The 72,089-nt window shown below is 37.2% G+C and overlaps 1 protein-coding gene and 1 non-coding gene across 2 annotated transcripts; one reads left to right on the forward strand and one right to left on the reverse strand.

Moving 5' to 3' along the window:
* The first annotated feature begins 23,300 nt into the window (after nt 1-23,300).
* LOC127107801 (pumilio homolog 2) lies at nt 23,301-29,612 on the forward strand. Its single transcript, XM_051045122.1, has 9 exons — nt 23,301-24,504; nt 25,613-27,075; nt 27,160-27,301; nt 27,381-27,488; nt 27,601-27,813; nt 27,919-28,029; nt 28,389-28,583; nt 29,082-29,256; nt 29,339-29,612. Exons 1-9 carry the CDS (start codon nt 23,839-23,841, stop codon nt 29,374-29,376), a joined length of 3,111 nt encoding a protein of 1,036 aa, XP_050901079.1. The 5' UTR covers nt 23,301-23,838; the 3' UTR covers nt 29,377-29,612.
* Nucleotides 29,613-48,361: 18,749 nt separating this feature from the next.
* On the reverse strand, nt 48,362-48,468 carry LOC127109976 (small nucleolar RNA R71). The gene has a single exon (XR_007797216.1). It is a non-coding gene; the product is annotated as a small nucleolar RNA R71 (small nucleolar RNA).
* Between the last annotated feature and the right edge of the window lie 23,621 nt (nt 48,469-72,089).

Consider the following 72,089-nt stretch of genomic DNA (forward strand, 5'->3'; position numbering starts at 1 on the left):
CTTAAGGATGTTTCCGAGTTCCTCAACAGTTAATCATGGTATTCATTAAAAAGGCGAAATTTGAGGGTACTAAAGTAGTACCTCACATTTCCGAGCCATTTTCTCTGCAGCTGAAAATCCAGTGTACTCAGAAATTCAAGAGTTATGCGCTCAAAAGTCGGCGCTTCAAAATGCATGAACTCCAATAATCCAATAACATGAAACATTCTATCTACCTTAGATTTCAACCCTAAATCAGTAAGAGTTCGTTCGCACGTGTACCTAGAGGGCATAATCTTACGTCGTGTAAGCACCGAGTACCTTTTGGCTTGCTCTCCGTCCTCAAAAATAATGTTATGAGGGTTTGAGTTGCGGGCACTATGCTTTCTCGTTCTGGATGATTCTGCGACATTGGTTCTTTTTGGAGGCATCTTTGAAAAATATTGTCGATTGAAAAGTTGAGTTGTAGAGAAGTTTGTACCCGGAATAATATTCATGATGGGATTTTATGAAGGTTTAATGAAGGGAGTTTATAGTTTTGAGTGGTTTTGTGGAGAAAGTTGAGAGGTTTAGGTGATGCCAACAATGGGTTTTTTGAGAGAAGTTAGAGAGAGAAGTGATAAAGATGGAAGGTTTGAATGAGAAATAAAAGATTAAGGTAATGATTTTGGGTAATAATGAGATATAATTGGTGGTTAAAGGGATATAATGAGATATAATGGAAGTTAATTGGGTAATGAATGGTTAGTGGACCCAAGGTGAGAGAAGGTGGAAGGTTGAACTTGAAACTCTAAAAAATTCAAAAATTCTACATTTTTACGCGCAGACTTGCTATAGGCCGTAGCAACTGCTACGAGCACCCGTAGTAAGCTTCTGACTTTTCACCACGTCCAGTATGCTGCCTGCTATGGGTCATAGCCTCTGCTATGGGCGCCCGTAGTATGACTCTATTTTAACCCAGCTTTTGGAGGTCTTGTCTGCTACGGGTCGTTGCTACGAGCCGTAGTTGTTGCTACGACCGCCCGTAGTAGGTTTTTGTTCCCATGTTTCTTGATTAATTTTCCAGAGGATTTGTTCTGCCTGCTACGGGTCGTAGCCACTACTATGGGCGACAATAGTAGGCCTCTGGTACTTCCTCCAAAACTCGTTTTTCTGACTGCGTGGTTTTCTATTTCGGGTACCTTTCTCTGTATCGATTCTTCTTTAATTGTATGTATCTCATTCTGCCTCCCCGTATTAAGGGGTTGTATATCACTTGACTACGAAACAAAATAAATAACAAAAATGAAAATTCAGTAGTAAGTAAAAATGTGGGTTTCCTCCCATGAAGCGCTTAGTTTAACGTCGAATGGCTCGACGGTTTACTACACTATCCGTGTAGATGAACATTCTTCACTAGGCCAATTCCTTGTCCTTGAGGATAAGGCCTCTCCTTCTTTCCTTTTGCTTCTGGACTGGAACCGATAATTTTTTCATTCGGAGTTGCTAATGGAGGTGGTAGTAGTTGAGAAGGCCTTTTTGCGTCTTTTTCTAATGTTGGTATATTACTTTGCCTTTTCACATTTGTCCTGATCATGCCTACGTGATACTGATTTTCTTTTTCCACCTCTAGCTTCCTGTTTTCAATAACATTCAAGATTATTTCATCATCATAAACATTTAAAGTTATTGTGCCTTGGTCCATGTCAAAATTGCATTGACTTGTCTGCATGAATGGTCGACCAAGAATGATAGGTGTCTCTTCATCTTCAGGTATGTCTATGATAAAAAATCAGCAGGAAAACTCAATTCCTCTATTGTCACCAACACATCTTCTGCTATCCCATATGCATTCTTTATCGAGTGATCTGCAAACTTTAGATTTGTCCTTATATCATTGACATTTTCAATACCTAGCCTGTGGTAGATTGATAATGGCATCAGACTCACACTAGCTCAAGAATCAATTAGTACCTTTTTGAAAGCTCTTTCTTTTATAGTGCATGGGACCGTGACCTCTCCAGGATCCTTATGCTTATTTGGGATTCTCTTACCTAGTGATATTGCACTACACTTTTCCTTCCAGGTTACCGATCCCTCTCTTGTTGGTCTCTTTTCGGTGATTACCTCTTCCATGAATTTTGTGTACATGGTCATTTTCCCGAGTGCTTCAAAAAAAGCATATGACTCTCTATCTTTTTGAACATTGTCATGAATTTCTCAAAGCCTGTCTCTCTAGGTTCCTTCTTTGTTGCTCTTAGAGGATATGGTAACTTAATCACAGGTTTAGCCTCATTTTTATTTTTCTCTTCAGTTTGCTTTTCGGGTGGTATAACTTTTTCATCTTTAGTAACTTTCTTACTTCTTGTCATGACAACATTAACATTCTCATGCTTTCTTGGATTTTGTACTGTTTCACTTGGTAAGGAACCTGGTATTCGAGATCCTGCTATTTGTTGTGTTATCTGACCCATACGAACTTCAAGATTTTTTATAGAAGCGGTCATGTTCCTATGATTATTTCTTGTTTCCTCTTGGAACTGGGAATTTTGAGCAACCATCTTTTCAATGGCAAGTTCCCATTCAGCCTTTTTGGGTGATTGTTGATGATATTGTTGATGTTGTTGGTACTGATGTGGTTAGTTTTGATATTGATTGGGACCCTACTTTGAAATATTCCCTTGTTGATCTTTCCAGGAAAAATTTGGATGATTCTTCCACCCTAGATTATAAGTGTTAGAGTAAGGGTTGTTCTGCTTCATAAATTTTATATCTTCAATTTGTTGCACAGTTGCAACACAGTATACAGTCAAATGAGGTCCTGCACAAATTTCACAATTTACATTCTGGACTGGCTAAATTTGAGCTACCTGTTGGGTACCAATTTTCATAGACTTTAGTTTCTTCTTCACTTCTGCAACAATTGTGTCTTCGATTCTTATTTTATTGGTTTCAAGCTTCAGATCAATAGTTCCTTCAGATTTGCTTAAACACCTATCATATAACTCCAAGTGCTCATTTACAACTATTGCTTCAATGATCTTTTTAATACATGTAGTTGCTGAAAAGTTTGATGAGCCACCGGCTGCTGTATCAATCAATTGTTTAGTTTTCAGTCAAAGACCATTGACAAACATTTGCATTTGCTTCGTCTGATCCAAGTTGTGTGTAGGACAAGGAACAAGTATCCTCTTGAATCGTTTGTATGAATCACCAAGTGATTCGTCTTCTTTTTGTTTGAAGTTCATGATGTCGTATCTTTTCCTGAGGAAAACTGAAGCTGGAAAATACTCATTCAAAAACGTGGTTTCCATTTATTCCCTAGTGGTAATACTCCCAGCAGGTAATGAGTAGAGCCATTCTTCTGCATCTTCGGATAGGGTGAACGGGAACATTTATAGCTTATTTGCCTCTTCTGTGTGCCCCTCTATTTTGAGAGTGATGTTCATAGTTAGAAACCTTGGTAAATGCTTGTTGGCATCTTCGTTGATTTTTCCTGAAAAATGTTTCCTCTCACGTTGATTAATAGTGATGGGATGTAGCTGAAAGTTTGGCATATTCATCGGTTGGTTTACAATAGTTAGCCTACCGCCCGATGCATTTGTCATCCCATAGTCACTTAACAATCTTTCCGGTGGTGGTGGATTTTCACCCATCGTTTCAGCCTCTCTTCATGTCTCTCGTTCTGGTTCTTTTTCTTGATCTGAATCTGACTTTGAATGAACGGTTGGTTGTTCTTTGTCTGATTCCAATTTTGCTAATCTAGCTTGTCTAAGTCTTGCACGCAAAGTTTGTTCGATTTTTGCGTTAAAAGGAAATTCGACTGAGGTCTTACCTCGCATAAAATATCAGATATAGATTAGTTGATAAAGGTGAAAATAAATTAAATGACATAAATAAAATTTTAGTTGCAGAGCAACAAAATTTCAATTGAACTAAATTTAAACTCTATATTTTGGTAGTCCCCGACAACGGCGCCAAAAACTTGATCAGAAAAATAGCAAGTGTACTATTTTTCCTGTATAGTAATAATGGGGAAAGTTCCTCAAATGTCGATCTCAAGGACTGCTAGCAAATATTGAGTTTTAATTGTTGTTCAATTAAACAAAAACTTGTGTTGGTGGTTTTAGATTCAAGTGTATAGAAATAATTGCAAATAAAATAAATAATGTTGTAAAAGGATTTTCAAGAGAGAATGATATGCTAGGGAAGATGTGTGATTTGTCCATGTAACAACTCTGAGTCACTATTGCATCAACAAATATCAATTAATTACTACTAGTTCTCAAGGATATTTTCTCCCAAGGCCTTGGTGAGAAAACCTTTAATCATTCAGCCCTAATCTCCATGTCCATAGAAAATTACCGGTGAAATTAAACCTTAATAGATTGAGAACAATTTGGTTCCTACAGGGTATCCCTAGTCCTAGGTAATATCTACTACAGAATAATCTAATGAAAGCATTATCAATCACGGTCCAGCCTAATTGATAATCATACAACAATCTCAATTGTTCTAAAAGAGAAAACATTAAGCACATCAAAAGATTAACGTAATTCTGAAAAACAATATTGTCATTGCAAATGTAAACTCAAAGTCATTACAAATTCAAATTAGGGACGCCCCCTAGCATTGGGGGGTTTAGCTACTCATAATATTCAAGCAAATCAAAATATAAAATGGAGACAATACAAGTATTCAGATGAACTTTGATCTTCAATTGCTTCTGCTCATGAAAAATCTCGTTTCTCCCAAAACCTTGATTTCTCTAATTCTGAATCGTATCAATTCTTGATATTTTTTTAAGGGTCCCTTTTCTTATCTGACAACTTGCCTTCTTATAGAAAAGTATTTTCTTCCTTTAAACTGATCCATAAAAGTCCATCACATCTTCCTCTCAATTGACCAAAATGCCCCTCACTTAGGAATGACAACAGAAAAGTCAAAATTGGATTTTTTCACGCATGCCCGCTACGGGTGGCCATAAGAGGCCATTGTTTTCATGGTCATGTCCCAGGTCCCCTGCTACGGCTCGTAGCAGGTTCTACGGGTGGCCGTAGCAGGCCACTATTTTGGTGGATATTTTGCTTTTGTGTCAGACCCCCCTACTACGGCCCGTAGCCGGTGCTATGGGTGGCCGTATTAGGTCTCTGTTTGAATTGTTTTCTTTTGTGCAAATAGGGCCTCCTGCTACGGGTGGTCGTAGCAGGCCTACTGGACCGTGAAATCTTATTTCTTATTTTGTTCGATTCTCCATGGTTTTTACATTCGATATTACTTGATTACCTATTTGAACCTGAAACGCAGAAAATGCACACACCCAAAGCATAAAATGTGACTAAAAAATAGAAATGACACTAATAATGATGAAACAGTAAAATAAGCTACTGGTGAAGGAAATAGACTCAACAAAACACAAAGTAATGCAAGTTACTTGGATTTTCGCCGAATAAGTGACAAAATACATAGCATAAATGGTGACTGATCACTTATACATAGCCTTTATGTTGAACTCTCTATGTAATCTTTACTCGATTCTCGCTTCTTGAATCTTCTATCTTCACTAATCTTCTCATAGTCTTTGTGTGTGATAATCACCTCTGATCCCACCAATTTATTGAGCTATAAATTGTTTGAAGATTGAGAAGAACTCCTACCTTGTTCACAGGCTTCCACATAACACTGCCAAGGTCAACCTAGAGAGAAGGATCTCCTTCTTTTCACTGGAATTTGTCACCACCAGTCACAATAACCACAATCTTGCAAGCTTCCTAAAATATTTACCAAACCTTCAAGAAATGTTAGTTTCAAGACATGAATCCATCAATAATTACAAATCTCAAATTAAGATCTGAAATCAAACTAGAGGTTGAAGATGAAAGAAATTATGCTTGCAAGATATTTTTGAGTTTTCAAAAATGAAGGTTGTTGATTTCATAAAATCACAATGTTGGTTATGAGATTTCTTGATCAAAATAAGATGACAATATGAATTTATATATGTTGGAGATTTATGCATAAAAATAGGTGAAAATGGTTGTTAGATTTGAGTCAAGAGCATTTATTGATTTAAGTCAACTGAGCAAGTAGAGTGGAAGAAGATCAACATAAAGAAAAGTGACCTATTTAATGTGATTTGAGTCATGTTGTAGCTCTGATTCGAGTCACAAAGGCTCGTGATTCAAATTATAAATAAAGCTTGATTTGAATCAAATTGATCAGAACCAAACAATAAAAAGTAACAAAGCTTGTGACTCAAGTCATGTAGGATGTGTGATTCGAATCAAATGAGGTAGTGAGTAACATAAGATATGTGATTCAAATCATGTGAAACATGTGATTTGAGTCACAATGTTGCATGATTCGAATCATGTGTAAACTATGGTTCGAGTCATAGACACAAAAAACTATCATGTTCTCCTCTGTTTGATTTGATTCGAGTCATGAATTGTGAGTGACTCGAGTCATACAAAACAAATCTCATTTTGTCAGGTTTTTAAAAATAGTTGGAGATTTCACTTCCCACATAGCTTGAACTAACATAAAATATGATTCTTGTTAGTTGACTTAAAACACAATGATCATACTCAAATACAAATAATCGAATTATGCATGCTAAAACGAATGTATTCAAAACTTGATCCAAAGATCTTAAATTATGAAGGAGACTCAATAAACAAAAATAAATAAAACAAAAGTTGAATAGACAAGCCACAAAATTGTATTGGGGTTCTCCCCTAAATATATTAGAGACTTAAAACTTCACCTATAAATTGTTAAGGGCGGGCATTTATTTGCCCACTCTGATGAAGGATAGTGTGACATTCATCAGAAATGGGACAAATGCTCGAAGCACACCAATTTTCACCCTGCACCAGTTGAGATCCTTCATTCAGTGACGTCGCCTTTTCCATTCTACCAATAGGATGTGAACATCTTTTTCTTTTTCCCATTGGAACCTGGGCAACTAAAGTTCTTGATCATGGGAGTAAATTATTTCACAAAATGGATAGAGGTTGAAGTCGTCTCCAAAATCACGGTAGAGAGAGTTTGTCCCTTCTATTAGCAGTGAATCACATGTATGTTTGATTTTCCATGAGTCATCATCTTAGAAATGGTACTTAAATCGCCAGCTCAACTATGGTCAATTTCTATCAAAACCTTGGAGTACAAACAAAATATATTTTTGTTGTCCATCCACATGTGAACGAGAAGGATGAATAAGAAAACAAAGTGATATTATATGGAATAAGAAAAAGTTGGATGAAGGCAATGGCCTATGGGATGAACAATTCCATGAAGTATTATGGTCATATCACATCACCAAATATTCAACCGCTAAAGAGACCCCAATTACGATGGTGTACGGTGTTGATACTATGTTTCTTATCGAAATCGACACACCTATATGGAGGAATTCTCAATTCAATTAAGAATATAATGAGGAAAGACTTAGGTGTGCAACTAACTTGATTGATAAGACCTAAGATGTCGCCCATATCAGGGAATTCATTGCTAAGCAAAGATCGATCAGAAGGTATAACTCAAGAGTGATTCCAAGAGAAATGCAGGAAGGCAAACTCATATTCAGACAAGTTATTGTGCTACGCATATACGAGAAACTCCCCTATGGAGCCTACAAACTCGAAGAGATGAACGAGACACTCATTTCAAGAACACGAAACTCAGTCAAACTGAGATATTATTATAGTTAGTTATTTTCTATTTTCTTGAATAAGGAGAATGGTGATTAGACAAATAATGCATGAATTATATTAAATTATACTATTGTATTCACATAAAGTAAATCCATCTCCAAGTTCATATAAACTATGTACTTCCATTGGAAGATCTTACCACCTACAAAGGCAACGTAAATGTTACGCTTCCATTGGAAGATCTTTGCCACCCATACAAGAATTGTAAACATCAGACTTCCATTGGAAGATTCTTGTCACCCATAAAGGTAATACAAATGTTGGACTTACACTCAAAAATCCTTGCTACCCAAAGAGGCAGTATAAATGTTAGACTCCCTAGGAAGATCCTGGCGGCTCAATGAGCAATACATTAACTTATTAGTCTCACCTGAGGGACTTAACTTAAAAGTCTCGCCCAAGGGACTTAACTTAAAAGTCTTGCTATAGGTGCTTAATTTAAAAGTCTTGCTTGAGGGAATCAAATTAAAAGTCTCGCATGAGGGACCTAATTTAAAATGAAAGAATCAACTTAAAAGTATCGTATGGGAGTCTCAACTTAAAATTCTCGTTTGATGGGATTAACTTAAAAGTCTAGCTTGAAGGACTCGCCCTGTAACTCTTGAGGGATTAATCTAAATGGGAGGAGGAAATTAAACAAAATCACTATTCCCTTTACAAGTCCTCATGCTTGAGGGACTGTGTACTAGTATATGTGAAAAGGATACACAAGAGGCAACGCAGGATCCACCAAGAGTGGGGGGATATTTCCTGTCACCCAAAGTAGAGTCACTAGATGCTTACCAATTTTTGTATGCACATGTTTATAACAACACACACCCATTTCCTATTTATATCACCCATTATGCAGTTTGAATATTGATCAAGTCAACACAAATCATTTCAAAAATATCAAAGATTATAATGATGAAACACTTGGTATGGATTGATTCAATTGCATAATGTACGATAAGTTTTTACATAATGATTAAATCAATGGAGTTCTAAGTTCAACTTTTTTTCTCATTACTAACCACAAACCTAGCTTAACTAGTTATCCAATTCCAATAAAACCTAATGCTTACGTGATAACTTACTATCAATGAACAAATGATATAATACGATGCAATTGAAAAACCTAAATATGCAATTACTACGAAATGAAATACAAGAGTGTGTGTGTGTGTGAGAGAGAGAGAGAGAGGGAAATGACACAAATATTTATAGTGCTTTGATGTCCGTCCTCGCTTTGCCTGCATGCACTCTTCAATGGTTTCCCATTGAAACCTGCATAGCTTCTTGTTATTTGACAAATATTTCCAATACTTCATACAATCACCAATCCATAATACACATGAGAAAATAAATCTCCTATTTGGATATTGACTTGTATACATCACACTTGCCAAACTTTTTTACGTAATCTTTACTCGAATTACGTTTCTTGAATCCTCCAATATCACAAATTTTGTTCCAAGCCTTCTTGTGTAACCATCAATCCGTCAATCTTACAAATTCCTTGAGTGGTGAAATTGTCCAAAGATCTTAGAAGAACTCCGCCTTATTCATATTCTTCCATACAATCATTACTAAATACAATTATGGAGAGAAGAACCTATTTCTTTTCAATGGAATTTGTCACACCATTGATAATCACCTCAATCTTGCTGAAAACTTGAAACACTCAATAAGATCTCCAAGAACGATTAGTTTTAAGGATGTGTCTCCTTCAATCAATTGCTAAACTCTCGTTATCAAGATATAAACTCAATTGAAGTTGAAGATGTAAGAATTTCCTTGCAAGACTTTGAACACTCAAAATAGAGGAAATTGATTTTCACTAAAAAATATATTGAAAATTATGATCAGAATGATAAATGTTTTTTTTGAAATGATGACAAAAAGCTTTTATATGTGCTTGAGATTAAGCATTCAAAATGATTGAAAAAGTTAGTTAGATTCGAATCAAGTGCAATATATGATTTGAATCAAATTAGCGAATGTAATGAAATAAAAGAATAACATAATTTTAACAAATCTATCAATTATTTCGAATCAGGGAAAGAGTGATTCAAATCATTAGCAGGGGATTCAAATCATGTGTAAAAATTGATTTGAATCAAATGCCACAACCCTCACAGAGGAAACATTTAAAAAAAGAGTGATTTGAATCATGTATAAAGTTTGATTCGAATCAAATCAAACAAAATTGACCACCATGAAAATGATTTAGATCAAATGCAAAAATTGACTTGAATCAAATGACTAGGTTTCGCTTTTGTCAAATTTGATCAGAATCTAAAATTGTGTGTAAACTAAATGATTTGAATCAAATATGTAAAATCTCAATTTTTCAAAATTTTAAAGGCCTTTTGAGATTTTACTTTGAATCAAACTTAAACCAAAAACATAAAAAAAATCCCACTTACATATGAAATTGATCAAAGAGCATCATGATCGAATATCAAATCTAACCAAAGTTTTATGCATGCTAAAAAACGAATATTTTCAAACTTGATTCCGTGAAGTGCAATCATAAAGGATACTCAACAAATTGAAATTAAGTAAAAGATGAAAGCAATAAGACAAGCAACAATATAATCGAATATAGATGTTCCTCCTGAGTGAAGTAGCGACATGCAACTACAATGGTGACTCTTCATACCACTTTAATTAGCATTTATTTATCTGCAACCTCAATTGTTATACTCTTTTATCTTCCATAACATCATTTTCTGACACGATAATGTCAATATATTTTTCTCCCTAATTTTCTTTAGGGGAATTGACAATGTCAATATTTAGTTCACCGTGTTTATTTTTCTCAACATGCATGTCATGTTTTGCCTCTGCCTCTTGCAGGTCTTCATTCTCCATTTCATTCTCTTATTTATCCTCCTTTTCTGGTTCCTCCTCCTCATTGCCATACTCTACTTCTTCAACTAGCTCATCCAATATCCAATTTTCCCTTTATTGTTGAACTTCCAACGTTGTTGGATAACCTCTTCTACAATGATACTTAGTACAAGCCTCTCTTGATTAGGGTTCGTTTAATGCACAAGATAAGATAAATGATACAATAATTGTATAATATCCATGTCTTAATTCATTGTATGTTGATACAACATGATATAATGAGTTAATTCCAAATTTTATCATGTTTTGTATCTTTAGTTCAAATCCTTAACTTGAAATGATATAATGAGTTAATTCCAAATTTATCATGTTTTGTATCTTTAGTTCAAATCCTTAACTTGAATTTGAGTTGGGATAGAAATCGTAATAAGAAAATAAATCAGTTATTTATCTCTAAAATAATATAATTTTAAATTTTGAAATTTAATATGATAAAAATTGAAAGTCTTTAATATCAAACTAATAAAATAATATCTCCAAAAATAATTTAATTATTATTGAAATTAGATTATATAAAATTCAATTTATTATTAAAACTTTAAAAAATATGAACAAATATTAATTTATATATATATATATATATATATATATATATATATATATATATATATATATATATATATATATATAGGATTCGGTAATGATATTTTTTTTGTTTACATATAATATATATCTTTTATTTATTTAAAGGATCTAATATATATAATAAAACTACTTATTTACTCATAAGTTTTATATAAAAATTCAAGTTTATTATTTAGTAACGTCAATCGATTTTTCTAAAGTTTATCTAAATTTATTTAAATATTAGTATATTTTGTTTATTTATTAAATTTGAAAATATTAATTTTTTTAAAATATAAATAATTTTTTACAATGTTGATTTTGTAATTTAAATACAATGTATACTTTATTATGTCACTGTCAAGTTTATCTCGAAGGCATAAATAATAAAATAATAATATCATATTTCTTATAAAGTATGCATCAAACATATTATATGATAAGATTATGATATCATATCCTTGTCCATCTTCTTATCAATTATTATCTTTATTATATCATGTTTACAAAATACACCCGTATGATTCTTTGATTGTGCTAGACTTTGTATAAGTGGTAGTTGAAGTGATGATTCTTGACTTCACTTTCTTTTTTTTATTTGGATTTTTCTTTTGGTTTGACACGAGTTAAGGCTCTTCTAGCTCGTTGAGTGGAGTTGCCTTAAGGTTTTTTCGTACTTCTCCCAAAATGTGATATAGAAAAGCATGAGATTTATTCATTAGTCCCTTATTCACCCGCAAAATATACACCCTTTCATGCCATTTGTGAGTTTCCTTAGGAAACTTCTAATAATCCTTTTGATCACTTTTCATTTTTAGTAAGAACTACAATATGGGAATATTATACCATTATACCATCTTTTTCTCCCATATATCCCATAATACCACCCTTTCAAAAATATATACCAAAATACCATCTTTTTAGAAATCTGCAACACACAGCCGCCAATCCATTGGGCGGTTGAGTGTAAAAAATGAATGAGCCGCCCATTCATTTGGAGGCTGTGTTGAAAACGTATTTTTTTTTCCAAAACTGTAATATATTAATATTTATTATTATTACATTATTAATTAAATTATTATTGATTTTGTTTTAATGATTTTGATTTTTCAATAATCAATATTATTATTAAAATTAATTATTATTAATGATTTTGGAAAATTAATTATTATTAATAAATTTTGTAGATAAAATAATTGTTTAATTTATAACAAATATGATATATGTTACAATTAATATTGATTTAATATAAATTTCTATTATTAATAAATATTATACATAATAATTTTTTTTAGTAAAATAAAATATTATTAATAAGTTGGGTAGATAAAATGTTTGTTTAAATTAAAATAAATATAATATAATTTATAATTAATTTTGATTTAGTATAAGTTTCTATTATTAATAAATATTGTATAAACTTATAAGAAATATTAATTTAGTAAAATTATAAGAAATATTAATTTAGTAAAATTATTTCTTATAAATTAAAGTTGTAGGTAATAAATATTTATTTATAAATATATAAATAAGTAAATTGCATATAAATTAGAAAAAACGATAAAAATAAATATAAGGAATTTTTTATTTATTGATATAATAACAAGAAAATTACAATGAACCCCACTTAACCATGATTTTGACCGGGACGTGGTAAGCGGTGACCAGTTCCACATGAAGGAGCAAAACCTAATCGAGTAGACCTTCTTTGTGGAACTCGAGGACTTCATAAATCCAACAAATGAGGCGGGGCCTTCGAATGTTGATCAGGGTCTTCGAATGTTGATCAGGGTGAGAACCGAGTTCCACAAAGAAGGTCTACTCGATTAGGTTTTGCTCCTTCATGTGGAACTGGTCACCGCTTACCATGTCCCGGTCAAAATCATGGTTAAGTGGGGTTCATTGTAATTTTCTTGTTATTATATCAATAAATAAAAAATTCCTTATATTTATTTTTATCGTTTTTTCTAATTTATATGCAATTTACTTATTTATATATTTATAAATAAATATTTATTACCTACAACTTTAATTTATAAGAAATAATTTTACTAAATTAATATTTCTTATAATTTTACTAAATTAATATTTCTTATAAGTTTTTATAAGTTTATACAATATTTATTAATAATAGAAACTTATACTAAATCAAAATTAATTATAAATTATATTATATTTATTTTAATTTAAACAAACATTTTATCTACCCAACTTATTAATAATATTTTATTTTACTAAAAAAAATTATTATGTATAATATTTATTAATAATAGAAATTTATATTAAATCAATATTAATTGTAACATATATCATATTTGTTATAAATTAAACAATTATTTTATCTACAAAATTTATTAATAATAATTAATTTTCCAAAATCATTAATAATAATTAATTTTAATAATAATATTGATTATTGAAAAATCAAAATCATTAAAACAAAATCAATAATAATTTAATTAATAATGTAATAATAATAAATATTAATATATTACAGTTTTGGAAAAAAAAAATACGTTTTCAACACAGCCTCCAAATGAATGGGCGGCTCATTCATTTTTTACACTCAACCGCCCAATGGATTGGCGGCTGTGTGTTGCAGATTTCTGAAAAGATGGTATTTTGGTATATATTTTTGAAAGGGTGGTATTATGGGATATATGGGAGAAAAAGATGGTATAATGGTATAATATTCACAATATGGCCTTATCACATGTCATGTATGTTGTTGCTTCTGACTTCTCCTATCTTTACTCTTGGTGAATTTTTTTCATTGGATTTCTAATCATTTTGTCAACGCTTTCTTTTCAAATCCTTTTACACATTACCACTTTTTAGAAAAATAAATTCCAAAATGGGTAATGAATAATCAATACTTTTTACACAACTTTGACCATAAAATGACTTCACACGTTTAAGATAAATGTAACTTCATATATGTCGAATCACCGTTCGTTACTGCCATGTTGATACCTTCAAACACTGTCAAAACTAAAACAAACATTAAAATTATGGGTTGCTTCCAATATCACTTGGTTTTAAGTCTTTAGCCCAACTTAACACAATAATATTATGGTTTATTAAGATCCACAGTGATATTCATTATATATAAATTATCACAACGGTAATGCTTAAATCTTTGGTTGTTCACCTTAAACTTATGCCTTGTCTTTTTATCAAGGAGGTCCATAACCGAGCAAAGATATACCTTTAAAAGCTTAAATGGGTGTGACCACCTTGATTTAATTTTATTAGAGAATATCTTACGTCTAGAGACAAAAAAGGAGGATATCTTTTCCCTCCACTAACTCTCTTTTCTGAAGCTTCATGTCATGCCATTTCTTTGTCTTTTACAAATACATTTCAATATTATTATAAAAAAAAACATTATGCGCTCCTTCAATTCATTCAGTTGTAAAAGCCTCATTGTCCACAACTTGCGAATTAAAATTCAATTTTTTTGTAGCCTAAAATATTCCATGTTGAAATTCAATAGACAAATCACATGCTTTTCCATAAAGTAGTCTGAGCGATGACATTCCTAATAGTGTTTTAAATGCAATTCTATAGGCCCCACAAAGTATCAAATAGTTGTTTGGATCAATCCTTCTTTGAAGGATTCATCATTCTTTTCTAGAATTATCTTGATTCCCTTATTTGATAATTTAACTTGACCATTATTGTGGGTGGTAGGTTGTGGAAACCTTGTGTTTGACACCATACTTAACCAAAATAATCCTTAAATGGTTTTTTAAGTAAATGAGTTCCATCATCATTGAAAATTTCTATAGGTTTCACCAAATTGTGTGAAAATATTTTTAATTAAAATATTGGTTACCACTCTGGCACCATATGTTTGTGATGTCACAACTTTTATCAACTTAGACATTGTACTGATATCTTTAAACTTTCCAGAGCTTTTTAAATAACATATGTTTTAAAAAGTATGTAGAAAATTACACATTTATATTAGGTAAGCTTTGCAATATGGAAAATGCTTCCCTAATGTTGAGGTGTCTAGCAAAATATAAAATCGCCCTAGTCCTCAAACAGGTACACCAGGGACTTGCGACAATCACATTAGTGGGTGAGCACTGGTCCACTGATGGGAAGGAATATGAAGTTGAGAAACGATATAGAGAGGGGTGAATAGAACCTTTAAAAAATTTAACCATTTTTCAAAATGAAAAATCAGAGTTTGCAGTGTAGAAAGCAATTTGTGAAAATAAATATGTTATGCTTATTTTGGAAGGAATCACAAATGTAATTATACTACAATTCACAATTATCATATGATTGTTCAAGGACAATAATACACAAAGTTCAAGGTTATATTGAATTGATACTTTTTAATTCACACGAGTTGTATCCCTTACAAAATAACAATCGCTACAAGATTCTAAAACCATGATTTTTAGAATTTAATCAGCACTAAAACACAAATAGGTTCCGATTCTAAGAAAAGTTGCAAAAATAAAAATCTAAACATGTAATAGAAAACCGCAAACCCAACCAAACCAAACCTAAACCTCAAAAAACCACATTTGGTTCGGATGCGTTTGAGCCATTTTTTAACAAAATCGCACGGTTTGGTTTGGTTTGCGGTTTGTATTTTGCAAACCGATCTAAATCAAACCAAACCGCATTATGTTACAACCCAAAATTCAGTTATCCCACATTCAATCCAAAACTCAAACCTAGTATGTCTTAACTTTACAATTACAAACGATTTTCTCTTACTCACACTTAGGGTTTCAATTTCAACCTTCTTAAATATCTCCTAGTAGTACCGCGTATTCTTCTCGTCTTTTTTTCCATGTATATTTCACATTTTCTACTCTAATATGTCCTCTCTTATGTTCTTTCTTTTTCATCTTTTATATTATTGTTTTCTCTTCCAATTACATTTTTTATCGCACCTTTCTTCTTAATCTCGCGTCTCTTATGTTCTTTTTTTCATCTTCTCTAATCTCTCATCTCATATGTTTTTTTTTATGTTTTATTATAATGTCTTTGATATTATTTTATGCTAGTATTTTATATATGTTTTTTATTCCACTTTTTTTAATCTAATTTTTTGTATATTGAATGAGAAGTTTTTGTCTAAATATGGTGAATTTTGATGTTATTTAGTAATGTATGAAAGACTAAACACACAGTTATGTTGTTATCTATAAGTGTATGTATAGCTAAATAAAAATATTGTTAAAAACCGAACCAACCGAACTAATCCAAACCGCATTGGTTTGGTTTGGTTTTATTTCTAAAATCTAACCGAACTGCATGTTTTTCCCTCTTGCGGTTCGGGTGATTTTTATCGTCAAAACCGCCCAAACCACACCGTGAACACCCATATATATATATATATATATATATATATATATATATATATATATATATATATATATATATATATATATAGAGAGAGAGAGAGAGAGAGAGAGAGAGAGAGAGAGAGAGTATACTATGATGCATAATGGTTCGACTCTATCTACTTTGTAAGAGCCTACTCCATTCAACAATGGTTTCCCATTGAAAGTTGTTTTTCCATCATGTTTTGACAAATACTACACGAGTTCATACAATCACTTATCCACAATAATGTTGAGAAAAATAAATCTCCTATCCAGATCTTGACTTGTACATAGCCTTTATGTTGAACTCTTTGCAAAATCGTTACTCGATTCTCGCTTCTTGAATCTTCTAGCTTCACTAATTTTCCCACAGACTTTAGGTGTAGCAATCACATATGATCCCACCAATTTATTAAGTGATAAATTCTCCGAAGATTGAGAAGAACTCCTACCTTTTCCATAAGCGTCCACACAACACTACCAAGGTCAACCTGGAGAGAAGAACCTCATTCTTTTCACTGGAATTTGTCATCACCAGCCACAATAACCACAATCTTGCAAGCTTCCTAAAAATATTTACCAAAACTTTAATAAATGTTAGTTTCAACACATGAATCCCTCAACAATTATAAATCTCAATAATCAAGATCTGAAATCAAACTAGAGGTTGGAGATGAAAGAAATTATGTTTGCAAGATATTTTTGAGTTCTCAAAAATGGAGGTTGTTCATTTAAAAATATCCTAACGTTGGTTATGAGATTGCTTGATAAAAATGAAATGAAAAGATGAATTTATATGTGTTGGAGATTATGCATAAAAATAGGTGAAAATGGTTGTTAGATTCGAGTCAAGATCATTTGTTGATTTGATCAACTGAGCAAGTAGAGTGGAAGAAGATCAACATAAAAAAATATGACGCTTTAACTGTGATTCAAGTCATATTGTAGCTCTGATTCGAGTCACGAAGGCTCATGATTCAAATCATAAACAAAACTTGATTTGAATCAAAATGATCAGAACCAAATAAGAAAAAATGACAAAACTTGTGATTCAAGTTATGTAGGATGTGTGATTCGAATCAAATGAGGCAGTCACTAATAGAAGATATATGATTCACATCATGTGCAACTTGTGATTCGAGTCACAGTGTTGCATGATTCGAATCATGTGTAAACTATGATTCGAGCCATAGACACCAAAATTATCGTATTCTCCTCTGTTTGATTTGATTTGAGTCTTGGATCGTGAGTGACTTAAGTCATACACAACAAGTCATAATTTTTTAAGTTTTTAAAAATAGTTTGAGATTTAACTTCCTACATAACTTAAAGCAACCTAAAATATGATTCTTGTTCCATTAACTAAAGAAGTTGACTTAAAACACAATGATCATACTCAAATACAAACAATCGAATTATGCATGCTAAAACGAATGAATCCAAAACTTGATCCAAAGATGTTAAATTATGAAGGAGATTCAATAAACAATAATAAATGCAACAAAAGCGTAATAAACAAGCAACAAAGCTGTATTGGGGTTCTCCCCTAAATATATTAGAGACATGCAACTTTTCACCTACAAGTTGTTACGGTCAGTTATTATTTGCCCACTCTGATGAAGGATAGCGTGACATTCATCAGAAATGTGAAAAATGCTTGAAGCACACCGATTTGCACCCTGCACCGGTTGAGATCCTTCATTTTGTGACATCACATTGGCCATTCTACCAATGGGGGCATGAGCATCTTGGTCTCTTCCTCATTGGAACCTGGGCAACTAAAGTTCCTGATTGTGGGAGTAGGTTATTTCACAAAATAGATATAGGTTGAAGTTATCTCCCAAATCATAGTAGAAAGAGTTTGTAGCTTCTATTAGTAGTGAATCACGTGTATGTTTGATTTTATAGGAGTCATCATCTCAGAAATGGTACTTAATTCGCCAACTCCACTATGGTCAATTTCTATCACGACCTTGGAGTACAAACAAAGTTTATTTTTGTTGTCCATCCACACGTGAATGAGCAGGATGAATAAGCAAACAAAGTGATATTATATGGAATAAAGAAAAAGTTGAATGAAGCCAATGGGCTATGGGATGAACAATTCTATGGAGTATTATGGTTATATCACACCACCACACATTCAACCATTAAAGAGACCCCATTTATGATGGTGTACGGTGTTGATACCATGTTTCTTATCGAAATCGACACACTTATATGGAGACATTCTCAATTTGATTAAGAATAGAATGAGGCAAGACTTAGGTGTGAAACCAACTTGAATGAAAAAACCCTAGATGTCACCCACATTAGGGAATTCATCGTAAAACAAAGATCGATCAGAAGGTATAACTCAAGAGTGGTTCCAAGAGAAGTGTAGGAAGACGACCTCATACTCAGACAAGTTGTTATGCCAGCACAATAGGGGAAACTACACATATACAAGAAACTTCCCTATGAAGCCTACAAACTCGAAGATATGAACGAGACACTCATCCCAAGAACACATAACTTAATCAAACTTAGACTTATTATAGTCAACTGTTTTCTATTTTCTTGAATAAGGTGAATGGTGATTAGATAACTAATGTATGAATTCTCTTAAATTATACTACCGTATCCATATAAAGTAAATCCATCTCCAAGTTCATATAAACTTTGTACTTCCATTGGAAGATCCTTGCCACATACAAAGGCAATGTAAATACTATACTTCCATTCGAAGATCCTTACCACCCATACAAGCATTGTAAACATCAGACTTCCATTGGAAGATCGTTGTTGCCCATAAAGGTAATATAAATATTGGAATTACATTCAAAAATCCTTGTTATCCAAAAAGGAAGTGTAAATGTTAGACTCCCCTAGGAAGATCCTGACGACTCAATGAGCAATACTTTAACTTAAAAGTCTTACTTGAGGGACTTGACTTAAAAGTATCGCCCAAGGGACTTAACTTAAAAGTGTTGTTAGAGGGGCTTAATTTAAAAGTCTTGCTTGAGGGAATCAAATTAAAAGTCTCGCATGAGGGACCTAACTTAAAATGAAAGAATCAACTTAAAAGTATCGTATGAGAGTCTCAACTTAAAATTCTCGTCTGATGGGCCTAACTTAAAAGTCTCGCTTTAGGGACTCGCCCTACAACTCTCGAGGGATTCATTCAAATGGGAGGAGACAATTAAACTAAATCACTTTTCCCTTTACAAGTCCTCATGCTTGAGGGACTATGTACTAGTATATTTGAAAAGGATACACAAGAGGCGTCATATGATCCATTAAAAGTGGGGGGATATTGCCCGTCACCCAAAGTAGAGTCATTAGATGCCTACCAATTTTTGTGTGCACATGTTTATCATAACACACACCCATTTCCTGGTTATATCACTCATTATATAAAATACTATCCCATCTAAAAAGATGTGGAAATGACGTATCTCTACTCAATAGTGGTACTGGAAGGACAATCAACAAAGAGGGCCATGTTCCCCAATATCATAGGGAAATAACTATCCATTCCCATGCTACCAATTGGGGAAAGATCAATTACTTATTTCTTGGGTTCTAAGACTCATACCAAGAGGTTCCTATAAATGCCTCAACCCTAAGGTTAAGAGTGACATTCAATTACTTTATAACATAATAATATACAAAACTTCTGACCATCTGTGTGAGCATGCTCCAACACCATAACATTACAACAACCTTAAAAACCATCTGACAACCCTACACAACTAGGGGTTGTCACATATTGTACTTTTAACAAGTACAAACACTTAATAAACAACCACAAAAATGTAAGGATTACTAAAAGATTGGGGAATTAGTCACATGAAATCAATGTCAAACACATCAAACCATTCAAAATGGGGATAAGCAATGCCTCATTTTTTACACCTTTGATAAGGTTTTAAAGTGTGCTTATATTCTCCATGAAGAGGAATTTTAAATAAAAAAGAAGAATCGTGGGTAAATAGTTTAAGGAATACTTGCATTAATTAAAATAGTGTTTAACTCATTTTTACAAATTAAAAATATAACTTTTTCTATTTTAATGCATTATAGGTTATGAGAATTAGTTTTCCGACCAATGTCTCTATGGTATACACTCCTTGACTGGTGTTGGTGATGACTCAATATGGTCCTTCCTAGTTTGAGGCTATATTTTCTTCTGAAGAGTTCTTATTTTATATGATGACCCTCCTTAGGAACAAGTCTTATGGAGTGAGATATCAGAGAAGGACCTTCTTGTTGTATTTTGATGTCATTGCCTAATTCATTATGGCATTGCTTAATACAACTCAATCTCTAAATTATTTTAGAAAGTACAAGTATTCTCTACACCCTTTTTCGTTTATTTACCTTGGAAAAAGGTGTAAGGATCTCAAACTTATCTCCATATTTCAACGAGAATGATGTCCGTAATGCCATAGGTGAGTCTAAAAAGTGTTTTTCTTGTGGAGGAGTGAGGTGCCGTTCTATGTGTGCGCAAAATGTGGTAGTTATTTGCCATATATTTCCTTTATATTAACCAATTTTCACGTACGGCCCGTAAATAAAATTTTGTTTAGATGTTATGCCCGGTTATTGGTATGAAAGTGCTTGAAAGAGGTGAAATTCTAGGTTGTGTGTAGGTCATTCAACAAATAACATAATCTTGTATATGTGAATCATGCCCATTGTCGGTTACTACGACCTCTAACATGTTGAACTTGGCGAGGATGTTTATTTTGAATAAAAAAAGGATATTATGATATGTTATATTTTTTAGGGATTTAACCTTGATCCATTTCGTGAAATAATTGACGACAATGATTAAGTATTTTAACTAGTAGAGAGCCAATGAGCGACAAGCAACTTTGGGGCTTATATTGACATTTCCTGACAGACCAAGCAGAAAATTCATCATTTTGTACATGCATCAAATTAGTTAGTCTCATACAAATTTAGGTGATTCGACCCCTATCTTAATGACTATCGTGGGGTCGTTTCTCTATACGACCTCAATGAACTCCTCATTGGGCTTGAGTCGTTCAACCTTATTTCTTGCCTCTAAAGGTATTGTTTTGTTGTCATCTCCTTCATCTTTGAGGGGGTTTCTCTAGCCAGACGTCCAATTTAAGTGGTCCTTTTGTGACATGTTCGATAACCTCAATCTCCTTTGGTGTCTGATGCTTTGCTGGTGAGGATAAGAAACAAATGTGATACGCTTCTAAATTTGTTTTGAACACGACAACTTTATCGATATTAGCGTGAAATTCTAACTTTAGATGGATTGTTAACGACACCACACACAACCTCTATAAGCGTTGACTTTCCCACATTGCAGTTGTAATAAGGTTTACATCCAATTATCAAGAACTTGACCATGATGACTCTTCTACATTTGCTTGTCTGGGACGGTACTGATAACTCCACATACCCAAGGTTTAATGCCAAAAAACATCAAATTATTGAAGGTTTCCACCGTAGTAAGGTTGCATAATTCACTATAGTCCCAATGTATAGTGCATTTTCACCCTTATTAGTAACATAACGTGGTGGGTTGGTACATCGTTGATCAATTCTTCATCACAAAAAGATAAGGGGTCTTTCCTCGCCCTGAATATCCTATTCGCTATGCATTTATAAAAATGTTTTTTCCACACCCTCCCTTAAGGGAATAACACACTTTTATCAGAATGATGAATGCCCCTTGAAATGACAATGGACTAGATGCGATCCTTTGTTTTATATTTAGTTGGAGCATTAATGGGTAGGTCCTTCCAAGATGTGAAAAGTTGTCATGCGGTGCAAGCTACAATGTGGTTATCATCTCACTTGTTGAAGATTCAATCGAATAATAGAAGCGTTGAAGGGAAAAGTGTTGTTTTCCTTCTCTTCCACCATGGCCTTTCCATATGGTTTTCTTATTCGTGAATCTTCCTCGTACGATGCTAACCACTAGTTGCAATGCCGCTGAAACACCCATCGAAGCGAAAGAGTGGAAGCGTTAAAGAACATTTCTAAAAACCAACGTCACAAGTTCTTGGAGAGACATTTCAAATTCACGAAAGAGATAGTAAACCAAAACCTGATGTTGAATTATGCAGGAGACAAATGCTCTGAAATCTCAATGCATCTTAATTTGATAGTCAATTTTGCTTCACAAAACATTAGAACCTTTCGTTATATATATCATCTTTATTAAACCTTTAAAGAGTGCGTACCGCCCGATCCGATTTCTTAATTATAAACTACATAAAAATTCATATGGAATTTTATAAATAGTTTCATTATTAAGTCAAAATGAAAAAGTAAAAATGGATTAATAAATTTTAAACTTTTAATATATTGTACCTAAATTCTTAAACTTTTCCTTTTCGAATTTGATTTTCTAATACATGATTTTAGCATATTTGTTAGCATTTGTCAATTAATTCTTCTCCAACTATAATTACTACAACTTTAGGCACACTAGAATGCCACTCCATATACAACAACTTACTATACCATACCAGTTTCAGCAATAAAAAGGATGCAACAGAGCCTAGCAATAAATTGTAAAAATTGTAAAAAAACACGTAATCATGATTTAGTAACAGAAGTGAAGAAATAGTGGTGGGAAATTTACTGTCCTTTGCCATATTTTACTGATCTTACCGAATCTAATTCACCGACGTGTCAGTCGGTCACATTTTACACGCTGTGAAACAAATTCCCTCTCTCTGCATTGGCATCAGTCGGTTATCACTTGGTCAATTACCCTAAGGTTTAGGAAATACATAAAATACTAATAAATATTCTGGATATTTTCGAGATTCAATATCAAAATTTTATATATTAGCTATAGTTATTACATACAATAAAATTAAAAACTTTGGGTTTGGTTTTCTTGGGTTGGGTTTTTGCTTCTATCATCGTTATTTTTCACTTGTGTATTTAATCCTCATTTTCTTCTTCAAATGGAACAAAACCCTAAGGGTTCTTGCAAGAACCAATCGCCGCCAGATTGATAATCTCTCGTCTCTTTCCTCTCTTTCTGTTTCTGTTTTCATTGCACCATTCTTAACTCCGATTTTCCTCTTCAGTATTAATTATGCAAACCACTCTGTTTATGTTTAATGTTTGATTCTCTTGGTTAGTTCTGTTTCAGCTTCAAGAATTTTTCCGAAAGCTTGATTTTTTCTGCTTCCAGTAACTAACTGTAAGTAAGATTTTTTCTAAAGTTATTGGTAATATATAGGGTTTGGCTGTTTATGGTTTGTGATTAGAAAAGATTGAATTTTTAGTTTTTTTTTGTTTCTTGGATTAGGGTTTGATATTTAGTGATTAGGAGTTTGATAATATTAGATTGAGATTTTAAAAAAATGTTGTCTGAGTTGGAAAGAAGACCAGTTCTTGGTAATAACGACGGGTACTATGGTGATGAATTGGAGAAAGAAATAGGGATGTTGCTTCGCGAGCAACGGCGGCAAGAAGGTGATGATCGTGATGATCGCGTTGATCGGGAACGAGAGCTTAATATATATAGGAGTGGATCAGCTCCACCTACTGTGGAAGGTTCTTTGAGTGCTGTTGGAGGATTGTTTAGTGGCGGTGGTGGTAGTAGTGGCAGTGGTGCAGCTGGGTTTTCTGATTTTCCTGGGACCAAAGATGTGAATGGAGTTGTTTCTGAGGAAGAGCTTAGGTCGGATCCGGCTTATCTTTCGTATTATTATTCCAATGTGAATTTGAATCCTAGACTTCCGCCTCCTTTGTTGTCAAAAGAGGATTGGAGGTTTCAACAAAGACTGAAAGGTGGAAACTCGGGTGTAGGTGGAATTGGAGATAGGAGGAAAGCTAGTATGACTGATGATAATGGTGGTAGGGCAATGTTTTCGACGCCGCCGGGTTTTAACTTTAGGAAGCAAGAAAGGAGTGAGGTGGATACTGAAAAACCAAGAGGCTCTGCTGAATGGGGTGGTGATGGTCTTATTGGTTTACCTGGCTTGGGACTTAGGAACAAACAAAAGAGTCTTGCAGAGATTTTTCAGGTAGTCTGTTTCTCTTGTTTGTTATCTTTTATCAAGTCATTTTTTAGTCTTGTTAATAGCTCATTTTTTTTTCTTTCTGTTGTTAAGTTAATGCCTTTTCTATTTAATGCTATATTGGATTATTGAGTTAAATAATGCAGTCTATACTCTGAATATCTTTCTATCTGTTTGAAGGTTTTGATTTTAATGTTCTGATGTGTGATCCTGTTTCGACAGTTTTGGTCAATGATTGCAATTATTTTGATTAATTGAATGATAACTGACAACATTAATACGTGGCTTTTGGCTTCCGTACTGTTTCTTCTAGCACAATGTGATGGTAATGCCAGCATTACATTTTATGAATTTTATAGAATCTTTTTAATTTTTCATATATTTTGACTAATGTTCTGTCATGATTGATTCTCCTGTGTATCTAATCTTAGTTTCATGTTTGTTTATCCAAATCATCTGGTTCATTTGTTGCCTTCAACATAACATATTTGGCACTCATTTTTTTCTTTCAAGCCACATACTTTTTTAGCTTTTGTGGGGTTTGCACCTTACGGCCAGCAGTTTTGATGAATTTTTTATGGCACATTTTTTATACCTATCAGTGTTGAAGCAGAGTATATGTTTATATTGGCCTTGCAGCCTGTTTATCATATAATAAGATTATTCTTCGTTTCTTTTTGCATTTTAAAAGTTTTCATCGTAATGCACTTGCGGAAATACTGGTACTGCTTAGCCCGTCTGTCTGATTTTTTATTTAAATCCTGTTAGTTATTCAAATTCCTATTAAAATCTGAATTTAAATTTTTGGTTACATTTGGAAATTGGCATATATATATGTTGACTTTTTGAATTGTTTATCTATATTTTCAGTTACACTCTTTTATCTAAATTAAAGTTTTCCGTTACAGTTGGTAACTGGTATCTGAGTGTATCCTTTATATCCCTTTATATATTGTCTCCATCTTTTTGAAGAACGAGATTCCTTAGACTTATATCTTGTTGCAATATCAATTTAAATTTACTTGCTATCATCTTAATTTGGCATTTTGTTAGTGTGTTTAGCATATACTTGCTTTGATATTCTACCCATAGTTGATGACCATTAATTTTGTAGGATGATATGGAGCATAACACGATGATCACAGGCCTTCCTTCTCGTCCAGCTAGTCGTAATGCATTTGATGAAAATGTTGATGTCTTAAATTCTTCTGAAGCAGAGTTGGCTCACGTTCAAGGTTCATCTGCAACACAAAATATTGGTCTGCCAACTTCATATTCTTATGCTGCTGCTCTAGGAGGATCTTCACTGTCAAGAAGCACTACTCCTGATCCACAACATGTTGCAAGGGCTCCTAGTCCATGCCTCACGCCTATTGGTGGAGGGAGAAGTGTTGCTTCTGACAAGAGAGGTATTATCAGTCCAGATGCATTTAACAGTGTTTCATCTGGCAAGAATGAGTCAGCAGATCTTGTGGCTGCATTGTCAGGGATGAACTTATCAGCAGGTGATGAAAACCATCTGCCATCACAGGTTGAATCAGACGCCGATAATCATCAGAGATACCTTTTTGGTATGCAGGGTGGTCAAGATCATGGCAAGCAACATGCATATCTAAAAAAATCTGAATCAGGGCATTTGCAGAGTTCGGTTCAGAGCAGGAGTGGATCAGATCTCAATAACCTATCTCTGCATCGGCAGGTTGAGCTTCAAAACTCCTCTGCTCCTTCAAATAACTCCTATTTCAAAGGTTCACCTACCTCCCATTTTAGCGGAGGAGGTAATTTGCCAGCTCAGTACCAGGGTATTGATGGTATGAATTCGTCATTTACTAACTATGGCGTAAGTGGTTATGCTGGAAATCCCGCCTTGACATCCTTGATGACTAACCAATATGGCACCGGTAATCTGCCACCCTTGTTTGAAAATGTTGCTGCAGCATCAGCAATGGCATCCCCAGGAATGGACTCGAGATTTCTCGGAGTTGGTTTGGCTTCTGGAGCTGGTTCTCCATCTGATGTGCATAGCCTTGGTCGGATGGGAAATCAAATTGCAGGGGGCGGTCTTCAGGCCCCGTTTGTTGATCCAATGTATCTTCAGTACATGAGGACATCTGAATATACTGCAGCACAACTTGCTGCTCTTAATGACCCCTCTGTGGACAGGAACTACTTGGGCAATTCATACATGAATATACTTGAGCTTCAGAAAGCTTATCTCGGGTCTGTCCTCTCACCTCAAAAGTCACAATACAATGTACCACTGGGTGGTAAATCAGCCAACTCCAATCACCATGGTTATTATGGAAATCCAGCATACGGGGTTGGAATGTCTTATCCAGGAAGTCCAATGGCAAACTCTGCTTCTCCAGTTGTGTCTGGAAGTTCCATCAGACACAACGATCTAAACATGCGTTTTGCTTCTGGAATGAGGAACTTAGCTGCGGTCATGGGACCTTGGCATGTAGATACTGGGAACATGGATGAAAGCTTTGCTTCTTCTCTGTTGGAAGAGTTCAAGAGCAATAAAGCCAAGTGTTTTGAGCTCTCTGAAATTGCTGGACATGTTGTTGAATTCAGGTATATTTTGTTGCCTGTTAGTCTTTTGATGTATTTTATTCTGCCACTGAAAATTAAATTGAATTAATTTGCTATCATTGATAGTGCGGATCAATATGGAAGCCGATTTATTCAACAGAAGCTTGAAACAGCAACTACAGAAGAAAAAAACATGGTTTATCAGGAAATCATGCCACATGCTCTTGTTTTGATGACTGATGTCTTTGGGAATTATGTGGTTCAGAAGGTAAAAATTATTACTCTCAGTTGATTATTCTGTGTCACGGATGATCTGGTTTGAGCAATAGTTGATTTACATCGTGCAGTTTTTTGAGCATGGACTTGCACCCCAGAGAAGGGAATTAGCTAACAAGCTTCTTGGCCATGTCCTGACACTCAGCCTTCAAATGTATGGTTGTCGGGTCATCCAGAAGGTATTGATGATTTAGGTTGGCAATAGTCGATATATTTTTGTCTTCCTATCTGTTATTTTCATGAATATCTCATCATTTTCCTCTGTTCTTTCAATTATGAATCCCTTTTTAGGCCATTGAAGTTGTTGATCTGGATCAGAAAATAGAGATGGTTCAAGAGCTTGATGGTAATATCATGCGCTGTGTACGTGATCAGAATGGTAATCATGTCATTCAGAAGTGTATTGAATGTGTCCCAGAAGATGCAATTGACTTCATTGTTTCAACATTTTTTGATCAAGTTGTGACACTCTCAACCCATCCATATGGTTGTCGTGTGATACAAGTAAGATTTCTGAACTGCTCTTGTTACTGTTGTTACTATTAAGCATCTAAAAATCATTTGTCACATAATAACAAACTTTTATTTTTAAATACCTTTATATGGCAGAGAGTACTGGAGCACTGTGAAGACACTACAACGCAGCAGAAAGTTATGGATGAGATTTTAAGTTCTGTCAGTATGTTAGCTCAGGATCAGTATGGCAACTACGTTGTTCAGGTTTTTATTTTTATTTTCTGACTAATGCCACTAGAAAACTTATTTTGTCATTTATTATTTAACTTCATTTATTATGAATGTTATGATATGAATACAGATGTAATGCTGCAGTGATAATTGTTACTTATAATTAATTTTTTCAAAATCTGTTGCTTTATGTTGTGACATCCTGTTAATATGCCATCCGAGGTTGGTTCTTCGCAAATGAAACATGTTTTTGGTCTCCACTCTGCCCAATTTCATGGCTACCTTATTAACATTACAGTGTTTGTCATCACTTCCTTTGATATTCATATAGTATGCCATTTAAGCATTTGAGTTGATATCTTGTTATGTTACCTTTTTCTGTGTAATAACAGCATGTACTGGAACATGGGAAGCCTCATGAGCGTTCTACTATAATAAAGGAATTAGCAGGGAGGATAGTTCAAATGAGTCAACAAAAATTTGCCTCCAATGTTGTGGAGAAATGCTTGACCTTCAGTGGTCCTTCAGAACGCCAAATACTAGTCAGTGAGATGCTTGGAACCACAGATGAAAATGAGCCTCTTCAGGTTTTTTGAACTCTCTTTCTAATATGTAACACTAGTCTTTATTATTTGATAATAAATTAGAAGGCAATGCCAATATGCATTTTATATTACTTTCTCATAAGCTGATTGGACCTTTGTTTCTAGGTTTAATACCATGATGAATGATTTCGTTATTTCCAATCCTATTCCACGTCTTTCTGACTTTTTTTTTACTGTAATCTGGTTTAGCTGAGATGCCTTAAGGCAAGTGGTCAGTTTTTTGGTTCCTAACCCTTGTTTATGAAGAAATCTTTGTTGGGAGAAGAGAATGCATCTTGTGTGTTCTGTTGGTTCTCCAACGAAGATTAGTCATTCCTAAACACCAATGAATACTTGATACTTATGACATGATTAACAAAAAAAGCATGGCACTATCTACAATAATTCATTGATTGTTAATTTATAATGCTAAGAGCTGACAGATGTTTGTCATTCATTCTGTTATTAAAATGCTAAAATCACATTCCTCTTGTATGGCAGGCAATGATGAAAGATCAGTTTGCAAATTATGTTGTCCAAAAAGTACTGGAAACATGTGACGACCATCAACGGGAGCTGATTCTTTCGCGAATCAAAGTTCATTTGAATGCATTGAAAAAGTACACCTATGGAAAGCATATTGTTGCACGTGTAGAGAAACTCGTTGCTGCTGGAGGTACGTTACCATTTTATTCCCCATTTCCATTCTTATACTCCCTGTTATCACATTTGGTAACCGGTGATGTAATTTATTGCAGAGAGAAGAATTGCTGCTCAGACTCCTCAAGCTGCTTAGGCGTGACATAGAAAAATAATGTTTGTTTGTAGTTTGTACAGCTAGCTAACTGAGCTTAGTGCAAGCTTCTTCATCAAGAGTCTATATGTTTTTGCTGATTGAAAATAAAGTTGTTGATTGTACTGCAAAAATATGTACATTTGTAGCCTTTTAAGTTTATACATAGAATTTCAAGCAAGATGAGGTTCAGATGTTTTCCTGCAGAAAAGATGAAAATATTATGGTGATGTTAACTATACAGGCCTTTTTTTTACGGTGTAAAAAGTTTATAAAATGGTGAGGTAGTTTACAACTTTACGCACTCTACAAAATCATGCTTTATGGAGCCGTTGACAGTTTTTTTGAACGTGTACGGTCTTTGAACCTGTGTCCTTTTATTCTCAGTAAAAAATTCCTTGGGAGTTTATTTTTCTTTTTCTGCTGTGAATGCGTTTATAACCGTTCTGTTTTATTATTATTATTACTATTATTATTATTTTTTTATTTTGACTATATACTTTTAATTTTTTATATTTTTATTTTGACTATATACTTTTAGTTTTTTATATTTTTATTTTGACTATATACTTTTAATTTTTTATATTTTTATTTTGACTATATACTTTTAACTTTTTATATTTTTATTTTGACTATATACTTTTAATTTTTTATATTTTTATTTTGACTATATACTTTTAATTATATTAATATATTAATTAGAAACCACGTGGAGAAAAGGAATGAAATGAAAGGATAAATTTCTCATTTTGAGTCTTCAGCCAAAGTCATGGCGGCAGGTTTTAACTTGTGTCACTTTGTGAAGTAGTGTATTCCAATTGTCAAACATTTCAACTGTCTGTTGGCCAAGGGGAAAGTTCCTAGGATATCCACTCCTCGTTTATAGAAAGGCTAAAGGCATTTTAACGTGTAGTGTCTAGGCAAGAGCATGGTGCATGCTGGAATTTAGTTGATAAACACTTATGGTTGGTTCCATGTGTTCAGTAGATTTAACATGTTTTGATCATGTGTTAACTTGTCTTATCTTTTTAAGGAAAATTTGCAATATGATGCGTTATTCTCAAAGTATTAAAGTTACACACAATCACTAGATTTAATCTATTTGCAAAAACTCTTTCAAAAACCACTTTTTTTTTTATTTGAGCCACAATATTTTAAATCAATTAAGAAGTATTTATAATCAATTATGTAGCAAAATTCAGGTTAAAATCGAGTATAAAGAAAAAATTCGTTTAGCAATCAATTATGGAGATCTACTAATTAGTTACGTTTTTTATCATCAAATTTTTTCTTATTTGTTGGACCATAATTGATTATGGACCGAATCCAGGATTTTTTACCGAATTAACCCACATTTTCGAAGAAATTCCCAAAATAACCCAGTTTTCAAAAAATTTCCCAATATACCCCACTTTTAGAAGGAGGCGCCAATTCGATTGGCGCCCCCTCTTAAAAATTGCAAGGAGGCGCCAATTGGATTGGCCAATCCAATTGGCGCCTATGTGTAATTTTTAAGAGGGGGCGCCAATCCAATTGGCGCCTCCCGTAGAAAAGCCTCAAATGAAAAAATCTCCAACATGAAAGTTGTAGATCTTTTCAAGACAATGAATTTGGATATAAATTTTGCATCATTTGGATTTTTTATGAGAAAGTTATGGGCAGTTGAAGTTGGATTTCTGAGTTTTTCAACTGTTATCTGACCTATAATGTTTTGCATTATTGCATGTGTTTCTTTTAGGAATATGAATTTTTGTCCAACATAACATTTGAAGTAGACATCTTAAATTTTCCAATGAACTTGGTCCCACCTCAAAATAATTAAAAATGTGTGAGTTAGGTCCCTGCGAACTTGACCCAAAATTAGGGTTTATGTCAAAATGACCTATAATGTTTTGAAAGTAATGATGAGCTTCCAAGTTTCAAATGGATTTTTAATGAACATGAAAGTTGTTCATATGGCGACTGTTGTTAAAACTTGAATGGAGGCGCCAATTGGATTGGCTAGGGTAGGTGCCCTAGCCTAGGGTAGGTGCCCTAGCCTAGGGTAGGTGCCCTAGCCAATCCAATTGGCGCCTATGTGTATGTTTTAAAAGGAGGCGCCAACTCAATTGCCGAGTCCCTCATAAAATGCCTTTTTTGTCTTATAAATAGATGCGTAGTGTGACCTATTGTTCCACAACTCATATAATCATTTGGCTATCATGTTTGGTGTTCGTCGCCGATACGGTAAGGTGATTTATGCGAGAGACAAACCTTAGTTGCTGATGCTGTTTTGGAACATCACCACGTTAGATCAACTGAAGAGGGAGCTGGTTCGATGGTTAGACGGGAAAATACCAGAAGGGGAAAAAATCAGAAGTATTGAGAGACTTGACAATATCTTTGGTTGGGTGCGAATGAGGACTGATAAGGATGCTAGAGAAATGATGTTCGGTCGAGACGACATTAATTTGATTGTTGTAATCAGTTAGAATTATTTATGTTTTCAGATGTTTTGTACTGATGTTGGTTATGAAACTCGTTGTAACAAGAACTTAATGATATATAATGATTGATTGTTACAGAAATACAATGTTACAAAAAGCATAAGATCTAGATACAATGTTACAAATAGCTTAAGATCTAGATATCATGTTACAATAAGCTTAAGATCTAGATGATGCTCCTTGATTGGGACAATTGTTTTTGTTGTGTCCTGGTTGACGACAGATACTACATAATCTTATCATTTTATCTGTGGAATCCATCTCTGTTCTTATACGTGTGCTGTTTGGCCTTCCTTTCTTCTTTCTACGCATCTCTTCATTGTGCCAAACAATATCTCCTTCATATGGAGGCCAGTAATCCTCCATTGGTAGTACTGAAAAGCTTTGACTATATACATTCATGATGGTGTTGGCCTTGTACACATCAGATAAATGGGTGTAAGCGTCTTGACGAGTATAAGCGCATGCTGCAATGACATGGGAGCAAGGTATGCGGAAGGCCTGAAATTTTCCACAATCGCACCAACTTCTGTGTAGTTTAACCGCGTAGGCTAAATTTGGTCTCCCCTCGCTGTTGGCCATTGTTTCCTGGACGCTGAAATTTTGTCTATGACGGTCAAACACTGTTACAGCGTGTGTCGTAGCTTTGATGCTCTCCTCTTTCATGACCTTCATGCAACACTCACTGAATACTTGTCCGGACATTAACACTGCACTCCATTTTTCACCTCTGGTTGCGAACATAGAAGCCAACCTATAATAGGTTGATCTTACCAAGGCGGTTATCGGCAGGTTTCGAATTCCTTTGAAAACCCCGTTCATGCATTCCACAATGTTTGTTGTCATGTGGCCCCATCGACAACCACCGTCAAATGCTCTTGTCCACTGCTCTACTAGGATGTTATTTATCCATCTCCCCGCGTCTTCATTAGACAGTCGAATCTCATCACGATAATATTGAAAAGACGGTTGAGTTAAAGCATACCCAATATTCACCACCTTCTTGCGAAGATTCTTATCTTTTATAGCACGCATGAAGTTTTGTGCAATGTGTCTGATACAGTAGACATGTGTAGAAGGAGGATCATGCCATCCGTTGTCATGGTTGTTGTAGGCACTTTCGATGGCAGCATGTCTATCAGAAATCAGACATAGATTGGCTTGTGGAGCGACATGCGTTCTGAGATGTCGAAGAAAGAAACCCCATCCAGCAGCCGTTTCACCTTCAACAAGAGCAAAGGCAATGGGAAATACATTGTTGTTACCGTCTTGTGCAACTGCCATGAGCAAAGTACCCTTGTATTTTCCGTATAACCAAGTGCCATCAATTTGCAGGAGAGGTTTGCAGAAAGCGAAACCTTTGATGCACGGGTCAAATGCCCAAAAGAGACGGTGAAATATTCTATTACCTGTAACACAGGTTCCGTCTGGCATCATTGCTGGCACTGTCTCCAAAATTGCCACAGTTCCTGGGACATAAGTTTTTAGTGCCCATAAAAACCGTGGTAATTCCTTGAATGAGTCCTCCCAGTTGCCGAAAACCTGCTCAACAACCTTTGTCCTCGCAATCCATGCTTTCTTGTAAGATGGAGTATAATTATATGTTGTTCGGATATGGGATATAATTATACTCACCTTCACTGATGGGTCTTTATTTACCAATGGCAGAATGTCTCGACATATCAAAGCTGTGCTCAGTTTACGGTGATCTTGTTCAACGGTTGTTGCGACGCAACTGTGTGGTGGGTCTATTGAAGCGATCTCCCAAGAGTCATTTTTCTTCTTGTAAGATGCAGCCAAACGAAACTTACAAAGCATGTTACGACATTCGATAACATACCTTCTAGAATCAGTGCGTTTCACCGTAAAGTCAGCAAAGTTGTTCATGTGGTATTTTTTGATTGCCAAGACACATTCCTCTTTGGTACGAAACATGTCTCCCACCTTTAATTCGCCTACTGGTCCCGGATACGGATTATAGAAGACACTGTCGGACGTTTCATCGTCGTGAAGATCCATATTTGTCATATGTTGAGGAGGAATATAGGCATGAGTAGGAGGTATTGGTGGTGGTTGAGCCTCATCTTCATCGTCGTTATTCAGGATGTGATCAACCTGTATCTCAGTCTCCTCTTCTTCTTCATCAACAACGTCGACCTCTACTTCTGCTTCTGGGTTGAGTTCATCTGACCATTGTGCATCATCTGCAGCATCTTCACCAGCTGGATCCTGATCGGTTAGTTGAGACTGTTGAGACGGTATACATGGTTGTAGAGTAATGTACAACTCGATACAATCCATGCCTGAATGTTCATGACTAAGAAACATGCTTTCAACATCTTCATCGTCTCGTATCTTAAGGGGGAAAAACTTGCATTGACCATTCTCAAAAAATATAGGATTTTGATATGTCATCTTTGACACAATACCTGATGCTATAAAGGATTGTATTCTTTTTTTGAAATGCAAAAAGGTTGCATTTCTCTTCATCGTGACTCTAATGGTATCAGTGTTTCTAAAACAAAAACCATGAAGCTCAGACTCAAAAGTTTCACCGTTGCAGTGAACGTTGATACTGTATAATGATGAAGATGACATTTTGGGGATGAAAACTATTTTGCAAGTGCAGATGAATGTGAGTGAAGTGTCTTGGATGTTGATAGTAAGACACTTAAATAGATGGTATCAGTGTCTAACATGCTAGCTACTCTGAGATAATGTGTCAAGCATGCAAGTCATTTCTGAGATGAGGTGTCTGTCATGCAATACAGTGTGAATTGATGTGTCAAGCACGCTAGCTAGTCATGAGTTGATGTGTCAAGCATGCTAGCTATTCAAGACAGAAGTGAGTCTTCAGCATGCAGGATACTAGAGAGCCACGTGTCTGAGATGATGTGTCAATCCTGCAAGACAGTGTGACTTGATGTGTCAACCAGGCAAACTATCAAGAAGTTAGTCATCAGCATGCAGGAGACAAGACATACACATGTCGGACACCTAAGATGGTCAGAGATGATGTGTCAATCATGCAAGCCATCCATAAGTGAGTTGTTCAGCATGCAGGAGACAGCAATGCCACGTGTCAGACATGCAGAAGGTGGCGCCAATTGGTTTGGCGCCCCCTCTTTATTATTGTACATGGTCGCCAATTTGAATGGCGCCCCCATGTAGTCAGTCCTCGAAACCAAGCATTCAGAACTAGCCTTGCATGCATGTACCCTATGGTGTCGCCAATTTGAATGGCGCCCCCTCTTTATTATTGTACATGGTCGCCAAATGAGGTGGAGACACCATGCAAACACAATTTTTTATGCTCTCCTCCATTTGCCTATAAATTCATCCACTCCTTCAACAATTCTTCCACACCAACATTCTCACTACTTCATCTACATTAATTCTTTTACAATTTCATCTTCAACAAAATCTTCCAATTTCATCTACACCAACTCCCCAACAATATGTCTTTACTCACAATGGGCGAAGCACACAGAGGAACAGTTGCAAACATCGCAACATACGTAAGTTTTTTCTTATACTTATTTTTTATGTTTCATCTCCACCAACCCCATTTTATTTTAAAATACCAACTTAGTGAAGTGTTACATTATTTCTATTATAGGATGTATCAAGGTTTCGAACTCGAGTCCACGAATTTGTCGCAATGGACCCGATGATTCAACCTTATGTTGAACTCGCCGGTTTTGGTCACATTAGCAAGATTATGTCTTGGTCTATAGATAACAAGTTCATTCTAGCCTTATGCGAAAGATGGAGGCCAGAGACACACACATTTTGGTTTCCAACCGGTGAGTGTACCGTGACGTTAGAAGACGTCTACATGCTTTTAGGACTACGAATTGAAGGCAAAGCTGTTAATGGTAAGACCAACTATGCAAATTCAATTTGCATGGAGCTTTTAAACACTGATTTGTTAGATGATAATGCTAGAGGTCAAGGTATACTACTCTCACGCCTAAAGTCATATTATAATAGTTTTTATTTAGATGAGCATTCTACCGAAGATGCTCGAATCATCAAAACTAGGTGTTACATTATGTTGTTACTAGGATCCTTTTTATTTCCCGAAGGTAGTGGTTCTAGCATGCATATTATGTACTTACCTTTACTTAGACATATAGATAGAATAGGTAGTTATAGTTGGGGATCCGCATGTCTGGCCTATCTCTATAGTTCGTTGTGCAAAAACTCCCACAAAGACACTTCTACATTTTCTGGATGTGCTGTTTTGCTACAAGCATGGGGATGGTCAAGACTACCGTCTCTAGCACCGGTCAATAACAACCCCTTCACTTTTCCATATGCAAAAAAGTAAGTTGTTTAAATTGCTATATCTTTACTTCCTTCCTTACAGTTTAGTACCCATAACTAATTTATTTTAACTTTTTGGTGTAGATGGTCGGCACGTGGTATGAATTACAGCAGATGTCCGAGACACTGTATTACTCAGTATCGCAACCTGTTGGATCACCTTCGACCGACAGACGTAAGCAAAATAACTTCATTAATTCGTCATATTATGTTGACTTTTTCTACATTCATTTAAATCCTGTTGTCTTTAACATTTCAGTTCATTTGGCGTCCATACCTTAATATGGATCATGAGCATCAGATCAACCCTGAAGACGCAGCCGTATGGACAACATGCACACCGATAATACGGTTCACAACAGTGGAGATGCACAACACCGATCGTGTGAAGCTGCAGTTCGGTATGGTCCAGAATATCCCAGACCCCCCAGCTAGCCTAGGAGAATGGAATATGCGTAAAGTGAACGACCAATGGAACTACAACCCTTGGCAAACCTTCGCAAGATCAGAGTGCCGCAAGTGGAAGCACCGTCATGACCATGTCTTAACTGACGCAGTCATGCCAAATGAGGTAAAATCGAGTCGTACTTATATGGCTTGGTATAGATCGGTTGGATTTCAATTCATCGCCGATGATATGTACCTCTACGACCCACGCCAGACAAGTTACACACAAGAAGGATCAACATCTAACCCCCAACAACATTCTCAGCCCGGTTACTCCCAACCACCTATCCGTCAAACTTTCCGTTCCACAAACACACAAACATACAACCAAAACATGCCATTCACCCAACCCCAATACCAAGAACATCCCCCATACCACCACCAACAAATGGACCATCAACCTTCAACCGAACATCGCTTCGCACCCACACCATCACCCTACCAAAGTCGCCTTAGCCAAAACACTAACCGCCCCTCCTCCTACCGTAGTCAAGAACCCCAAACATCACAATACCAAAACATCCCACAACCATACCCTTTCCAAACACCCCAACAACCTTTCCAACCGTTCCTAGACCCATCATTCACACCTATGTCTCCCTTCAACCGTCCTGGTCGCCCATCCATGAGTCAACCACACCCCAACTTCTCTGGCATGGGTCATGAGCTTAGCTACGCCGGTACACCATCATTGAATACTGAAGACTATGCTGAGTTGGCTGAATACCTCAACGGATCTTCTCCTGTAGGAGGTAATGACGCTCCTGGACCATCAGATGAACAAACACCGGTGCAGAATCGTCAACGTGGGTTAGGGCCAAGGGTTAGGGTAGCTAGGGGATGTGGGACCGGAGGTCGGTTAGGTGATCCCAGTCATCACCATTAGGATTCTTTGTGTAAAATCCAAATTTTATTAATATCAATTCGTATTATGTCAAATTTATCTTTGTGTAAACTCCAAACATTAGGTTTCTTTCATAATTCTAAATTAAACACATATCATAATACAAAACATTATAGGTCAGAAACCCTAATTCAAGGGCTTGTTATTGTTATGTTGAAGGGCTTGAATTTGGTCCCTTTTGGCAAAATTCACATACACATGTTTTGACAGAAACCCTAATTTTGGGTCAAGTTCGCAAGGACCTACCTCACTCTTTTTTAATTATTTTGAGGTGGGACCAAGTGCATTGGAAAATTTAAGATGTCTACTTCACTTGTTATGTTGGACAAAAATTCATAACTCTAACACAAACACATGAAATAATACAAAACATTATAGGTCAGATAACAGTTAAAATGTCAAAGAGTCCAAGTTCAGGTGCCCATACCTTTCTTATAAAAATTGCAAATGATGCAAAACTTTAGTCCAAATTCATTATCTTGAAAAGATCTAAAACTTTTATGTTGAAGGTTTTGTCATTTGAGGCTTTTGTCATTCAAACTAAAGGGCTTGAAGTTGGTCCCTTTTGGCAAAATTCACATACACTTGTTTTGACATAAACCCTAATTTTGGGTCAAGTTCGCAGGGACCTAACTCACACATTTTTAATTATTTTGAGGTGGGACCAAGTGCATTGGAAAATTTAAGATGTCTAATTCAAATGTTATGTTGGACAAAAATTCATATTCCTAAAAGAAACACATGCAATAATACAAAATATTATAGGTCAGATAACAGTTGAAAAACTCAGAAGTCCAACTTCAACTGCCCATAACTTTCTCATAAAAAATACAAATGATGCAAAATTTATATCCAAATTCACTGTCTTGAAAATATCTACAACTTTCATGTTGAAGGTTTTTTCATTTGAGGCTTTTTTAAGGGAGGCGCCAATTGGATTGGCGCCCCCTCTTAAAAATTACGCGCCAATTGGATTGGCTAGGGCACCTGCCCTAGCCAATCCAATTGGCGCCTCCTTGCAATTTTTAAGAGGGGGCGCCAATCCAATTGGCGCCTCCTTCTAAAAGTGGGGTATATTGGGAAATTTTTTGAAAACTGGATTATTTTGGGAATTTCTTCGAAAATGTGGGTTAATTCGGTAAAAAATCCCCGAATCCAGGTCTTTAATTTTTTTAATAAATATTTTACTATAAAATAAGGTCTTGTATATACGGATTTTAAAGAAACACTTTCTCCTATATCCCAACCTTGTTCAAAGTTTTAAACTAACTTAAAGTATAATTTAATATCGAGAGAGTAATCAGTGTTGTTTTATTATGATACGTGATTTTGAATCAAGGAAAGTTTGTTCTCTTGAAACTTTGATAAGTTATAAAGGGGCATGTTACCTTAGTAAAAATTTAATGTAAATTGATCAATTGTTAAAATTATGGTGATAATGAAAATATTAAAGAGTAATTCTTGAAGACTAGAGCATGGTTTTAAGGCCGACTACTATAATTTTAGTGTATTTCTTTCTTTTCCATTATCTTTTACTTTATTATCTTTTGTGTATGAGTTATTTTTCTTTTCTTCTTCTCCTTTTTAAAAATCAAATTGTATATTGTTGTTTAAGTCTTTGAAAAATATTTTTATTTCAATACACTTCTCTAATGTGTTTGAAGCCACTTGAATAACAATACTACTTAACATAGGTGATGTTGTCTTGGATCATAAGATAATAGAAATTCACATGAATGACCTTGTTCGTGATTGTCACATACTCTTATGTATATCTTATCCATCACACTTCTTTCTTCTTTCGTGTTCAAATATATGAACAAAAGAGTGATTATTTTTTCTTTATATAATTGGCCTGAGACCAATATATACTCCCTCCGTTTTTTATTATAAGTCGTTTTTGACTTTTCACACGTATTAAGAAATGTAATAATTATGGTATGAAAAAGATAAATTATGAATAATTTTACAAAATTATCCTTCATTAATTGTATTGGAAAGATAAATTGATATAATTGAAAGGAGAGAAAATAATAAATATTTAAGGGTAAAATAGGAAAAATAACATTAATGATTCATTGATATTATAAAACGACTTATATTGTGGTACAAAATAATTTTCCAAAGTGACATATAATAAAAAACGGAGGTAGTATTTAACCACTGATATTTTTACTTTCTTTACCTCTTCAGAAGTTTTTGGGCATTGTTTCTTGTTAAAAATATCTATGAAGAGTAGTAGTCTATTTGTATTTTATATGATTTACTAATATGACTTCTGTGTTTTGAGTAGTATAAATAGGACTTTTATATATATATATATATATATATATATATATATATATATATATATATATATATATATATATATATATATATATATATATATATATATAAAAGAGAGAGAAAGGGGGTGAGGGGGAGAGAAAAAGGGTTAATTAAACCCTCAATCTATTTATATAGATACTTTCTATAAAAGAACAAAAAATTTTACTACAAGGGTTATCAACAAATTTTATGTCATAAATTTTTGAGTTAGTGACTTTCCATCACAATGATGTCATTTAATTCTCTCATACTTGTCTTAAGATTAATCATGGAATAGACACTTATTTATTTTTGGTCTATGATTATCATAACCCCTGAGATATATGTATTAATGCAACATATATAAATTAATCATTCATTTATCATGTTATAATGCAACAACAAAAAATTCCGATGCAATCTAATGTTGGTCAACAAGCTTTATGTCATAATTTTTTATGAGTTAGTGACTTTCCATCACAAGAATGTGATTTAATTCTCACACATATACTAATATTAATAATGAAATAGAGACTTATTTATTCTTGGTCTATGGTTATCATATCCCCCTAATACATATGTATTAATGCAATATATACAAATTCTAGGATCACCTGATGGACATAGGGGTTTTCGACTCCAAAACCTTTTGGATGCGTATGGAGGTGTATGGACGCATATGTGCATGTGTGTTATGCGTACGAGTGTCCATATATGTATGGGCATAAAGGTTTTTCATCTGAAAACCCGTAAGACATGTATGAGAATGTCTATATGCGTTTGAGAATATTAATATGCATCTAGGAATGTCTGTATGCATATGAGAGCGTCAGGGTGCGTATGATACGCGTATGGACGTGTCTGGATTCTTCTTGATTTCTAGTGCTACAACTAGATCAAACCTTTCCCAAAACGTCATATTGCTTAAATAATATTATAAACTTTATGAAAGTGATGAAACTTATGAAACTACTTATAATTCATGATCAAAACACTAAATTAATTACTAAATTTAATTGAATTGAACGGATGAAACATAATAAAATGATGGCATAGTTTACTTTCATCAATGGTTAGAAACGAGGTTAGAAACAAGAAGAACAAGTTGATATCAACTCATGGTGTTATCTGACGGAGGATGTGCATTGAATATATGATATTTTACTTAGTTAAAAGGAATCCCACTTTCCACTACTATTCATGGATCAAATGTTAGAGAGGTTAGATGGACAAGCCTTTTAGTATTTTTTGGACAAACACTCAGGTTAAAACGAGATATTTATTTATCCATATGATCAAGATAAGACACAATTTACATACCCTTTTAGAGTTTTAGTCTATCGAAGGATGACCTCCAATTTATGCAATGCTCTAGTTACTTTTCAAAATTGTATGCTTTCTATCTTTTATGATATGATTGAAAATTCTATAGAGATATACATAAATGATTATTATATTTTGGAAAATATTTGGACACTTGTCTTAATCAATTTAATGTCATTTTAAAAATATGCGTTGAGATTGTTCTTATTTTAAATTAGGAAAATTTTCATTTAATGGTTACATAAGGGATTCTCTTAGGGAACACAGTCTATTTAAAAGGCTTTGGAGTTGATCATTCAAAAATATAGATCATAGAAAAATTACCACCATACGTAAATGTGAAGGAAATGATAAGTTTTATAGGACATGTAAAATTTTATCGACGTTTCATTAAAGACTTCTATAAGAATCCAAAGCATTTGCGCAACCTTGTTGTTAAAAAAAGTGATTTTATTTTTGATAATGAGTGTTTAAATTATTTTATGTTGATTAAGAAAATTTTGGTTATTGCACCTATAACCATAGCTCCAAAATGGGAATTACTTTTTGAGTTTATTGTGATGATAGTCATTACTGATAACGCGAAAACGTATCATATTTTTGGCTTCATATGCGTTACTTTTTACTTGATTAACACTTATTATTATGCAGTATTTTACGTTTATTGCAGGTATTTATCGAATGAAAGGTTTACAGCAAGGAAAGTGGAAAATAGCAAAAAGGAAAGAAAAAGAGAAGAAAATGGAGAAAAATAGAGATAATGGGCCACCACATCAAATGGGCTTGTATATATGGATTTCAAAGAAACACTTTCTCCTATATTCTAACCTTGCTCAAAATTTTAAACTAGGCTTGGGCACCTTTGCTATCAAAAGAAAATTTAGTTCCTACAGTAGGTTGACTTTAGAATTCCTAAGCTCCATAGTGTACCTGCCAAACCATGGTATGAGATTTAACAAAGGTCCAATCACCTTTAGGTTGTTTGATAATGACTACCGCTACACCCATAGAGAAATGGCTGAACTCCTAGGATGCCCTAATGGTCCTGATACCTTTAGCATCACCCAGGAAGACAGGCAGGTAGACCATCCATTAGATCTCTTTTGGGGTAGCATCACAGGAAATGATCATCCCGAGCCAGACCTTATGCATTCAGAGAACATCCATAACCCTGTCATTCGTTACTTTCATAAGATCCTATCTCACACCTTATTTGGAAAGGAACATAACAGAACCTTTGTGTCTAAAGACAAACTCTTTATAATGTATTATGCATCACATGCCCGACCTGTTAACGCCACTACCTTCATGATAGCTAATTTGTACCGTATAACACAAGAAGACCATGGACCAATCTTAGTGGGAGGCTTAGTGACCATGATAGCAAATGCCATCGGGCTGAGACAACCACTTATCAGGCTCACCCCTTTAGGTGGAATACGACCAATGAATATCGACTTTTGCTTCAACACCGGGATCATTAGGAACCTAGGTCCAGATGTGTTCGAATTTCTAATTAACCGCGAAGTAGTACACCTATTTACCCTACCAGACCCTAGGACGAGTGTACATGATAGGAACAACTGGATCTATGATTTGGATGGACCACCAGATGCACCACCTTCTCCTCTAGAGACACCCCAAATCTACGACCACTATGACAATTATCTCTCTGACGCTGAATCACACGCCCCAACTATTCCTGCTGCACCTGTCACTGATCATGCTGATGCCATCGGAGTTGTTCAGACAGACGTCGCCAACTTGAGAGGCGAGCTGAGCACCCTACGCGTAGAATTCCACGACTTTATGGATGTAGTGACAGAGAACCTGGATCACATTTACCAACACTTCTACTCGTTCGCTCCTCCTACCAGCAGTCGCCGTAATGACTAATTTATTGGAGTATTACCGATTTAATGACTTTTATTTTATTTTCTTGTTTGGAGTTTTATTGTTATTTGTTTTTACACATTGAGAATTTATTTAATTACTTTGTTTATTTTTATTCCAGTAGACAAATTATATTACCTTCTCCCGTCTACTCCATCCTTTTATTCTTCAATTTTGCATTTTAATTTCATTTAACTATATCATGTTCATTGTTCCTACCTATATATTATGTTGGTTCTCTTCTAACTAGTTATTAAACCATTATTCCATGCCGGTAAACTAAAAGTCAATTGAAAATTATGGTCAAAGCAAATATAAAGGCACACACATAGGGAAGACCACACTGCATGTGGCGCCTGCCACACACAACTGTGGCTCCCATGTGAGGGTTGTGGCACCCGTCACAAGCCCCTAGTGGCGCCCGCCACGAACATTAAAAATGGCGTCAGCCACTACACAAGCCTTCACGCGCACGCTGCTGTATTATTGTCACATCAAATCACTTAATGGTTTTGTCCCTTGCATAATTGACAATGCCTTAAAGCCTTTTCAACCATTTTCAAAATTCTTTGAACAAGACATTGAATACCGTAAATGCAATTTATTTCATCAATAAATTTTCAACCACCATCACCTCTATATAAACCACCAACATAACCTCAACAAATCAAACCTCTCATAAGCATAATTCTTCTCCCTCTTGCCATATTCTTACCATATTACATAAGAAGTGTAAAATTCATCATGGCACAGATGAGGGAATACAAAATAGTGTTCAGAAACGGAGAGGCAGGTGAATTACAAGAAGAGACGCATACGTCTCTAAGCGCAAGAAAGATCAAATCAACAAGGTACACCGATGAACCCTGTTTATTTGCCTTAGGAATTCTAGATAGTGTTAACTATATGCTAGACACTTTAAATTTAAATTATTTTCTATCCCTTAAGGATCCTGTCTATGCTCAATTAACACTAGAATTCCTAAGCTCGTTAATTTTTAGTCCCACACCCAACACAAACTGCTCCAGTGGGACTAGCCAGTTTCGTTTATTCAACGTCGAATATGCCCTTACATTTTCCCAACTAGCGGATCTGCTACATTTCCCCAATGGGGATGGCATAGTAAGCGAGGTCCCAAATACTGAGGGTTGGCAACACGCCTTCCAACCATTTTGGAGGGCAATAACCGGTATAGTAACCCATAGTTTTGAGGGAAATAGAGCGACTTTAATTCACAACCCAACTATTCGATACTTCTGCTAAATATTGGTGTCCACGATTTTTGGCTGACCAAATTCTAACAAGGTGAACGAAAGAGAACTCTTTTATTTGTTCCCCACATTTTTGCCACAAAAGGTGAATACCGTCACTTTTATGCTATCTCACATACATGCCATTGTCAATGTGAAGCGAGGGCCGATTATTTTTGGAGGTTTAATAACCTCCATAGCCAGAGTCCTAGAACTCGAAGAAAAATTCCCCAGGCTAACCCCGCTCCCGCATCATGCCATTGACATAGATATGGCAAGGAGCATGAAATTAATAAAATGAAGGCCAGACGGAAAATTCAATTTAATAATTGCAAATAATGTCTTACAAGATTTCATCCTCCCAAATCCAAATCGCACAAATGTGCGTAACTCGGATAATTATTGTTATACAAATGATCTGGTGCCTAACCAAGTCCCCGCGCACATTCCTGAGAATGTAGCTGCTGGCGGGGACACCGACGATGATCACATTCCGGAGCAAACTGCCCCCGCTACTGACCCATACACCACACACATGTCATTTGAAAATGTTGCAGGTACATCTTCCAATCAAAGACCCAGAAGAAGAAATGTGGCACTAGCCACTCTTGATGAGATCTATGCTGAACTGCTGCGGCGAAGCGAATTAGACGCTCAGCGTGACCTACAAATCCAAAACATGGAAGCTCAACAAACTGAAATGATGCAAATCCTTCGCTAAATGCAGCATGATCAGCACGACTACGCTTTCAGAACCGAACAAAACATGTTTGGCTTGATCGATGAAATGGCAACATTGACAATGCGTGTGGAAGATCTCCAAAACTACACGCCACCTCACCAGTCTGGAAACAGTGGACGTGCACGTACACGTGGCAGAAGGCGCCAATAGCAGGATACCCAGGTTCTACCTTTCTTTCCTATCTTATATCGTTGCATTGGGGACGATGCAAGGTTTAAGTATGGGGGAGGAATCTTTACCGCTTTTATTTATCGCTTTCTAGGTAGATTTAAATTATTGTTTTTGTTATTTCCTTTTGTTATTTTTGTTAAAGTGTCAGTCAAGTTAAATATCAATGTGATGTCGAGTCTTTATGCGTGGTTTTCGTTATTTACTAATTCACCCATTTGCTTAAGCCATACAATATTTTTTTGCAAAAATCTAGACTTAGAGATACAATGCATCTTTTAAAAATTCTAACCTATAAATAAAACTGAGGTTGAATTGTGGAGATTTGGAAAAACTTTGTAAGATCAGTATTGTTTTAATACCTTAAATCTCCCAAATATAAGATCGATTTGAGTACTTGTCATGCCATAACTTTAAATTCTATCCTTTAATATTTCCTTAAGTAGTTTATCTAGCAGTCAACACCATCCTAGCACACACTACGCAAGAAGTCAATGCAAATAAGTGTATGATTTCAGGCTTAAAAGAAGAAAAGATTACGAAATGCATGAAAAATGTTGTTCCCTCTAAGTTAGGTGATCCTCACCCCCAACGGTATCACCATCTTTAACTGTTATTTGAGCCAAAGTGCGAAAAAGAAATAAATAAATAATGATGAGATCATAGTCTTTAACAAATTATCTTGCTATGAATGTGAAAGGATAACGGACTTAATGTGATTGCACCAGAATGAAAAAGGATAAAAAGAAGGTTTAGTAAGGTCGGCTTAGGCATGACAAAATGATTCAGATTGGTTTGTATAGGAGGGAGACTTATGGTTGCAATATTACGACTATGTGTTCCAACGACACCCTTAGTGTGGAAGTGAGTACCTGTTAATACAATTTTGAACTAAAGTAAAGTTTATAGACTAGAATGAGTATCCGAATGCAACTGTGTCTTCTACGAGACTTGATAATGTATGCTGCAAATATTTTACAAAACTTTTTTCATATACGCGACATTTGCTTGAGGACAAGCAAAGGTTTAAGTATGGGGGAGTTTGATAACGCGAAAACGTATCGTATTTTTGGCTTCATATGCATTGCTTTTTACTTGATTAACACTTATTATTACGCAATATTCTACGTTTATTACAGGTATTTATCGAATGAAAGATTTACAGCAAGGAAAGTGGAAAATAGCAAAAAGGAAAAAAAGAGAAGAAAATGGAGAAAAATAGAGATAATGGGACACCACACCCAATGGGCTTGTGGTGCCCATCACCTAGATGTGTGGCACCCGCCATATGAACCAAAGGAGGTGGTGGCGCCCTCCACCAAGCATGAAGATTTGTGGCACTTAGCCCTATAATTGTGGCGCTCGCCACGGAGTCAAAGAATAGGGTTGTGGCAACCGCCACAACCTAGTCTTCCCCACTTTTTCTCCATGATTCTAGGCACGAATCCACTCACCTTCGACTACAAATTAGAAATGTGGAAAATGTATAAGGAGGGAAGTTTATACACGCCAGAGGGACGCTCTCTCTCTCTTCTTCCAGTTTTCAATCTACGAATTATTTTTAGTCAGAATGATTTTCTTTTAGTTTCCTAGGCAGTTTTTCCTACTTTGTAACAGTGATAGTTTCTCCACACCGGGGACTATTGCGATTTATTATTTACGCATTTGAATTTAATTATAACAGTTACTCATTGCCAAAGCCTGCCGACATTATTTTAATCAAAGAATCAAGATTTAGTTCCAGTTCTCAATTCGTAATCCAGGTTTTATTTTGATTGTTATTTTATTTATTTATGCCTTATTGCATGTTTGATTTTCCAAATAGCATGTCTGTTACCGGATCTATGTCCGACTAAACCCTTAGGTATCAGTATGTAAAGACCTTTAAAAGGACGGGATTCGTAGAAAATTAGTGTTAGTTTTTATAAAACTTATTTTTCCGGTTTTTAGTTTCTTATTTTAATCAAACTATTTTTCGTACGAGAGTAGAAAACAAACTAAGGTTACGGTCAACAAGAACGAGAGTTTGAGATTTTAACGAGATAGCTGAAACTAGGCATTAATCCTAAACACAGCGAGAGCGCTTTAGGATTAATTAGACTTTATTCATATTCAAAAATTACTTTTAAACTCAAAATAAGACCGCGAGAGCCAAGCATTCTGGTTTAGGAGTATGGTCAGAGTCAATTAAAACGAGAGTGTGAGACTAAGTCTTTTCTATAAATAATTTCTACTGAAGAATATTTTGACCAATAAGATTACACCAACTATCTATTGGATCCCCGAAGGTTGATGCGTTACATACTGATATCCCCTCTATCTCATATCTTTATTAATATTCTATTTACGTTATAGCTATTTCTCTTCATCCCTCCAATCTTAGAACGATCATCAGCCTTAGATTTACATAGTAACATTAGATAACAATACGTTCAATTATTAGTCTTTGTGGGTTTGATAATCTTTAAAACTACGCGATAGGACTTTGCACTTGTAGTCACGATTCCCATATACTTACTAAGTCGCGATCAAGTTTTTGGCGCCGTTGCCGGGGACTAATTTAGTCGATATCGTAACTCCAGTGTTGCCCAGTATAAACTAAGACAAACTATTTTTTTTCCCTTTCTACATTTATCGAGTGTATGCCAAGTACTCGCTCTCAAGGCGAGAAATTAAAGCTACAGTTCGACGAACCTGAGCGTTATCTTAGATTAGAACGCCGGATACGAGACTTGATACGAGAACATCGTATCAAGATAAATCTTCCTGACCTTAACATCCCTACTTCAAAATCAGTTATTCAACCAAAGATGAACCATATAACAACATTGTTGCCCCTGCCATCGAGGCGGATAATTTTGAGCTAAAACCTTCGATGTTGTCAGCTGTACAACAAAACCAATTTTCAGGTAGTCCCACGGAGGACTCGAACCTACATTTGTCATTATTTTTGCAATACGCAGACACAGTGAAAGTGAATGGTGTCAGCCCAGAAGCTATAAGACTACGTATTTTCCCATTTTCATTAAGAGATAGAGCTAGAGCTTGACTCTAGTCTCTACCATCCAACTCTGTTACTACGTGGAACGAGTTGAAGAAAGTCTTCTTATCCCGATATTTCCCACCTAGTAAGACAACTATGCTAAGAGCCCAAATAAACAGGTTTAAACAAAAGGATAATGAATCACTTTTTGAAGCTTGGGAGAGATACAAAGACATGATGAGGCTTTGCCCACATCACGGTCTAAAAGAATGGTTGATCATCCATAATTTTACAACGGTCTCTTATATAATACAAGATTGATAATAGACGCCGCCGCAGGTGGCGCACTGATGGATAAACCATACAATGAGGCCTATCAACTCATTGAAAGTATGGCCCAGAATCATTACCAATGGGGAAGCGAAAGAACCTCTGGAGAGAAAACTCAAACGAAGGGCGACATGCACGAATTAAGCAGTCTTGACCATGTCAACGCCAAGGTAGATGCTCTTACTCAAAAGATAGACAACTTGACCATAACACCAGCAACCACCGTGGCTGCCGTAGCACCAAACTCTGAGATATGTGGAGTTCAAGGGCATATTTCCCTAGAATGTCAACTCTTGACAGGAACCTCCACAGACCAGGTGAACTATGCTTAAGGAAATCCTTACTCAAACACCTATAACCCAGATTAGAAGAACCATCATAACTTTTCATACAAAAACAATAATGCATTGTATGCACCAAACCATCACCTGCTGTACCACCAGGATATCATAAAGCTGCCACAAATACTCAAAATGCTCTTAGGAAATCAAACTTAGAAATAATGATGGAAAACTTCATAGCTACCTGTCGCAACCTGAAAAAAGGAATGCGAAAAAACAACCGGCGAAAAAAGAGAATGACAGAAGAGTCGCCACCGTGCGTTATTTATCCCAAAGGAGGGAAAGGAAACGCTCGAAGTAAACCTGAAAAGAGGAAAGGAAAAGACAAGGTCTCGCAACCAAATCTTGGGTTCGGGAGCCGATTATGCGAAGGGAAGGTATTAGCACCCCTACGCATCCGTAGTACTCTACGGGATCCACTTTTGTTGTTCTTGTCTAAAAGGTGCATGTATATCTAATGTACTACTTACTAAAAGGGGGGTCAAAAGGAAATGACTCGCACGGATGTCGCATCCACTGCATACGTATCTCATTTGAATATGAGAATCAGAGTCTTCGTAGCTCGGCTACCTATGGGTTAAAGAGGAGTGTGCTCGCTAAGACATCGTGTCTTATGCCTACGTATCTCATCTGGAATGAGAATCAGAGCAAGCCGTAGTTCGGCTAACTACGGGTTAATGGTTTGGATGAACGACGTTACTACGCAATCTACCGGATGCTCGACCTTTGGAGACTTACTCGCCTGTAGTAGAAGGAGTAAACGTGTTCTTAGGAGAAGAAAAATCAATGAGTTTGTTTGTGTTTTAGGAACGCTCATGCAAAAAGGAAGTCCTTGACGAAGGAACATCGCTACCTTAATTGACATGCAAACGGGAGACTATACGAAGCCTAGCAACCCTATGGGGAGATGATCACACCACACAAAACATATATCTTAAAGTAAACACGCCAGCAAGGGGGCTCAAACATACATGGGTAGGGCTTTAGTCAAGAGGGGTCATATCAACCTCGACAAACAAGCCATGGAAGGGTAATCAAACGGGTTCTTAACCACTGACATTGAACGTCAGGGTGAGCAGATCAAAAGGGTAATGAGGATAAGACCTCATAGCTCTTAACCCTGGACAGGGTGAGCTCATGACAAAAAGTGGGGATTCAGAAAGGTGGAACCCTCTCCACTGACTGACCGGACAAAAGATCTTGGGCTTTTGTTCTGAAGCATCGACACGTAGTGCGAGCATAGAGAACGACACACTGAATAACGGGGGATTAACTACTAATCCCTTTTATCCGTCAATTGCCTCTTCGTGGAGGTCTTTAGGCACAAAAGTAAACAAACAAAAGAAAACATTACCTCCTATCGAGGTCTTCTAGCTAAGAAAGCGGTAAAATGCAGGAAAGATAAAGGGATCAGAGATCTACCACACGGATAAAGATCCGAAGTAACAGCAACTAACGACACAAGAAACCCGAGATCTCTCGAGCTGGCACCATCAAAGAAAGCAAGTCAATACAGGTAATCGGAATAAATCTCCAAATGGTATCCCACAAATAAAGTGGAATGCCAAGCAAGCTATCCTTTCAGGAGTCATGTGAGCCCTCACAAAAAAACTCAACAAACATGTTAGAGTGACAAGATGGGGTGCAATCAAGAGTTGCCCCAAATCAAAATGTAACCACATGAATCATGCCATTAAAATTCACAAAAAAAAGCTCACAAAAAGCAACCAAGTGTAGGAGGCCTAAACCTCTTGTCAAACACATGCGTCAAAAGGGTATCAAAATTCAAAGTCAGGGGGCAAGGATCCACACATCAAGACATGACATACATACTAAAACATGTACCCACATGCAAAACCTAACGATAATACCTCATACATTCAGAGCATTCAAATTGAAAGCATAAAGTAATGGAAATAGGGCAAACCTGATTGGAGAGATCGAATGAAATTGAATTTCCCGGTTGGGTTTGCAAAGCAATCCGAGGGTTTATATGAGATGGAATTGGCTCTTTACAGATGAGTTCCTTTCAGTGTCCGGAGGCTGCTCTGAACTCTGTTAGCTCTTCTCTCACTATCTTTTCCCCCCAGGTTTTTTCTCTACTGAAGCTCTAGTATTTATAACCTGATTTTTGTGACTTTGTGGGCTCAAAAGAGAGAGGTCCAAGTCCAAGATTTTTCTGTTATATTTTATTTATTTATTTATTTATCGTTTTTTTTTCGTTTTTTTTTCTTTCGAAACGCGTGGGCTTCGCCTAGCGAGCATGACAGTTCATGAACAAACTTTTGCTCCTTCAAGATTAACGTTTTGACTGATGAATAAACCCCATTTGAACATGTTGGAAGTATCTCAAGACATTCCCTTGTGTTGACTGATCACCCAGATAGGACCCACAAAGTGTCTTGGATGATATTCTAGCTTCTTGGATCTAATTCTGATTGATATGATGAAATGCAATATGAAATATTAAATGACCTGAAAATGAATGTATAAATGAGGGGGGCAAATTTTGAGGTATTACACTACCCAATCCCAAACAAATAAGGATTTCCTAAATCAAAAGATACACACTAGTGAGCAAATCAAGCAGTTAGCAAACAAGGTAGACACATTAGTCACCCACAACAAAATATTGGAAACACAAATCTTGCAAGTGGCTCAACAGCAAACACCTACTACTGCTCATGCAGGCACATTTCCTGGACAGCCGCAACCAAACCTGAAAGGTCATGCAAATGCTATTATACTACGAAGTGGGACAAAACTAAATGGACCGCCGACCCTAGAACTCAAAACCCATCCATGCATCAAAACCCGAGTAAGGTAACTGAGAGGGAAGAAGAACAAGAGGAAGATAAAAACGAAGAGGCCGTAGAGAAAGAAGAACCTTATGTGCTTCCACCACCGTATAAACCCCCTATCTCTTATCCTCAAAGGCTTGTTAAATCTAAAAGTGTAGGACAATTTAAAAAATTCGTAGAGCTTCTAAAATAATTGAATATCACAATATCCTTTACAGAAGCCATCACTCGAATGCCCTCATATGCTAAGTTTCTCAAAGAAATCTTATCTAACAAAAAGAAGATAGAGGAAAACGAAACCGTCACACTTACTGCTGAGTGTAGTGCCATAATACAAAACAATATGCCTCATAAGCTGAAAGACCCAGGTAGTTTCTCCATACCCTGTGTAATCGGAAAGTTTGTCATCGGCAAAGCACTATGCGACTTAGGAGCCAGTATTAGTTTAATGCCCTTGTCCATATGCAAAAGGCTAAAAATGGGAGAACTAAGACCTACGAGGATGTCCGTAGAACTTGCAGATCGTTCTGTTAAATTTCCCGTAGGTATGCTAGAAAACGTTCCGGTGCGCATAGGACAATTCTATATTCCTATTAATTTTAAAATCATGGATATAAAAGAGGATTCCAACATCCCTATCATATTAGGAAGACCATTCCTAGCTACATCCGGAGCTATTTTAGATGTTAAGAAAGGCAAGCTAACCTTTGAAGTTGGTGAGGAAAAAGTCGAATTCATTTTAACACAATTCCTAAAGGCACCAGCTATAGACGATGCCTGTTGTCTACTAGATGTCATTTACGAATGCATAAGAGAGATGGAGAATGAACAAACATCATACTCCGAAATACTAAAAATTCCAAGGCCTCCTACTTTTGAAGATGAAAATTTAAGTAAGGAATACCAAGATGACAACCTAAGTGAATGCCTAGCACTAACGCCCGATCATATGCCTTGCCCAAAGAAACCAACCATAGAACTTAAGACGTTACCCAAAAATATAAGGTACGAATTCCTAGACACTGAACTTTAGCGACCTGTAATAGTAAATGCAGACTTAGGGTAGATAGAGACCATAAAGCTTATACACATTTTGAGAAAATACCCCACTGCTTTAGGCTACAATATCTCATATCTAAAAGGAATAAGCCCTTCCATATGCATGTATCACATAATGCTAGAGGAAGACAGTAAGACCTCTAGAGAACATCAAAGAAGGATAAATCCTGTCATACCCCAAAATTTGCCCGTTAATATTACAAGGCATTTTTCAAGGCATTCCAACTCATTGTTCAAGGCATTGGAACAAAGACCCAGTTCACAGGTGGCCAAACCGAGGAAATGGCCCAAACTGTCATCTTCGCTAGGCGAGCAAATCCTTCGCCTAGCGAACCCTTCGCTAAAGCCACTCGCCTAGCGAAGCGTGCGAATATCAAAAAATTCTGGGCTTCATTCTAAGCCCATTAGGTCACAAAAAGAGCATTATAAATAGCCAAGCTTCATTCAGGAAAAGGGGAACGAAAAGGGAAGGAAGACGGGAGCAAGAGTGAAGGCACAACAAACCCTGGAGGCCGACCCAGAGAATTCAGAGCAACCCTAAAGGAAACCCTGAAGGAAGCTCATTTGTATCAAGGTCCAACTCAATCCGGCTCGCCAATTCAAGGTTGCAATTCGATTGCAAACAGGTTTGCATTACTATTATCGCTTTATTTTCTTAATTTGCATGTGATACGCTTTATGTTCTTAATTTGCATGTGATATTATAATCGCATTCATAAATATATTTGAGGTTTTGCATGTGAATTTGAGTGTGCCTGAATATTGTGAATGTGGAACCATGTAATTTATGTATTGGATGCCTTAAGGCGTGCAGCAGGTTGAGATCATACTGTTCTGAAATTCAAAACCCGCAGCCGCTCGCTAGCACATCGCTAAGCAAGCAGGTAGCGAGTGTTCGCTAGGCCTTCGCTAGGCGAGGCAGAGGCGAACGTGACAGTCGCCAATATTTTGATTGTTCTGTTCTATGCTTATCTGATCTGTTCTATGTTAATCATGCATTATTTTGCCTGACATTCTTACTGCTGTGTTTCTATTTGCGGTGTAATCCTCGATTGCACCCTGATTTGGTATCCTGACCTGTTTGCTGAATGTTGTAAAGGTTCACATATTCCCAGGAATGAGTAGCTTGCTAGGTATTCCACTTTATTTGTGGGACACCCTTGTGGAGATTCATCCTAATTATGTAATCGATTTTAATGTGGACCTAATTACCTAATTGATTACGGTTATCTAATTAATTGTAAAACTTTGCCTTTAAATAAGTGATCTTGGACCTCTCTTTTGTTACCCTACGATTACGGTATTATGGTCATGTCCCGCGAATGTGGGGATACACTTAGCAAAGACCCTTCGGTTAAATCATCATAGTCCCTCGAATGTTGCCTTTGTCCCTCGATGACCCTTCGGTGTAGCCTACGGTTAAATGATGATTGTCCCTTCGAATGCTAAGGTATCCTCACAACTGTTGCCTTCAATGACCAATCGATGACCCTACGATGACCCTTTTACATCCAAAGGATAAAACTACTTACTTCTCAATAGTAAGGACAGTTTTACCCTCATAAGGATAGGAAATGCCCATAAAGACCTTGGGTCGGTACAACTCTTAATTGCTGGCTCACAACCTAAAACATTTTTCACACCTCACACTTTGCAATTAAACGAGATATTTTTCTAAACAGCTTTCAAAATTAAACGAGATAAATACTTTGTATACATTCGTACAAGAATCATTACAAAGTTAAACTCTCTTTTCAAAACGTTTTCTAAACAGTTCACCAACACTTTTCAGATAAGAAAAACATAAGTGATCCAGCAATTAAGAGCCCATGGATAACCATGGATACAAAGGGTGCTAACACCTTCCCTTTGTATAATGTACCTCCCGAACCCAAAATCTAATCAAGGTCTTTCCTGTTCTTTTCCGCCTTTCCTTATTGGATAAAAGAAAAGTCGGTGGCGACTCCTGCTAACCGCGACATTTGCTTTCCAAAGCAAAAACACAAAAAGTCAGTTCACCGTATGACAGAACTGGCGACTCTGCTGGGGATTACAAAGAGGGGTCACCTTAAAAAAATCATTTATGTTCCTTCTTTTAAGGGAATTTTTGAGTGAAAGATTCTACACCCGGATCTAGTGTACCTTAGGTAAGTAGCAAAAGATCATCGCGACTATCCGGCGTATACTGGAATGGTCAAAATGATGGCTACGGTTAATGTGACACTTTGGAGGTCCCGATGTTCCTCATGTTTACTTGAGGAAAAATCTGGCTTCCGCGTGGTGTCATCAAAGCATTAACCAGACCTTTAGAACCCTAATTGACTCATCCTAGCCATTAGAAAGTAGTGAGATAACTGACTTCGGTTCCGACTGGGGTTGGTTGAGACTCGATACTACGCTCTTTGAGATTGGACTTTAGGGAAGCTTCGGTCAACCACTTGGTGTTGCACTGAAGTGGACTTAAAGGAAGGTCAATGATTTGAGATCCTTTTAGAACCCGGTTACTATTCTAGGACAGGTTGAACCAACCAAACTTCAGTGGGGAGGGTACTTACCTATGGAACTCATGCAAGCCTTAAAACTCAGGAATGATGGTCGTGTGACTTGCTTGTGCTTGTTATTTACTTAACATCATAACATCATGACATCATAACATCATGACATCATGGCATTGTACTAACCATTTCAAGGACTTTAAACATTGAAAACATTTCATACATTGCATAGCATAACATAACATTGCATAATAGGTACTCTAAAGGGATCAGTGTTCTCACGGTTTTCCTCCAAACAGAAAAATGGATCTCGAACAAACTGTCAAAGATCTCCATGCTCAAAATGCTCAACTCCAGGAGATGATCTTGAACTTATCCAAGGGGCAGGAGGAACTGAAGGCTCTTTTGCTCGAGAAGAAGAAAGACAAGAAACCTGTGAGTTACATTAACCCGGGAAGAAGGCTTAAAGGACAGGCCGCGGGAGTCAAAATCAGAATTCCGAAGGATCAAGAAGAGGAAACAGAGACAGATTCAGAAGATGAGAATATTGATCTCTTCAACCCTGAGGACGACAATGAAGATTATGAGAATGAACAGTACTCTCCAAGAGATGGCAAGTACAGGTTGCTGGAAGAACGTATGCTAGCTATGGAGGCTCAGAAGGTGCCCGATCTGGATTTCGAAAGCTTGGGTCTGGTCTCTGATGTGGTCATTCCCTGCAAATTCAAGGTCCCCGCTTTCACTAAGTATGATGGGGAATCTTGTCCTCAGATGCACCTGAGAGCTTATGTGAGAAAGATTCAGCCGTATACCACTGATAGGAAACTATGGATTCATTTCTTCCAGGAGAGTCTGTCTGGCACACAGTTAGAATGGTACTATCAGCTCGAGAGCTCTGACATCCGCACCTGGACTGATTTAGCGACAGCTTTCTACAGGCACTACCAGTATAACTCTGAACTAGCGCCTACTCGGCTACAGTTGCAGAATATGACTATGGGATCTAAAGAAAGCTTCAAAGAATATGCTCAAAAATGGAGATATTTGGCTGGCAGAGTCAAACCCCCCATGACTGATCGAGAATTAGTGGACATGTTCATAAGCACATTGACTGGCCCATTCTACAGCCATCTATTGAGAAGTTCCTCATTGGGTTTCACTGAACTTATATTAACATGTGAACATGTTGAAAGCGGCATTCGAAGTGGAAAGGTACAGACGGCTACCTCTGATCCTCCGGAGACTCCTAATGTCATCACTGCTCCTCCGTCTAATCATGACGAGATTGTCAATGCTGTGGAAGATACTGATAACGATTATGACTTGGATAGCTGGATTTTCCCAACAATTGGTGACAAACTCAATAATTGGAAGGCTGAAGACACTATCCTGATTTCCTTTAGTCAGGAGTAATTGTTATTGCTTATTTTAATGTATTGAGTTTTGTTAAAGCATATTCACATTCAATAAATCAATGGACCTTTTTGCATTCAAATATTGCGCTCTTTATCTTTCCTGTCATTTTTCAAACAAGCTATGTTTTCTTGCACACACTCACGTAACAAATTGCGTATCCATATCCACTCTGGATCCTGTTGATAATAATCCCGCTGCTGTTCATTATGACTTTGAAAATCCGATCTACCAAGCCGAGGATGGAAGTGAGGAAGATTGTGAAGTACCTGGATGGCTTGCTAGACTGCTACTGAAAGAAGAAAAGACTATACGGCCGCATGAGGAGTCAATTGAAACGGTCGATCTGAATACTAGAGTGGACAAGAAAGAAGTCAGAAGCTTCTTGGGACACTTGAATTACATTGCCCGGTTTATCTCCCATTTGACTGTTACTTGCAAACCCATCTTCAAATTACCGAGAACAGTCAAGAGATGATGAATGCCAAGAAGCTTTTGACAAAATCAAGAAATATCTCCAGGAACCTCCGATTCTGATACCACAAGTTGAAGGAAAACCTCTAATCATGTATTTGACCGTGTTAGAAAATTCAATAGGGTGTGTGTTGGGGCAACATGACGAGTCTGGTCGAAAAGATCATGCAATATACTACCTTAGCAAAAAGGTACCGACTGTGAAGCAAGATACTCACAGCTCGAGAAAGCTTGCTGTGCTTTGGCTTGGGCTGCTCGCCGACTAAGACATTATATGTTGAATCATACCGCTTTATTGATTTCTAAGATGGATCTTATCAAATATACATTTGAGAAACCGGCTGTCTCCTGAAAGAGCTATCACTGATAATGGTGCTAATTTGAACAACAAGATGATTACTGAACTCTGCACGCAGTTCAAAAGGACACCATAATTCCGAAGAGGCGACTTGGTAATAAAGCGTATCATTCTACCACAAGGTGATTCTAGAGGCAAACGGACTCCCACATACGAAGGGTCATTTGTGGTTAAGAAGGTATTCGCTGGTGGAGCCGCGATGCTTGCTACCATGGATGACGAAGAATCCTCGCATCCCGTGAACACGGACATAGTTAAAAAATACTACGCATGTACACCCGGCAAGTCGAAAACCTGAAAAGGCGGCTTGGGCAAAAAAGGGTATCCTGGTGGACTGAAAACCTGAAAAGGCGGTCCAGGCAAAAATTAGGGATTAAAGCGTATGACTATGTCCCGTTCTCGGTCTGCTTCACCCAAGTTCAAAGGACTGGACAAGCTAATCACTTTTATCCGGCAGCAGGAGATGAGAGGCTTGAAGACATAATGACAGTAGTGGAATTAAAATCAATGGGACTTTTTCTGCATAGCTTTCTCTTTGTTTCCTTGACAATTTCCTCTTACTAGGATTTCTGTCTCCTTGTATTCAAATTGCCTGTTCATAGGCCCTCTTTCAAAATCAATACAATTTTATTTCCAAAAAGATGCTTTTATTTTACTTTCTCTATTTTGTTTGCGTAAACGTCCATTGATTTAACTTGAATTGATATATGTAGTTGAATATGATCAATGTTTATCAAAATACATGCATGAAATGGCAATAGCAATTACTAAAAGACTTCAGGATCGAGGAGAAGGTCTAACCATGCTTTCCAACAAGTCCGGTTACAAATCCTTTCCCCAGCAAAAAAAAACCAGTCGTTCCCCAGAAGAAATAGGGCATCACCAGACAGACTGGTCATCTCTTCCACCCCAGCCAGGCTTCTGTTGAACATTTCTACCATCAGACAGAAATCAAGTATCCCTAGCTAAGAAAGGGTCATCAATACAAATATCTCCAACCAGAATATGGGGATTTATTTTCCCCCCGGCAAAAGTCTCAGACACATAATCCATTCATGCATCATTTCGCATCATATACATGCATACAATGTTCGCATTTATTTTCAGACGCATAATTCATTCATTACATCATTTCATAACATACGCATGCATACATTGTTCGCATTTAGTTTCAGAAGCATGAAACATCTCATGCGTCATGACATGGCATGAAGCTAACTTTATTTTTCAGGTTAATTATCCTCCTGATACAGTCAAAACAAAGGTCCATTCAGACGGACATCTTTATCAATTACATTCAGGATTCTGTTAGACGGTGTGGCTAGTGATCGAGAGGGGGGGTGAATAGATCACCTCTTTGAAATTTAACGGATTTAAAGTTTTATCAGAGTTTTTAAAGTTGGCGGAAAAATTCAGTCCCGAATCGACTTCCGTCTATTCTGAACCGCTACTAGAAAACCGGACACACGAGTTTAATGCTGGATTTGAATAAGAATGACAGAAACAATCCACACCATAATTTTAGCTAATTGAATGCACTTATCATTAAAGTCTATTTCCAATGAATAAAACCTAGCTAACAATTTTGTCAAACAGTTGGTGTGTGTGTGTGATCAATGGTGAGCAGCAGTAGATTGTAATTAAAAAGGTTTTCTTGCCACTGCTGTCTTGTAAAAGGAACAATCACAACACACTAACTGAAATTGCGAAAACTGTTTTAAACGTAAAGAGGAGTAAGGTAAGAATACGATACGCAGAGATTTGGTAAGGAAGTTCCCCACGTCGTCCTCGCGTGTGGGTACGTCTCCCTCTCAATTTCAAACGAAATTGAGAACTTTGATTATCAATTATTGCCGAATTCGTTGATACAAGGTTATGATACAAAGACAAAATTCTAAATTCCAAGAACTTCTTCTTGTATGAACCTTCACTTGATCTGAGCACGATCAAGAATTTTCCTGCACGAAATTGCAAACAATTCACCGGTTCCACGACCTGCTTGCGAAATCCCCCGATCTCCAAACGCAACGCTGCGGCTGAATCTGTTCTGCAAACGTGACTCATAAACCCTCAAGAACACTCCAGTTCTTGAAGGATAAACCAGTAGGTTTTTCCTCGAAACCCCCTTCAATCTTCAACTCAGCTAGATCCTCGATCGTTCCACTGCAAACCACAGCTAGATCCTTGATCGTACCACTGAACGTTATCTCGATAATCCTTTAATCCAAAGAACAAGAATGGTTATGTGTTGATGTTCTTGAAGAAAAGTGATTGAGAAGATGAAGAAGATGAAGTCTCTTTCAGGTTTCTATGTGCTCTCAAACAATTGCTCCAACACTGCTTTTGATCTTGTGTTCAATTGTTTTCCCTCAAAGAATTCGTATTTTTTTTGCACTGCTGTCATAACATGTCTTATATATGCAGCAACAACAGAAACTGTTAGAGAGCAAAACAGCTTTATGCATAGATACATGAGAGTATGCATCGATGCATACTGTAAGATAAGTGAATTTTTGGTGAAATGGATTAATCATGTATCGATGCATAATTCGTATGTATTGATGCATGTGATTTTTCCACTAGCATGTATCGATGCCTAATGCGTATGCATTGATACACAGGCTGTTTCAATTGGTCATGTATCGATGCCTAATGCGTATGCATTGATACACAGGCTGTTTCAATTGGTCATGTATCGATGCAGGGATCGTATGGATCGATCCATAGAGCCTTTTGCCTTTCATGTGTTGATGCATGACTCGTATGCATCGATGCTGTCGCATCACGCGAAAAACCGGCGGGAAACGAAGAACAACAGAGCCGCCACCGTGCGTTATTTATCCCAAAAGAGGGAAAGGAAACGCTCAGAGTAAACCTGGAAAGAACATGGTCTCGCGACCAAAGAGAATGGGTTCGGGAGTCGGTTATGCGAAGGGAAGGTATTAGCACCCCTACGCATCCGTCGTACTCGACGGGATCCACGCACAATAGGAAGGGAAAATGGTTGCTAAAACACTGCTCAAACGCACACACACACTGGCTGAAAGAGACACGAGAAAACAAACTGAAACTGACTCGGCAGAATATCGCATCCTGGGCCTACTTAGTCTATCAGGCATAGACATCAGAGTCGAAGTAGTTCGGACTGGGGAAACGACACATGCTCGCTAAGATGTCGCATCCTATGCATACGTATCTTCTTGGACGAAGAAGAATCAAAGCATTCGTAGCTCGGTTGACACGCACACAAACAAACACTAGCAAAGGCAAACGTGGAGCCTGAATACCAATCACTGGACTTACATCAGCATCCGAACCAAAACGCACTCAAGAAGGCAAACATGGAGCCTGAATGCCAATCACTGAACTTACATCAGCATCCGAACCAAAACAAACCCACACTGGAACCCGAATGCCACTCGATGGACTTACGTCAACTTCCAAGCACACAACAAGACAAAACAAAGACACAGGCGCCCGGAGAGATCAGCTCATCTCCTGCCTACGTACCTCATCTGGTATGAGGATCAGGGCGACGTAGTTCCCCTACAGAGGGATAAAAGACTAGCCTAACCAGATAATAGAGGGAGACACAACACTAGGGAGACTACGACTCGAGCCTAGATGTTATCATGCAAAATCAACCCTAAGTTAAGGTTTCTAGCTAACTGGCACAGGGAGCCAGCCTATCCTAATCATGACTTGCACAGGAAGCAAGCCACACACACACTTAACTTGCACAGGAAGCAAGCCAAGCAAAACCTAACTTGCACAGGAAGCAAGTCTAAACTAACCCTAACTTGCACAGGAAGCAAGTCAAACAAGCATACAAGCACAGATAGCACACACTATACACAAGCAAGTGGCTCAAACAAGGGTTAGGTTTTAGTCGAGGGGTCATATCAACCTCAACAAACAAACCTCTGGAACTGGGTGAATGTGCTCTTAACCTTGCCATTGAGGGGCTAAGGTGAAGCAGATGAAAGGTGAGTGAAGATAAGACTTCACAGCTCTTATCCCTGGCCTGGGAGAGCTTAAGACAAGAATGTGTGGGTTCAGAAAGTGGGAACCCTTCTACACATTTAAAACTGACTCAACTGTACAATTGTACAAGATCTTGGGTTTTTATCTGCAATGCATCAACACAGTGGTGCGAGCAAAACAGATGACACACAGAATAGCAGGGGATAGGTTGCATATCCCTTGGGTTCTGCCAATTGCCTCTTCACTTAGGAGGACTTTGACTCTATGCAAGGACAAAAGTAAACAGTCACAAACATTGCCTCTTAAGGAGGACTTCAGACAGTTGCCTGGCCAAGTAACAGGCCAGGTCTTCCAGACTACATGAAGATTAAGGGATTATACCTCAATGCAAATTGCTTATCAAGTAAAGCAAAGCAAAGTTCACAAGGAACTAAAAGCAACTAAAGTACCTGAAATCAGTCAAGCACAGTTAGTATACAAGTCAAAGTTAAATCAGAACGAAACAAAGGTTAACAGTCAGCACAAGCAGATAAATGTGCAATGCACAAAGTTCAAGGCATGTGAGCCAAGCAACCTACAAAACAAGCATGTTAGTCATGATAAACAAGCACACTCAATCAATTTGTATTGGTCTCATTGAAGCATTTGTGGCTTAACCTGAAAACATAAGCTCAACAGTGAGTAACAGGACCACTAGGGCAAACCTAGGGTCAAAAATGAATGAAAAAGTCAAAACAGCAAAGGGCAAGCATCCAAAATCATGTTCAAACAATTAAGAAACACAACCAATTGGGTTCACATTCATATCAATCATCATCATCATTTCATGAACAATTTAGGTCAAAGTGTTGCAAACAGAAGCTCATAGAAGTCAACAGAAAGACTTGCATCAAAAGTCAACTCAAACATTTCTAAAAATCACCAAATAAATCATGACCAATCACAACCCACAGAATGGTAAGCATGTCAAATTTCATCTCATTTGGACAAGTGGAAGGCAGTCAATGAAAATCAGAAAGTCAAAGCAATTTTGAACATGCTCAATGAAGTCAACCAAACATGCATCAACTTAGAAAAATCATAAATCAGGGATGGTGTATGATAAATGAATGGGACTAAAACCATGGCAAAGCTGAGGACGTCTAGTTATCTCATGTAAAATTTCATGTCCATCTAATAAAGTATGAGCATTTCACAAAACAAATGGGAACAAGTGTCACAAAAAGTCAACATTTGACTAGGCAGGGGAGAAAATCCCAAACAATTAGGAAATGCCACAAATAATTCCAAGAAAATTCACATGTAAACTAGACATACAAGAGTAGGTTCATGCAAAGAATCAATTCATTTGGAGGTCAAGAAGCATGGTAATGAAAATCATGAAGTTGGACATCAATGGTGTGACACAAGTTGTCACACCCTAATTCAAAAAATCATAACTCACAAACCAGCAATGATAAATTCACAAACTCTACACCAAAATCACCATGGATGTGTCTAGTTTAAGCACAAAAAATTTGGGAGCCATTGGATAAAGCATCATCATTTCACAAATGTTTTGGTAAAGTGTACAAAATATGCATACATGTCACAAACCCTAATACCAATTAAAATCCATTGATCACAAAATTCTGGAAAATCATGATAAAAAAAGTAGAGATCCATATGAACACAATGCAAAAATTCCCATGAGATTTGGAATTAAAATGGATGAGATATGATTTTTCAAAGTTTGATGATCAAATGAAATTAAAATGGAAAAGGAATAACTTAATTCAATGTGTCACATGCCACGAATGGCATTTTTGTAAATACCCGAGCCACTTAATGATACGCGGTCGTTTTGGCCATGAAAATGAAATGTTCCTATTGGTTGGTTTCAAATGGAGCAAAGGCGCGGTCCATACAAACCCTAATTCCAGAAATCCGCAGCAAAATGCGCAGCTGGCTATGAAGGTTGCGGATAAATCCGCAGGTAATGTGCAGCAACCAAGAACAGCAGGAGGTTCATCACCACCTTCATACGATTTTCCAGAAAAAAAGAAAAGTTGCAGAAATGGAAAAAACAAGCAATGCATCGTGTATATCCAACATCACTCATCAACAAACAACCATTATTTCATCAAACAATAACAAGTTAAACACAAATCAAAGGAATCCAAACATGAACACCAAACTTCAAAACCCTCGTTCTCTCTCATTTCTCGATGGTTTTTCACGATTCAAAGAGCAGAATAATCAGCAAGGCAAGCTCTACACAAAGTATAGCATCATTTCAAGAAATGAGAGATTCGAATCCTTACTTGTTTTTGAAGAAAAAAGTGAAACAGTGTTGTTTTGGTGGTTTAATGGTGAAACAGATGCTTTATGGTCCTCCAAATGATGGTTGGTGAAGGTTGTTTGGCTTGAAACAACTTGCAATAGCTTTAACCAAACTCTGCCATTGATGGAGCTTATCAAAACAGTGCTGCTTTCCTTGCTTCCAGTTGTGGTTTAAGGATTCCAATGAGCTCAGGAATGGTGGTATGTGATGTAGCAGCAAAAGCCAGATCGAATGCTTTGAGTTTTTTTGACAGAAAGTTCACAAATGGAAGAATGAGCAAAATGAGAGAGATGGATTTTTTTCTGTTAGAATGTGGCTGCTACTAGGGTTCACAATGACAGAAAATCATCTTTTAATTCTCTGTTTGAAGGTACAAATCAAAGTCCATGGATATGTGGGATAGAGTTGTTGAGAAATGTACTTTTTTTCCAATTTTCAAGCAACTAGGTGATGGGTGTATGTACTTGCACGAATTTGGCCTCAAACAAGCTGCAAATAACATTCCAAGCAAGTTCCAATTGGCCAAAATGTTAGAAATTGCTTAATTCAAAACTTCAAATTTTCACTTCACTTGAAATTTAAACATGATAGGTTCAAAAGTGCCATTTTGATTGGTGAAGTTTTGGTACATGAAATTTACATTTTTGGAAAGAGGGGATCAAATGTGACTTGTAGGAAAAAACCCCATCCAAATTGGCCAAATGGTTTGAGAGATATGGCCTTCTGAAGTTCAAGATTTTGTGAAAATGAATCGATCATAACTTGCCAACCATACATGGGAATTGAGTGTTCTTGGACTTTTTGGAAATGGGAGAACAATATCTTCAACTTTCATGTTGGGAAAAAATTCATTTGAAGCTTGTATCATGATGTAAGTTTGAGGATCAAGACTTTCCATTTTTGGTAAGTTTCAGTTACAGGTCCAGTTTCCATTTTTGGAAATTTCTGATCTGGCTTCAAATTCTTCCATGATGGTGTTTGACATGATATATGAGGCCCATTTGGACATGAATAAGCTCTCTCAAACCAAATCCCATCATCAAAACCATAAAATCAATCACAGTTGACCAAGTTTGACTTTTTAGGGTTTCTGACTGACTGTGCATTGAATGATGACTTCTGAACATCCAATCCCTGACCAAAACACTTCAAATGGATCCCCAAGTCATGTGAACATGTTGGACCAACCCTAGGGCCTTGGCTCAATGGAATTTGTACTTGCTTGCTTGACTGACTGATCTCCTGACCAGTTTGACCTAATTCTCTTGATGATCTTGCACTTGGGGCAAATAGGACAATGCAATGTTATGCAGTGGACCATATTATGTTATGACCTAATATGAGAATGTATGTACAATGATAGGTGCAAATTTGAGGTGCTACAGCTGCCCCTATTCAATCAACTGGGAACCCGAATGGATGAGAGCGACTGCTGTCAGACTTTCAGGGTAAACAGGGATTGAATACCAAGAACCGTAGAAATTTGCACTCTGCTGGATATGATACAAGAAGAACCACGTCATTTACCGATGACGCCTGCAATTGACAACTTCAGAAAGGCGAAACCATTTACCGATGGTTAGAAACTGGAAACTTGATATTTACCGATATCAACTTCAGCAAGACCATTTACCGATGGCTACTGCAACTGGGGATCCGATATTTACCGATATCGAAGAAAACGGGGCCATTTACCGATGGCGGATAAAACTGGGCATTCAATATTCACCGATATCGAAGCATACGGGGCCATTTACCGATGGCGTCTCCACTTGGGGAGGAACAAAATCTTTGTGGTGTAATCAGACAAGACGTTTACCGACGACTTCTGGGGATCTTGATTTTATCAACAAGGAAACAAAGTATGACCAGACATTTACCGATGACTGGGATGATACTCGACGTTTACCGACATCGAAAGATGATGTTTACCGACATCCAAAAACGACCAGACATTTACCGATGACTGGGGAACACTTCACTAAGGGAAAAAACAAATATTTGCAACTGGAAACCAGACAGGACATTTACCGATGATTCTACTGGGGATCTCTAGCTGGGGATTATCAGACATTTACCGATGACTGCAGAAAAGACTCGATGTTTACCGACATCGAAAGATGATGTTTACCGACATCAAAAAATGACCAGACATTTACCGATGACTGGGGTGAGACTCGATGTTTACCGACACCGAAACAATGGTGTTTACCGACACCAAAAATGATGACCAGACATTTACCGATGACTGCAGAAAAGACTCGATGTTTACCGACACCGAAACAATGGTGTTTACCGACACCAAAAATGATGACCAGACATTTACTGATGACTGGGGGAAAGACTCGATGTTTACAGACACCGAAACAATGGTGTTTACTGACACCAAAAAAACGATGACCAGACATTTACTGATGACTGGGGAGAATACCCGATGTTTACAGACACCGAAACAATGGTGTTTACCGACACCAAAAATGATGACCAGGCATTTACCGATGACTGGGGAGAATACCCGATGTTTACAGACACCGAAACAATGGTGTTTATCGACACCAAAAAATGATGACCAGACATTTACCGATGACTGGGAAGAATACCCGATGTTTACAGACACCGAAACAATGGTGTTTACCTACACCAAACAAAGAAACACACGCGGGTGCTGGCATGACACTTACCGGTATCACAAGAACGACATCTTAGATATGTCAAGGCAAGGTTGACCACTTGCTGGGGGTCTCACTGGGGAGAAACAAACTTTCTGTCACCAACGGGTGAGGTAATAAACCTCTGTGGGGATATCAATCCTGAATGCTGTTAAGAGCAACTGTAGCAGACTTGCTGTGCTGATGTTGAATGAAATGATCCGCCTCTGCCGGGGATACGGTCTGGTGAGGTTAACACATGAATGCATATGTTTGAATTTTTCTATGGCGTAATGCTCCATATTGAATGGGAATGCTACGCAGTTTGAGGATGCAATGATCACTACATGCAAGATGCAAAAATGATGAAAAACTCCGACTGGGGAGCCAAAACTGATCGGGTACTCCAACTCTGCGGGGAGACTCTACAGGGAGAGCAACGACTTCTCACTCATGTTGGAGAATAGCACTGCTGCTGGGGGAAGGTAAACTCCGCTAGGGATATCCTTCAGTCCACAGATAGGATAAATGTTGGAGATAAATTTCAATGAGTCTGCCTCACTCGGGGGGGAAATCGGCAAATACAGGCCTGCTGGGGATAGGCAAACCTTAGATCTGCTGGGGAATAGAAGGCACTATCCACAGACATCTCCGCAGGGGAACATAGCTCTGATAGCTTCCATACTTGCTTGGGGAAAATATCTGCTGAGGAAACGTCCTCACAGATGCCAACCTGAAAAACAGCACAACAAAATGCCCCCAGGGGATACATGGACAAGATACGCTCAAGTGTCCTCAACATTCAAAATGATTTTCAAATGTTTCATCATCCTGCAAGTTATTGTTTAGCCTTCATGTTTTCATATGCAATGCTTATCAAAAATTCGGACATTTTTGCAAACAAAACAGTAAAAATAAAAACCAAAGAGCTGTTTATCTGAATAACGACTTTTATTGATTGAAAATGTGCCTGAAAAGGCAAATACATTGGGAGGCAATTCCTAGAAAGAGGTAATTGCGCACAAAAGGAAAAATCTATCCTAATGGCAATGTGAACACGGCATCCACTATTTCCCAATTCTGTTATAACTCACAGATCATCAGTTTTCCTCCCAACTCCTCGCTTTCTGAGAAGAATGACTGGACGGATCACATCTTTCGAGATGGCAGATGACAAAGCTTGATGAAGTACAGATAACTCAGACTGTAGTCTTCGCTTTAATCCCTCTTTTGGCTGGATCGCCCTTTCGGGTTTTCAATCCACCGGGATACCCATTTTTGCCTAAGCCGCCCTTGCGGGTTTTCGACTTACCGGGTGTACAAATTCTTTTCATTTTATCCCTAATTTTTGCCCGAACCTTTTCTTTCTGTTTTTTGGTTCGCCGGGATGCCCCTTTTTTGCCTGGACTCTTTTTTCTTTTTGTCCAGCGGGTCAATTTATGCGAAGTATTTTTTGACTACATCTGAGTTAACAGGAGACGGAAAATCTTCACCATCCATAGTTGTAAGCATCAAGGCTCCACCGGAGAAGACCTTCTTCACAACATACGGACCTTCATAATTAGGAGTCCACTTGCCCCTGTTATCTGCACCGGGAGGGAGGATCCTCTTCAAAACTAGATCACCGATCTGATAGCGTCGAGGACGCACTTTCTGATCAAAGGCTCGCTTCATCCTTCGCTGATACAACTGTCCATGGCATACAGCTGCTAGCCGTCTCTCCTCGATAAGGCTCAACTCGTTAAACCTTGTTCGAATCCACTCGGCTTCGTCCAACTTGACATCCAATAAAACTCTCAGAGAAGGAATCTCCACTTCAACAGGTAGGACAACTTCCATACCATACACAAGGGAGTAAGGGGTTGCCCCGGTCGACGTACGTACTGAGGTACGGTACCCATGCAAAGCGAAAGGCAGCATCTCATGCCAATCCTTGTACGTAATGACCATCTTCTGCACAATCTTCTTGATATTCTTGTTCGCCGCTTCTACAGCACCATTCATCTTCGGTCGGTAAGGAGAAGAATTGTGATGTTCAATCTTGAAATCTTTACAAAGCTCTTTCATCATCTTGTTATTGAGATTTGAACCATTGTCAGTGATGATTCTCTCAGGAACTCCATAACGACATATGATTTCTTTCTTGATGAACCGGGTAACCACTTGTTTGGTAACGTTAGCATAGGAAGCTGCTTCCACCCATTTGGTGAAATAGTCAATCGCAACCAAGATGAAGCGATGTCCATTCGAAGCAGTAGGCTCAATCTTCCCAATCATATCAATGCCCCACATGGCAAACGGCCAAGGCGAATTCATGACATTCAGAGGGCTTGGTGGTACATGCACCTTATCAGCATAGATTTGACACTTATGGCACTTCCGAGCATACTTGAAACAATCGGATTCCATAGTCATCCAGTAATAACCCGCTCTCAACAATTTCTTAGTCATTGCATGTCCGCCGGCATGAGTACCGAAGGAACCTTCATGAACTTCCTGCATTAACATGTCCGCCTCGGGTCTGTCCACGCATCTGAGCAAGACCATGTCAAAGTTTCTCTTATACAGCACATCATCCTGATTCAAATAGAAGCTTCCAGCTAGCCTTCTCAGGGTTTTCTTGTCATTCTTCGATGCACCTTCAGGATACTCCTGAGTCTTGAGGAAGTTCTTGATGTCATAATACCACGGCTTCTCATCAATCACAACAGACTCGGCTGCAAACACATACGCAGGCCTCTCGAGTCGATTTACCGCAACATGTGGCACATGATTCCACCAATGAACTTTGATCATAGACGACAAAGTAGCCAAGGCATCAGCCATTTGATTCTCATCCCGGGGGACATGATACAACTTCACCTTCTTGAAGAACGTCAGTATTCTTCTGGTGTAATCTCTATACGGAATCAAATGCGGCTGATTCGTATTCCAATCTCCATTGACTTGATTGACCACTAGAGCTGAATCTCCATAAATGTCAAGCGTCTTGATCCTCAGATCAATGGCTTCTTCTATCCCCATGATACAAGCCTCATACTCAGCTTCGTTGTTGGTGACGTCAAACGTCAATCTGGCAGAAAAAGGTATATGAGCACCTTTAGGATTGATCAATACTGCCCCAACACCGTTACCATTCATATTCACAGCCCCATCAAACATCAGTGTCCACTTGTCATTCGGATCCGGTCCTTCCTCAACGAGAGGCTCTTCGCAATCTTTCATTTTAAGATACATGATGTCTTCATCAGGGAATTCAAACATCATAGGCTGATAATCTTCAATCGGTTGCTCGGCGAGGTAGTCTGACAGAATACTACCTTTGATGGCCTTTTGTGACGTGTACTGAATATCATATTCTGTTAGAATCATCTGCCAACGAGCAACGCGTCCGGTGAGAGCCGGTTTCTCAAAGATGTACTTCACTGGATCCATCTTAGAAATCAACAAGGTAGTATGGTTCAACATATACTGCCTCAGTCGGCGAGCAGCCCAGGCCAAAGCACAGCAAGTTTTCTCGAGCAGTGAATATCTTGTTTCACAGTCGGTAAACTTTTTGCTAAGGTAGTATATGGCATGCTCTTTTCGACCAGACTCGTCATGCTGTCCCAATACACACCCCATCGAGTTCTCAGTCACTGACAGGTACATTATCAGAGGTCTCCCTGGAACTGGAGGTATAAGGATTGGAGGTTTCTGTAAATACTCCTTTATCTTGTCAAAAGCTTTCTGACAGTCATCATTCCACTTGATCGCCTGATTCTTTCTGAGCAGTTTGAAAATTGGTTCGCACGTGGCTGTTAGATGAGATATGAACCTTGCAATGTAGTTCAATCTCCCTAAAAACCCACGGACCTGCTTTTCCGTTTTTGGTTCAGGCATCTCTTGAATAGCTTTGACTTTCGCTGGATCAACCTCAATCCCTTTCTCACTGACAATGAAGCCTAAAAGCTTCCCTGATCTCACCCCAAACGTACACTTGTTCGGATTCAACCTCAGCTTGAACTTTCTCAACCGATCAAACAGCTTCTGCAAATTAACCAGGTGCTCCTCTTCTGTCTGCGACTTCGCAATCATATCATCTACGTACACTTCAATTTCTTTGTGCATCATGTCATGAAAGAGAGTCGTCATTGCCCTCTGATAGGTAGCACCAGCATTCTTTAGCCCAAATGGCATCACCTTATAGCAGAACGTGCCCCAAGGTGTAATGAATGTCGTCTTTTCCATGTCCTCTGGCGCCATCTTGATCTGATTATATCCAGAGAAACCATCCATGAAAGAGAATACCGAGGATTGAGCCGTATTATCAACCAATACATCAATGTGAGGTAATGGGAAATCATCTTTCGGACTCGCTCTATTCAAATCCCGGTAATCGACACACATTCTGACTTTACCATCCTTCTTCGGCACAGGAACGATGTTGGCCACCCATGGGGGATAACTCGTAACAGCCAAAAAACCCGCATCCCACTGCTTCTGAACCTCTTCCTTGATCTTAGTTGCCATGTCAGGACTCGTTCTACGAAGCTTCTGCTTGACCGAAGGACATCCTTCTCTAAGAGGTAATCGATGCACCACAATGTCTGTATCTAACCCAGGCATATCTTGATATGACCAGGCGAATATCTCCACATATTCTCTCAGCATCTCAATCAGCCTCCTCTTGACAGAGTCCTCTAAAGCAGCCCCAATCTTGATTTCTCTTTTGGCGTCCTCAGTACCCAAATTAACAACCTCCAACTCCTCCTGATGAGGTTGGATGACCCTTTCCTCCTGCTTCAGCAATCTGACCAATTCTGCAGGGAGTTCACAGTCTTCCTCACTCTCCTCTTCAGCTTGGTAGATGGGATTGTCGAAATCATACTGAGCCATAACAGAACTGTTCATAGTGAATGCCATAAGATCGCTTCTGCATGTTTAATGCTTTGTTTTAGAAAAAGAGTTCAATAAAGTCACAAAAAACAAAAACATTGCCATTTTTATTGTTTTGAAAAAAGATGAAAACAAAAAAATAGAAAGACAGGGATCACAAAGTTTGATTTCAAAAAATGTCCTTCATTAATGATAATCATTAAAACATGATGAGGCCCTACAATGAATCACTACGCCTTGGGCAGATCGTAGGATTTTCATGCAAAATGACAAAACAACAGAAAATTACTCTGTCAGAAGAGTAACTTGAACCACTTCTTCAGCCGTCCAGTTGTTGATAGACCCCCCTGGTGCACACGGGCGAACCCAGTTGTCCAAATCACAATCACTGTCACAGTCTTCACTACCGGTTGCAGAGACGTCGCCATGATTCATCAGCCCAGCGCTGGTAAAGGTACTCGGACCCGCTTGACCATTCTGCTCTGCTTGGAGAGGCTCATAACCAACGCCAAATTTGTCTTCTTTGACAGGCAAGTCCACCATCTTGCCCCAGCCTTCAGCTTTGCCAGAATCAACAACCTCCTTAGCCTGCTTGTAAGAAGTAATTGAAGCACCTGGCTTCCTCTGCTCAGCGTACGCCACTTTCTCAAGAGCCACAGTCTCAAACGCCTGGCATAAGGTTTCGTGGATCTCGCCATCCACCTCAACATACTTGAACGAGGATAGATGACTCACCAGAATCTCTTCTTCACCGCACACAGTCACAATCTGACCGTTCCA

This window comes from Lathyrus oleraceus, chromosome 7, assembly GCF_024323335.1.
Source record: "Lathyrus oleraceus cultivar Zhongwan6 chromosome 7, CAAS_Psat_ZW6_1.0, whole genome shotgun sequence".
Classification (NCBI taxonomy): Eukaryota; Viridiplantae; Streptophyta; class Magnoliopsida; order Fabales; family Fabaceae; genus Lathyrus; species Lathyrus oleraceus.

Coding starts and splice junctions, on each gene's coding strand:
- LOC127107801 (XM_051045122.1), top strand. CDS start 23,839: ATGTTGTCTGAGTTGGAAAGAAGACCAGTTCTTGGTAATAACGACGGG. Junction 27,302..27,380: donor GGAATTATGTGGTTCAGAAG/GTAAAAATTATT, acceptor TACATCGTGCAG/TTTTTTGAGCATGGACTTGC. Junction 29,257..29,338: donor GAAACTCGTTGCTGCTGGAG/GTACGTTACCAT, acceptor AATTTATTGCAG/AGAGAAGAATTGCTGCTCAG.